General features: G+C 47.2%; 1 protein-coding gene across 2 annotated transcripts; it reads left to right on the top strand.

Annotated features, from left to right (window-relative positions):
• The first annotated feature begins 2,280 nt into the window (after window positions 1–2,280).
• Window positions 2,281–56,150, top strand: NIPAL3 (NIPA like domain containing 3). Of its 2 annotated transcripts, none has more exons than XM_036089023.2 (13): window positions 2,281–2,414; window positions 5,834–6,157; window positions 28,481–28,549; window positions 30,075–30,246; window positions 32,906–32,965; window positions 35,518–35,663; window positions 39,577–39,673; window positions 41,968–42,103; window positions 43,987–44,075; window positions 45,944–46,007; window positions 48,657–48,751; window positions 51,636–55,458; window positions 55,663–56,150. In XM_036089023.2, exons 2-12 carry the CDS (start codon window positions 6,065–6,067, stop codon window positions 51,833–51,835), a joined length of 1,221 nt encoding a protein of 406 aa, XP_035944916.1. In that variant the 5' UTR covers window positions 2,281–2,414; window positions 5,834–6,064; the 3' UTR covers window positions 51,836–55,458; window positions 55,663–56,150. The 2 variants fall into 2 exon arrangements, with proteins under 2 accessions (XP_035944916.1, XP_035944917.1); XM_036089024.2 differs by having other exon boundaries at window positions 2,296–2,477.
• The last annotated feature ends 410 nt before the right edge of the window (window positions 56,151–56,560 follow it).

Raw genomic sequence — 56,560 nt, 5'->3', positions numbered from 1 at the left:
ATACAAATGTGTTTCCACTCTACTATATGTTTAAAAAAACTTTATCATTTATGTTATAGTATTATCACATATCTTATACATTTATACATGCATATTAATGTGCAGTATATGTCAATACATATTAATCATGTATACTGTTACTTTATGGGGAATTTTACGGTATTTGCATGAGCAGTTTTGGGGACATGAGATTTTTATCAATTCAGTTATACATAATGCTATGGTGCATCTTGAAAGTATTTTACATTTTTCAAAGCGCACTCAGGGAAACAATCCACTTCATACTTTTCATATGAGAAACTAAGAAAGCATGTTAGAGAGCGAAAAGGAGCTTTAGCAGCCAGCTAGTGACCGCTAAATTCCAATCTTACCCTTTCATTTTACAGATGGATAAACTGAGGCGCAGAGCAGGGAAGATTTTGCTGAGCTCCCCCCCCCCCCCCCACTGGAGCGGACCCAGGGTTAGAACTCAGCTCTTTTTCGTCCACCCACTGCCCGGCACCAGAGCCCCCATCTGTGCGTATATTTGAAGAGGCAGAGGGGATTCAGATGGCCACGCCCCTCGCAGGAGCCCCATGGGGAGGGCACCCCGTGATTATCAGCACCCCTTTAGGTGGGGGCTTTGAGGGCACACCATCAGGGAGGTGCACCTCCGACTGCGGCTTCTTCCCACCATGGAGCACCAACCAGCACGCGCCCAGCAGGTCCTCCTCCCCACGACCCCGCCGCCCGTTCCCAGACAGGAACTGCCTCCTACCTCGTTGGGTCTCCCTGGGCTGAATCTGGGCTACCCAGCCTCCCCGTCGCTATGGAAACCACGGGCCTAACATTCTAGAGTCCCCCTTTAGGCCGCCTCCTGAGTAACTAGCCAATGGTTTCCTGTTTCTTTAGAGTGAAAAGTTGTTGGCCAATCGTTAGAGGCGTTTCAAAAAAAAAAACCAACCAACCAAACAAACAAACAAAAAAACAAAAAACAAAACCTTAAGGATTAACTGCCAGAATTTTAGGGTTCGGGTTAATTACATCAGAACTAGTGGGGAAACTTAATAGGAGGTTATCTAAATGACCCCTCAAATATCTTGTGATAGACCAAGAGCCTTAGAATTTTGTCTACCAGGAAATCCTAGTTAGAAGACGACGATTAACATTCATCCAAGCCCTGTGTATAATAGTAAAAGAAAAAAGACTGATACGGGCAACGATACAAGGACAGACACACAGTGTTCCTTGAATCCCCCCTTTACAAGCTTCAGAGCAGTCACGGTGATGTTGTCACTCCCCTGCTTAGAACCCGCAGTGGCCCCCCAGAAGTTTAGGATGAATCCAAACCTCTGTCCCTGGCCAGTCCTCTGATGGCAGCTCGTACCACCCCACGCCCCAGAAAAATCTTGCACCAGCCACGCTGTCCTTTGGGTAGTTCCTACGAAATGCCAACCTCGTTCTGCTCTCAGGTGTTCCCTCTGAGCTCTCTCTGCCTCCAGATCTGAACCCAAACTGGCTCTTTCTGCCTCCTTGGGGTCTGGGCCCAAATGCCATTTCTTCATCTGTAAAATGGGCATGAGCTCAAAGTCTCACTCGGGGTTATTGCGAGCATCTGAAGTGAGATGCGTGTAAGTGGAAAAGTGTAAGCTCCAAGCACGTGTTGAGTACATTTATTGCTTACTGTATACAGTTGTACATTGCCGAAGCATTCATCAAGTGCTAGGCTCACTAGGAGACCTTAGGCATTGCGGAGCGGCGGACGCGCTGGGAGGGCTGGCACATAGCGCAGCCAACAGGTGTTAGGGGAGGGCCCGCAAGGGAATTGTATATGCCCCCCCCCCCCCCCCGAGTACTCGAGAAGGCTTTGCGGGCAGCCGGGTCTTGAGGGACGTGAAGGATTTGAAGGCATGGTGAGAGTATAAGGTGGAGGAACAGCAGGAGCAAAGCCCGGGAGGTGGCGCTGAGAACTGGAAGGTGGACTCCTGGCAGGCTGCCCACCTGTCGGGCAGGGGAGGTGAGCAGTCACCCGAGCTCTCCAGGACAGGCGGAGAGAGAGGTGTTTGTTCCAACGTCCTTGGCGCGGCCACTAGAGGGGACCCCCTCCAGGTGAGCGCAAAGCTCGACAGGGGCCCCGCCTCCCCGAGGCGCTCCCACTACGCTTCAAGCAAGCTTTGCGGCGCAGCCAATAGCCGGAGGCTGTCCCGCCCACCCCCTCCTCGCAGCCAGTCGTCTGCACGAAGTCTCCGCCAGCTTCTGACTGGCAGGCGGCCTGGCAAATCAAATCGTGGCCTTTGAAAGGAAAACACTGCAGCACCCAGGCAGCTCTTGAGTTGGGGAAGGAATTAAGGAGGCTGTGCCTCCGGGTTGCGCGGAGAGTCCGAGTCATTTCTCAGAAACCTGGGATAGGTGGGCCTTAGAGGAGACACCGCCCGGTGAGTAGTGATTAAGCCTGAGACAGGGGGGACTTCAAATCAGCCTTCGCTTTTTCAGGAAAGGTAATGCATTTGGAGTCATCTAACGCCCCCTAGTACAAATACCCTTCCTTCTTGCTGTCACCAGGCTTGCCGGTCTGGGTCTCGCTGCCTCGGAATGGTTTTTTCCCCGCTTTTGCAGCGGGGCATGGGTTTGCCTTAATGTAGGTGATGGCAGGCTTTACCAAATCAGGAAGTGAAATGCAGTAACTTTGCCAAAATGATTTCTCTACACGCCGGCTAGGGCTTCCTGGCAATAGCCGATGGTGGAGTTAGCAGGTGGGATACGGGGAGGCATTCTTGATCTACACTGTATGCGGGAAGTTATAGTTTCCAGCTCAGTGGGAGGGGAGGAGTGTAACCCTTTAGTGAGCCAAAGCCCAGGAAAAGGAAAGGGCTTGGCGTAACTGGCACTCACCACCGGCCAGAAGCTGAATCGTCAGGTGATGGGAAAGGGCGTGTTTTATTGATTTTTTTTTTCAGATAGAGCCAAATTCTAATACAAACCCTTCTCTTAGCAGCCAGGAGCTGTGGTCCTCTCATCTGTCCAGCCTGCTCTGTGGATTGGTGAAATAATTCACTGAGATCAGGTCGGGGGATGGAATGGAAGCAAGCACCGAGAATTAGCTTTCCTTTTTTGAGTCAATGACCCTGTTCTTACTGCTGGCTGTGAGGGCCTCAGAATTAAGGGGTCGCTGAGAACACAGAGTTGGCCACTTGCCTCTTGGGCATATGTTAGGGCTGAAAAAGTGCTTTGAAGGCAGAAAAGGAGGTTCACTAGGTTAACAGTGTGCGCCTTAAAAGGGAGAAAAACTTGCAAAGAGTTCCTGCAAAGCTTTCTGTCCTAACTCCTACCTAGCTGAGGGAGAGCCTCCTGCCTCTGCAGGGGATGCCTTAGAGGCCTTTGCCCTGAGGCAAAAAGGGAAGCTGCTTTTAAAAAGGGAATTAAATGACCGCAACAACTCCACAAACAAAAGCGAAAACAGAAACCCACCTGAACAAAGCGGCTGGTCCAAAGAAGGTTAGGAGGCCTGGGTTTCCATCACCCCATTGGCATGTCCTCAAGGCCTGTTTGCTTTCCCTGACATCCTGTGGGCGGGGCTGGCTACAGCTGCTGTATTTCTGGAGTTGTGGTTGATTAGGCCTGAGTAAGCCATTCCATTCTTGACTGCAAGCTGCCCCAGGTGTTCCACAGGCCTGCCTTTAGCCAGTCAGTAGGTATGTTTGGAGGTCACCATGCCGGGCTCTGGGCCGGACCTTGGCAAGCTGCAACTGAACAGGGGATTCAGCAGACACCTTCCCAGTTTGGGCTCCAGTGCCCCTTCAGCTCCAGGCCAGGTTGAAAGCCTGCAAGGGTCTCTCGGAGGTCTCTCCCTGGGCCACTCTTTACTATATTCAAAACATTAAAATACATAAATTTAACACAGTCATGCTTTTCACCCACACAAAGAAGTATAGTGAAGAATAATTATACTTTTCACAAGATTGCACATATTCATAGGTCTTTACAGTCAGGGAGGTCTGGTTCTGGGATGTGAGTTATAAAATTGTCTGATGAGTGTACCTTGTATATATTGTATATAGATATGTACCATATGTATATGTGTGTATATATAATTATGATATTGAATATACAGGCAATGTATAACGTCATCTGGAGGCAGCAGCAATAATTTAATTTTGAGGCCCTTCAACAAAGTGAGACCTGAGCCAAATGGTCTTCCTGGCTGCCCCAGTGCTAAGCCCTGCATCCAGTGTCTCCTAGATGTTGGACGCAGTGTTAGCCCTGTGACATATGACTGTGCTGTTCACACCAGGAACCAGGATTGCTGGGGGCAGGGCTAGAAGGAACTGGAAGTTACAGCACTCAGAGGCAACTTTTTAAAGCCTTGGGGGCATGGCAGAGGCTGCATCTGTTTGACACACAGTCAGCCCTCCATAAATATTTGTTGCATGAATGCATGAAAGAAAGGAATATCTGTGGGTAAATTCAGCAATTAAACTGATAAGAATAAAATTAATACTAATAGGGGCGCCTGGGTGGCTCAGTCGTTAAGCGTCTGCCTTCGGCTCAGGTCATGATCCCAGGGTCCTGGGATCGAGCCCCGCATCGGGCTCCCTGCTCCGCGGGAAGCCCGCTTCTCCCTCTCCCATTCCCCCTGCTTGTATTCCCTCTCTCGCTGTGTCTCTCTCTGTCAAATAAATAAATAAAATCTTTTAAAAAAAAAATTAATACTAATAATAGCTGCCATTCATTGGCCATTTGCTATGCATGCATTTTACATGCATTATTTCATCAAATTCTCACAACAACCCTGAGGGGTGAGGTAGGAATGTTATTATTTGTATTTTACAGCAGAGAAAACTGCCTGGAAAGTTAAATGACTTGGCCAAGGCAAACAGGTAGCATATAACAGATCAAAAGCTGTAACATTTTTATATTAAAATAAACATTGAGGGGTGTCTGGGTGGGCTCAGTCAGTTAACCATCTGACTCTTGATCTCAGCTCAGGTCTTAATCTCAGGGTTGTGAGTTCAAGCTCCCACGTTGGAAAAAAAAAAAAAAAACCAGACTTTGTAGGAGAATCCAAATTTGTATGGATTTTTTTTTTTTTTTTTTACTATACGAGGACCTCAGAGAAACCCTTAGCACTGTGGTAAGGTGCTCTGGCCATGCCTCCCAGAACCCTAGGAGCATATACTTCATCTTTCTTTCTTATTTGGTAGAAAAGCTTGACCTGTGCTGAAAATTATCAGCCCGATAAAGTTAACAATGACAGTCCGAATTACTGTCATTGCCGATTTTACTTGAGGCCACATTATTACCCCCACTTTACAGATGAGGCACCTGTCTCCCAGAGCTGATGTGATCCGGTCACACAGGTCTTCTCCCGGGGCCCAGTGTTAGCTCACCTGTGCTCGACTGACCCTCAGTAGCAGCTCAGTTCTTCCACCATCCACAGAGATAGCTTTTCTTCTCATTCTTTCTTCCCTAAGTCAGAACACAGATGGTTCCTGTTTTGTGGCAAAGGGATATTTTTTTGGAGGCCTGCAGAGGTAGACAAGGGCAGTATCCCACCTCTTATGTGTAGGGGAGCCTCTGGAAAAGGTAGGATTTAAATTAGGATGTGATGGGAGGAAAGAAACAGGGGGGAAGAGAAAAGGTGAGTTTTATGGGGCGGGGGGGGGAGGAAAGGTTCCGAGGTAGATGAGCCACATCTTTATCAAGGGAGCCAGAGGCATGATACAATTTTTTTAAGGGCTTCACTTCTCATGATAGGTTGTTTTTTGTCCTCGTAGTATTCCCTCCTCGGGTTACAAAGCTGGGCTCTATGTCACATTGTACATGCATTTTTTAATGCTCCTCCCCACCTCCCTAGAGCACCGCCAGGATAAGGAATTGCACCCTTGTCCGTCTGCTTGGGAGAGACAGAACTTGGCACTTCTCTGCGTGGAGGTGAGGGAGAAGCTGTCAGCCAGCCAGAAGAGCTTTGAAGTCCTCCGATGGCTGGTGGGAGGAGGTGAACACCGCCAGGGAAGATGGTCTCCGGTTTGGGCCCCGCGTAGCAGCAGCTCCCAGGCCAGGCCCAGGGATGTGCCTCTAGAGCACCATGGACCGAGCCCACAGCGCAGCCCTGCAGCTGCACCAGCTGCCGCCCACCAGCAGCGCCGACCCGCTCAGCGAGCTTTCCTTCTCCTACAAGGCAAGAGCTTTTGTGGTTTTGAAATGTTGTGTTTTTCTAACAAGAGAGTAACACAGCACAGTGTTGGCTAACAGACGTTTCCAGGGGCTGCGTGCCTGTCACTGGCAGAAACAGGCAGCCGCCTCCCCCCCTCCCACCCCCCCCACCCCCCCCAATGGTAGGAGAACATGTAATCCAGAGGAAAGAAATGCTCATGGAAATACATAAAAATAGGGGGTTGGAGAAAGACATAAAAATTGAAAGGTAGAGAAATATTTTTAAAGGGATGCTTTCCCACTTGGAAGATCTGTTGTTGTTGTTGTTTAAATCACCTACTCTGTTACTTGGAGACAAGCTTTGTTCATATTTCAGGATATTTCCTTCCTGTCTTTTTTTGGTGTTACACATTTGGGACCAGATCGTACAGACAGTTTTGCATCTTGGTTGTTTGACCTAAGCCTGTGTGGGGGGTATTTCCCCATGTCATCGAGTAGTAGTGATTTAACGCATACTTTTTTCTTAAAAAAAAAGATTTTATTTATTTGACAGAGAGAGAGCGAGAGAGGGAACACAAGCAGGGGGAGTGGGAGAGGGAGAAACAGGCTTCCCGCCAGGCAGGGAGCCCGATGCGGGGCTCGATCCCAGGACCCCGGGATCATGACCTGAGCGGAAGGCAGACGCTTAACGACTGAGCCACCCAGGCGCCCCTAACGCATACTTTTTGAATGATTGCCCAATAATCTGTTGAGTTGCCATATCAAAATTTTCTGGACAGATTCCCTATTGCTGGCTGTTCAGGTTGTTTCTAAGCTGGGGTGACTGTAAACAGTGCTGCAGCGCATGCTCCTTTGCTATTTCTAAGAATTGGCTGGCCCGGCAGAGGGGGTCTGGTGCCTGGGGAGGGAGGCCACACATGCCAGAGCATCAAGCATACAGAACATAAGAAAATACAGTTAATACAGTTGGTTCTGTGATGAATGGATGCCAAATAGACAAATACAGAATCTAAGAAAACACAGAACACTCTCCCACATGAGACTTCTAGTAAGTTTCCATTTTAATTACAAATTAATTCAGTTACTTATTACAGAAATACCTTCGTGCCAGAGCAGAGAGAAATCAATCATGGTAACTCTACCAACAAGAAGAATTGAGGTGGGAGGAGGCGCCTGGGTGGCACGGTGGGTTAAGCCTCTGTCTCTTGGTTTCGGCTGAGGTCCTGATCTCAGCGATGTGAGATCAGACCCGCTCTGGGCTCTGCACTCAGCACGGAGTCTGCTTCAGACTCTCTCTCCGCACCCCCCCGCCCCTCCACGCTGTGTGCACACGCGCTCTCAAATAAATAAAATAAATCTTTAAAAAAATAAAATAAAAAAGAATTGAGGTGGGAGACAGGCACATGGGCAAAGTTAGGAGCCAAGTGAAGTTCCAGGGGGGATAAAGGGAAGAAGACGACCTGGGTTCCAATCCCTACTCTGCTCCTTCCTAGCTAAGTGCCATTGGACATATGACTTGGCCTCTCAGAGCTTCTGTTATGGGTAGAGGTGTAGTAATACCTCCCTCCATCCCTCATCCCTCCAATCACGGGGATCAATGAAAAAGCACCTAGCCCATGCAGGAGGCAGAAGTGCCTGTCATTACGAAGAGGAGCAGATGAAGGTGCTTGAAGCAGAGGAAGGTGTACTTAATTCTGCCTGGGGAAGTTGTTTTCCTCCTCCTTGATTTTGTTACGTCTATTTTGGTTGCAAGGAATAAAAACCCATTTCAGAGGTGATGAGGCAAAAGAAAAAACTATTATAAGACTACAGAGTAGCTCCTGGAACCAGAGGTAGGAAGGACAGTGGAGATTGGAAGGATCGGGACTCTTACCGCACCTTGGAAGGAGGGAAGACCTGATTGGCCAGCTTGAGTCAGGTGTCTACCCTGGTCCAATCTGTGGCGGGCAGGGGGGTGGAGTCACACAGCGAACAGGTTTCTGGGGGTTCTGGCCCTGTGGGTGGCTCTCAGTGGAAGGCGGTTGTATGGCTGGGCAGGCTGCCCTGACATCATCTGTCTTTGGGGCAAGGAGAACATTAAGAGGGCTCAAGTCCAACTCGATCAGGATGAAGTCAGGAGGAAGCCGTTTGCCTTGAATGGCAGCCCTGCTCTCTGCCCTGGTTGTTGGGGTGGGGAGGGTGGGGGGTGGTGCGGTGTGGAGGGGGGATTTGTGAAAGAGAGGCCAGGAGGCCAGCTGCCCAGGAGGCGGCATAGCCTGGGGTTCCTGGAGGCTTGGCCTCAGTCCGGAAGAGTCGGCCTCAGTGAAATGCAAATAGGCATTTCAGCTGAGCACCTGCTCTCCATGCCTGGGAGGGGGCTGTATAAATAATTGAGATATCTCTTCCCGGAAGGGGTTTACAGTCTGGGGAGGGAGAGCTATTTCTGTCAGTACCTTACCCTTCAGGACAGAATTTGATAAAAAATGGAGATACAACAGGTGTTAAGAGCATGGCCTTTAGAATCAGAGAGACCTGGCTTCAAATCCCAGCTTTCTCGCTTTCTATCATTATAACTTGGGGGAAAGCTCTGCAACTCTTCTGCAGCTCAGCTTTAAATCCATCCTACAGGGGTGGTTAGGAGGATGACCTGAATGTACAGATGAAGGAAACTGAAGCTGCCTGCACCATCCCCTGTTTCTACTGATAGAAATCCTACCTATCCTTCCAGCTCCAGCTCAGGTATCACCTTTGGCAGTTTTCCTGGCAGGAAAATATAGGTCCTTTATCATGCTTCTGTAGCCAATTCCAATTACTATAGTAATCATCATGATCGTAATGGCAGTGAACATTGGTTCAGTGTTTACTATATGGCCGGGACTGTGCTGATCCCCACAAAGCCCCATAAGGTAGATACTATTATAATCCCATTTTACATATTGGGAAACTGGCACAGAGAGGTTAATTAACTTACCCAAGGCCACACAGTCAATAGGTAGTAAAGCTAGGATTCGAATTGAGTCTGTGCATTGCCAAGGCCCTTGCTTTTATCCACCAGCTTTTATCCACCACTCCCCGCATTGTGCCAGCCATTCTGCAAGGCCCCTTCTCTCCCTGACATTGGTTATTAAGTGTTGAAATAGCAATCCTGGGGAAGATAATGCCTCCCCTACTGGAGAAGGTAAGCGTCAGAGAGCTGGCCTGAAGCCAGGTTACAGGGCAGCAGAGCCTGGTTCAGCCAGACTGATGCATCTCTTGTATTTGAATGTGAGTAACCCTCAGAGCAAGCCAAAATGCAGTTTATACTTAGCTCTTGGCAGTTTCAAGCCCAAGGGATTGTGGGAGGTCAGTTTAAATAGCAAGTGATGACTGGTCTTATCACCGTGGTGTTTAAATAGAGGCCCTCGTTGGCAGATGTAAAGCAGATTTTGGAACGGGAGATCTGAGCTGGTTTCACTCAGATACCACTATCCAAGCAAGGTTTCCCGCCTCTGTGACCTTGGGCTGCTTTTCTGGAAACCGTTCTTTCCCAGAGTTGTAGCTGATAAAAGAGCAATTCTTGGAGCCAGGAGGGTCCTTAGAGCTGTTGCTAATAATAGTGATAATAAAAAAGGAAATTTTAAAAATAATAGTAACGAGCTAGAATTGTGTTAGTATTTTTTATTTGCCGGGTGGTCTTTCACCACGTGCCTTATTTCATGTAACGTGACAATCCGTGAGCGTTTACAGTCACTCCATTTTTCAGAGGGGCAGCTGAGGCTCAGAGAGTTACGGTAACTCTCCTGGAGTCACACAGCAGTAAGTGGCAATGGCAGGACCCCAGCCCAGAATTGCTGGTCTTCAACATCCACGCAGGGAAGCGGAAGCAGAGAGAGAAGTGACTTTGGTCTTGCTGCCCCACCCTTGACACTGAGGTCTGCTGACGCCACGCCGAGAAAGCCCCTGAGTCTGAAACCTTGCTGCCTGCTTCTAGTGTTGCCCTCAGCCTACTTCCCTCGCTAGTGGCACTTCCCATTCCGAGACTGCGCTATGAGTACAGTGGCCGGAAGTCCTGGCTTCATGTCCATGTATATTAATAGAGCCTCCTTTATTCTCACAGTGTCCCAATTGGGCCTACCTATGTCCCAAAGACAAGGTTCCTGATAGTTGGGAGGCCTCACTACCACCTCACCTGCAGTATATTGGAGACCAAAGTGTTGGGAGGACCTGATCAGGTCTGGCCCTTCCCTTTCTTGCTCTGTGACTTTGGCCAAGTCTTGGTCCTTCTCGGGTAGTTGAGATCCTCCACTGACAGCAGCCCCCGCTGAGGTATTTGCCTTCAAAATGAGGATGGCCCTTGCCTCCTTCCTCCCCTCCCTTCCACCTCAGTGGACTCTGCCCAGTGAAGTCGAGAGCCACTTGGGAGCCGGACTAGATGTTGCCTCAGACGCACCCTCCCCAACTGACATTGCGGGTGAAGGAACTCAAGAACCAGAGACATCGCAGGTGAGGACACTGGCCTGAGGCCAACACCAGGTGGTTCTCACAACCTGCCCCTCAGTGGGAAACCGTTGTTTCACTCTGGGACAGAGTCCAGGGTCGAATCCCTGCTCTGGGTTAGCCGTCCACGTACGTGTGCTTGTCGAACACTTAGCACTTTAGATAACTTCTGTGAACACACCGGGCGTGGTTCCTCTGCAGAAGAGGAGCACGGTGGCTTGTCCAGAGGCAGAAGCCACCCAGGCAGGGGCCCTCACTTCCCTCCCTGCCAGCAGACCCAGACACCGCCATTTTACAGTTCTCAAGCTCTGGGCTCTGGAGGAGGGGCTTCATGTCAGGAGCTCTGCACACCTCAACTCTTTGGCCAGACACTTGAGGGCTGCTAATAGGTGTATGTTCAAACTGTGTAACCCCTGGGCCAGTGGCATCGCCTTTGCTTGACGTTAAATGCTCATAAAATTGAACCAAGCACCACTTCACAAGGGCTTGGGGCATAATTAACATTGATGAAGCCCTTTGAAATGCCTGGATGAAAGGACATTTAATTATATTGCGCTGTTACTAACCAGGTCTGTCCGTAGCCAGTCATTATGCATGGAGATGACTGTGCTTGTGGAAATGGCCTTTGAAAGAAACCTCAGCTGCCCATTTCACTAGTGGGAATGGAGCACTTACGAGGCGGGGTTATTTTTTTTCCTAATTCACTTTGCCACCTTTAAAGGACACCTGAGAGAACACAGCGGGAGATGGTCTGCAGGAGTAGTTACCACCAGGAGACTGGAAATCAGGCCTCGAGCCACACAAATCCTCCCCGTCCCCACCTTGGGCAAGTTCTTGCACTTCTCTGGACCTTCCTTTGTTCATGTGTAAAGTCCTTCCGACTTGTGTGCAGAAATTCGGACTCATAATAGTCCCCACTTCGTCAGTTGGTTGTGGCCCAAAGGCAAGGCATGGAAAGGGCTTTGCACCACACCTAACGTGTAGATATGAAAATACTCCAGAAACACCCACCCTTATTATCATAGTAACCTTGCGGGTTAACTTTCAACCATTTATCATTAGCGTAGGTCAACTGAGTTTCTGGGCCGAGCTCCTGTCTGTTCCCCAGATCTCTGCCTCCATGAAGCTGAGGTGCTTGCTCTGTATTCTTAATGAGCCACCCTTAGTGAAGGACTTCCTTTGGGGTCTTCAGACTTGACCCTCTAAAGAAACACCGTGTATTGCCTCACTCATTCCTTTGGTTGACATCTGAAACTTAAAACTTGTGTGACAAGTTTATATTTGCAAAGTATGTCATTTCTGGCACATTTTAGTACTAGTATTTTTTTTTATAGTCCCTGGAATATAAAGCCCACTTGATACCTACCATCAGCCTTCTGAAAAAGCTCTTCTTTAGCAGTTGGAGATTTTACATCATTCCTTTTTCTCCTTAATTTTGTATCTCCCTTATGTTTCCCCCACAGAATTTTGTCCCCAAACAGTGTCTATCTTTTAACACTTAAACATTTTAAGGACACTGTTGCAGGTTTTGGGCTTTATAGCTGAGGTGCTGAGAACGTGTTCACATAAGTACCTGCAATGGAAAGAATGTTGTTATAGAAGCATCCCTAAATTCTTTCAAGTCCTCCCAAGTTATGTGCTAAAAATCGCATAGTGATGGGGCACCTGGGTGGCTCAGTCAGTTAAGCTTCCAACACTTGATCTCAGCTCAGGTCTTGATCTCAGGGTCATGAGTTCAAGCCCCATGTTGGGCTCGTGCTGGGTGTGATACCTACTTAAAAAAAAAAAAACACATAGTGATAAACTATTTTTATTGACTTATCAGCTAACAGTATGAGTAGAGCATCCTTTATTTTTCTTCAAAACAAAGTACTGTATACAGTTAATTTACAACAGGATTTATTTTGCTTTCACAATATAGGTTCCCTTCCCTTCTAGATTCTTCCATTCTAGATTCTGCTGGTCTAATAATTAAACTGACATAAGACAGATTCACAGGAGAAAAATATAATTTCATACATATGGGAGCCACAAAGAAAAATTTAATTTCATACATATGGGAGCCACAAAGATATGATGCTCAAAGAAATAACCAAAGCAGGCAGCTTTTATACCTTTTAGATGAAGAAACAATAAATTTGTGAAGAATTGAAAAAGGGGTTTGGGCTCGGGGTAATAAATTAATGAGGTAGTAACAAGGTTTGTTTATATAGTCTTCTTGGCCCTAAATTTCCTATCTCTGGTGATAAGGATGTCTCTCTTCCTCCTGGTACATATTGGGAAAATACCTTTCACATGGGAGATTTATTTCCTGCTTTCAGGGGGGACAAAAGGGGACTCAGAGTACCCTTCTTGTACTGGCTGTTTCTTAAGGAACTTAATTCAAAATAATCAGTATGCCAAAATGACATATTTTGGGGTGGTGTGTTCTCCTCAACAATTTCTGTGAAGTTTACCAAAAAGGCCTTATCAATTATGCTGATAAATTTTCACTTAGAGGCACATTGGATTAACCTATCTAGAAGGGGCTGGGGAAACAGACATCTTGTTAATTTTACTACACCATTGCCTATACTGTATTGCAATACATATATTTTATTTTTTAAAGTAAGCTCCACGTCCAGTGTGGGGCTTGAACTCAAAACTCTGAGATCAAGAGTTGCATGCTCCACCAACTGAGCCAGCCAGGTGTCTCAATACTGTTTTTAATAGTATACATACTATACATACAATACTATAGTATTTATACATACAATACATACATACAAATACTATAGTATTTGTAGAAACAAATGTAATTATAAATGCTTTATCACATGTTTGAATATGGTAATTGTAATCCCCAGCACAATCACTAAGAAAGTAACTCAAAAATAAGTAGTGAACGGGGCGCCTGGGTGGCTCAGTCGTTAAGCGTCTGCCTTCGGCTCAGGTCATGGTCCCAGGGTCCTGGGATCGAGCCCCACATCGGGCTCCCTGCTCCGCGGGAAGCCTGCTTCTCCCTCTCCCACTCCCCCTGCTTGTGTTCCCTCTCTGGCTGTCTTTCTCTCTGTCAAATAAATAAAACCTTTAAAAAAAAAAAAAAAGTAGTGAAGGAAATGATAAGGGAATTAAAATGGTACTGTAGAGGGGCGCCTGGGTGGCTCAGTCAGTTGAGTGTCTGACTCTTGGTTTCAGCTCAGGTCATGATCTTATGGGTTAAGAGATCAAGCCCCACATTGGGCTCTGTGCTCAGCAGGGAATCTGCTTGAAGATTCTCTCCCTCTGTGCCCCTCCCTGCTCAAGTGTGCATGCTTTCTCTCTCTCTCTCTCTCAAATAAATAAATAAAATCTTTTTAAAAAAATGGTACACTAGAAAATATTTAACACAAAAGAAGGCAGTAATGGAGAAACTGAGGAACAAAAAGAGACCTGACATGTAGAAAACAAAACAGCAGAAATCTTTCCTTATCAGTAATTACAGTAAATGTAAATGACTTAAACTCTCCAATTAAAGGGGAGAGATTGACAGAATAGATTTTTTAAGAAACATAATCCAAGTATATGCTATTTACAAGACACTCACTTTAGATTCAAAGACAAAAATGAGGGGGATGCCTGGGTGACTCATTCAGGTAAGCATCCAACTCTTGATCTCAGCTCAGGTCTTGATCTCAGGGTCATGAGTTCAAGCCACGCATTGGAGCCCACTTAAAAAAAAACAAACAGGGGTGCCTGGGTGGCTCAGTTGGTTAAGTGGCTGCCTTCAGCTCAGGTCATGGTCTCAGTCCTGGGATCGAATCCTACATTAGGCTCCCTACTCAGCGGGGAGACTGCTTCTCCCTCTCCTCCCTGCTCATGCTCTCTGTCGCTATCTCTGTCTCTCTCAAATAAATAAAATCTTTTTTTTTTTTAAAGGGAGGGTAAAAAGATGGGAAAAGATATTCCATGCAAACAGTAACCAAAAGAGAGCTGGACTGGCTATACTAACATTAAACAAAATAGACTTTAAGATGAAAATTGTTATGAGTGACAAAGACATTATATAATGGTAAAAGAGTCAATCTATCAAGAAGATATAACAATAATAAAATAATATATACACCAAAATACATGAAGCAAAAATTGACAGCATGGAAAGAAGAAACAGGCAGTTCAGCACTTACCCCACTAGCAGAAGATTGGCAAGGAAATAGAAGACTCGAACAACACTATGAATCAATTAGACCCAACCATTATCTATAGAACATCTCACCCAACTGTAGCAAAATACCCATTCTTCTCAATGGCATATGGAACATTCTGTGGGATAGAGCATATGTTAGGCTACAGAACAAATGTCAATAAATTTAGAAGATTGAAATCATACAAAGTATGTTCCCTGACCACAATGGAATAAAATAAGAAATCAATAACAAAAGGAAATTCCTAACAATAAAGTGGGAAGTTGACAAATATGTGAAATTTATTTTTTTTAATATTTTATTTGATAGAGAAAGAGCACAAGCTGGGAAGGGGGGCAGAGGGAGAGGGAGAAGCAGGCTCCATGCTGAGTAGGGAGCCCGATGCGGGCTCAATCCCAGGACCCTGAGATCATGACCTGAGCCGAAGGCAGACGCTTAACTGCTTAAACGACTGAGCCACCCAGGCGCCCCATAAATATGTGAAATTTAAACAACACACTCCTAAATAACCAGTGGGTTAGTGAAGACATCATAGGGGAATTTAGAAAATACCTAGAGACAATCTCATCCTAATATTCACATGGTGATGCAAAGAACCCCAAGTAGCCAAAGCAGTCTTGGAAAAAGAACAAAGTTGGAGGATTTCAACTTCTTGATTTCAAAACTTACTGCAAAACTAGAGCAATCAAAACAATGTGGTACTGATGTAAGGATAGACCTACAAATCAATACAGAGTCTGAATATAAACCAACACATCTATGGTCAATTGATTTTCTACAAGGTTGCTAAGACCACTCAGTGAGGAAAGAATAGTCTTTTCAACAAATGATGCAGGAACAACTGGATATCCACACGTAAAAGAATGAAGTTGGTCTCCTTCCTCACATCATGTACAAAAATAACTCAAAATAGATCAAATACCTACATGTAAGAGTTAAAACTATTAAATTCTTGGAAACACAGATAGAGGCACACCTTGGAGACATTGCAAGTTTGGTTGTAGATCATCACAATAAAGTGAATATCACAGCAAAGTGAGTCAAATGAATTTTTTGGTCTCCTAGTGCGTATAAAATTATGTTTATACTATACTGTAGGCTATTACATGTGCAATAGCATTATGTCTAAAAAACAATGTACATACCTTAATTTAAAAATACTTTAGGGGTGCCTGGGTGGCTGTCAGTTAAGTTGCTGACTCTTGACTTCGCTTGGGTCATGGTCTCAGGGTCCTGGGATCCAGCCCCGCATTGGGCTCCACGCTCAGCTGGGAATCTGCTTGAGATTCTCTCCCTCTCCCTCTGCCCCTCCCCCTGCTTGTGCACGCTCTCTCGCTCTAAAATAAACAAATAAGTCTTCAAAGAAAATAAATAAAAATACAAATACTTTATTGCTTAAAAATGCAAATCACTATCTGAGCTTCAGCAAGTCACAATCTTTTTGCTGGTGGAGGGTCTTGCCTCTGTGGTGATGGCTGCTGACTGATCAAGGTGCTGGGTGCTGAAGATGGAAGTGGCTGCGGCAGTTTCTTAAAATAAGACAACAGTGAAGTTGGCTACACTGACTGACTCTTCCTTTCATGAATGATTTCTCTGTAGCGTGTAATGCTGTTTGAAAGCCTTTTACCCACAGTAGAACGTCATTCAAAAATGGAGTCAATCCTCTCAAACCCTGCTGCTGCTTTATCAACCAAGTTTATGTAATATTCCAAGTCAATTGCTTCATTTCAACGATCTTCACAGCATCTTCACCAGAAGATTCCATCCACCACTTTCTTTGCTCATCCATAAGAAGCACCTCCTCGGGGCGCCTGGGTGGCTCAGTGGGTTGAGTGGCCCACTCTTGAGTTCATCTGGGGTCATGATCTCAGGGTTGTGGGATCAAGCCCCACATCGGGCTCTGCACTCAGCGTGGGGTCTGCTTGAGATTCTCTCTCTCTCTTTCCCTCTGCCTCTCCCCCTGCTCACATTCATGCTCTCTTTCTCACTCTCTCTCAAATAAATAAAATCTTTTTAAAAAATACTAAAGAAGACCTTCTTATCGGTTCAAGTTTTATCATGAGATTGCAGCCATTCAGTCCCATCTTCAGGCTCCACTTCTCGTTCTAGCTCTCTTGCCGTTAACACCACATCTGCAGCTACTTCCCCCACTGAAGTCTTGACCCCCTCACAGTCATCCACGAGGGTGGGAATCAGTTTACTCCTGTGTATGTTGATATTTTGACCTCTTTCCATGAATCATGAATGTTCTTAATGGCATCTCAAATGGTGAATCCTTCCCTGAAAGTTTTCAGTTTACTTTGCCCAGATTCATCAGAGAAATCACTCTCTATGGTGGCTATAGCTTAAGAAATGTATTTCTTTGGGTTTTTTTTTTTTAAGATTTTATTTATTTATTTTAGAGAGCGCAGGGGGAGGAGCAGAGGAAGAGGGACAAGCAGACTCCATGCTGAGCACAGAGCCTCATGTGGGGCTCCATCTCACAACTCAGATCATGACCTGAGCTGAAATCAGGAGTCAGATGCCCAACTGACTGAGCCGCCCAGGCACCCCAAGAAATGTATTTCTTAAATAATAAGACTTGAAAGTTGAAATTACTCCTTGATCCATGGGCTGCAGAATGGATGATGTATTAGCAGGCATGAAAATAACATTAATCTTGATGTACATCTCCCTCAGAGCTCTTGGGTGACCAAGTGCATTGTCAATGAGCAGTAATGTTTTGGAAGAAACCTTTTTTTTCCTGTGCAGTAAGTCTCAACAGTGGGCTTAAAATATTTGATAAACCATGTTGTCAACAGATGTGCTCTCATCCAGGCTCTGTTGCTCTATTTATAGAGCATAGGCAGAGTAGATTTAGTATAAGTCTTAAGGGCCCTAGGATTTTTGGAATGACGGATGAACATTGGCTTCAGCTTAAAGTCACCAGCTGCATTAGCCCTTAACAACACAGTCAGCCTGTGCTTCTTTAAAATTTTTTTTTTAAGTAGGCTCCAAGCCCAGAGTGGAGCCCAATGTTGGGCCTGAACCCACAACCCTGAGATCAAGACTCTAACTGAGATCAAGAGTCAGATGTTGGGGCGCCTGGGTGGCTCAGTTGGTTAAGTGACTGCCTTTGGCTCAGGTCATGATCCTGGAGTCCTGGGATCGAGTCCCACATCGAGCTCCCTGCTCAGCAGGGAGTCTGCTTCTCCCTCTGACCCTCCCCCCTCTCATGCTCTATCTCATTCTCTCTCTCAAATAAATAAATAAAATCTTTAAAAAAAAAAAAAAAGAGTCAGATGTTAATCAACTGAGCCACCCAGGTGCCCCTGTCCTTTGAAGCTTCTAAACCAGGCATTGACTTCTCCTCTCCAGCTATGAAAGTTCTCAATGGCATCTTGGTCTACATTGAAAATCTGTTGTTTCGTTAGCCACCTTCATCAGTTATCTGAGCTAGATCTTCTGGAGAACTGGCTGCAGCTTCTACATCAGCACTTGCTGCTGCAGCTTCACCTTGTACTTTTATTTTATGGAGATGGCTTCTTTTCTTAAACCTCATGAACCAACCTCTGCTAGCTTCAGACTTTCCTTCTGCAGCTTCTTCACTCAACCTCATAGAATTGAAGAATTGAAGAGAATGAGGGCTTTGCTGTGGATGAGGCTCTGGCTTAAGGAATTCGGTGGCTGGTTTGATCTTCTAACCAGACCACTCATACTTTCTCCATATCAGCAATAAGGCTGTTTTGCTTTCTTATCATTCATGTGTTCACTGGAGTAGCACTTTTAATTTCCTTCAAGAACTTTTGCTTTGCATTCACAACTTGACTAACTGTTTGGTGCAGGAAGCCTAGCTTTCAGTCCATCTAGCTTTTGAACATGCCTTCCTCACTGAGCTTAATCATTTCTAGCTTTTATTTTTTAATTAAAAAAAAATTTTAAGTAGTCTCTATACCCAACGTGGGGCTCAAACCTACAGCCTTGAGATCAAGAGTTGCATGCTCTACCAACTAAGCCAGCCAGGCGCCCCAGTCATTTCTAGCTTTTGATTTAAAGTGAGAGACATTTGGTTTTTCCTTTCACTTGAACACTGAGAGGCCATTGTAGGCTTGTTAATTGGCCTAATTTCACGATTGTGTCTCAGAACATAGAGGCCCAGGACAGGGAGAGAGACAGGCAATAGCCTCTTGATAGAGCAGCCAGAAGACACAAAGCATTTATTGACTAAGGTCACTGTCTTATATGGGCATGGTTCATGGCACCCCAGAACAATTACAGTTATAACATCAAAGATCATTGATACAGATTATCTTAACAAATATAATAATAGTGCAAAGTGCACTAAAGGAAAGCACAGTGAAACAATGCCTGTATAAATTTTTGTGAACTTGGATTAGGATTAGGATTAGTTTTCTAATGGTCTGTGGCCATACCACCCTGAACACACCTGATCTTGTCTGATCTCGGAAGCTAAGCAGGGTTGGGCCTGGTTCGTACTTGGATGGGAGAAAAAAAAACAAAACTGGATTATGACACCAAATGCATGGCAACAAAAGAAAAAATAGATAAACTTCATCAAAATTAAAACTTATATACATCAGAGCACTTTATCAAGAATAAAAATATGACCCACAGAATAAAAGAGAATATTTGTAAATCATATATTTGGCAAAAGTTTAGTATCCAAATATATAAAGAACTCTTAAAACTCAAAATTTTCTTTAATGTGCAGAAGGTTGCACAACATTGTGAGCGTACTAAATGCCACTGACTTGTACTCTTTAAGATGGTTAATGGTCAATTTTTATTATATGTGAATCTTACCTCAATTTTTTAAAAATAGGCAAAGAAGATAAATGGGTAGTAAGCATGTGGAAAGATGCTCAGCATCATTAGTCGTTAGGGAACTGCATTATCAAAACCACAACTAGGTACTTCTGCATACCCGTTAGGGTGGCTATCATAAATTTTTTAAAAAGGAAAATAGACTGAGCACCTGGGTGGCTCAGTCAGTTAAGCATCTGACTCTTGATTTCAGCTCAGGTCATGATCTCAGGGTTGTGAGATCAAGCCCCAAATCAAGCTCTGCGCTCAGTGGGAAGTCTGCTTGAGATTCTCTCTCTCCCTTCTCTCTGCCTCTCCCCCTGGTGTGTGCTACCCCCCCCTTTAAAATAAATAAATCTTTAAAAAATAAAAAATAAGTAAAAAGGAAAATAACAAGTGTTGGTGAAGATGTGGAGAAATTGGAGCCACTATGGAAAACCATTTGACAGTTTCCCCCCAAAAGTTAAAATAGTCACTATAGATACCCAAGAGAATAAAAAAAATATGTATGAAAACTTGTACAAGCATGTTAATAACATTATTTGCAATAGACAGAAAGTGGAGATCACTCAAATGTAACTGGTGAATGGATAAACAAAATGTATTATATCCATTGATGGAATATTATTTCACGATAAAAAGGAATGAAGTACGGGTACATGTCATAACATATGAACCTTAAAAACATTATGCTCAGGGTGCCTGGGTGGCTCAGTTGGTTAAGCGGCTGCCTTCGGCTCAGGTCATGATCCCAGGGTCCTGGGATCGAGTCCCGCATCGGGCTCCCTGCTCAGTGGAGAGTCTGTTTCTCCTTCTCCCTCTGCCTGCCTCTCTGCCTACTTGTGCTCTCTATCTCTCTGTCAAATAAATAAATAAAATCTTTAAAAAAACAAACAAACATTATGCTCAGTGAAAGAAACCAGACACAACCACATACTGTAGGATTCCATTTATACGAACTGTCCAAAATAGGCAAGTCCGTAGAGACAGGAAGTAGATTAGTGGTGACCAGGGGCCGGGGTACCGGGGAGTGGAGAGGGACTGCTAATGGGTTTGGAGTTTCTTTTTTGGGATGGTGGAAATGCTCGGGATTTAGAGAGTGGTGTGGTTGTACAACACTGTTGAAAACTGGTCATTTCGAATATTATGTTGCAACTGTAGAAATCAGATCTTGCACCCCGTTTGTTGTTGTTGCTTGTTGTGGTTTGTTAGTGTTTCTTGTTTTGTGATTTTTCTAAACTCTCTTTGTAAAGTCTGTGTCCTCTATGTGGGCAGCCTGATGAAGTCTGTTCCTCTTAAGTGGTCAGCTTGAGTTTTGACAGTTTCCTTAACCACCTAGAGCCGGAAAAGGGGGAAAAAAAAAAAAAGAGGAAAGAAACCTCCCCAAATTCTCCCAGTCTTTGCAGATTGGTTGTGTTGGGGCCTTCCACTGCTTAGCCAGGCTGTTTACCACTCACTCTGCCTTAGCCTTTGCTCCCTGCTTGCATCCCACCTGAAGGCCAGCCAGGGGTGAAGGCTACTGTTTTCTCAGGTGTTTTTGGAGCATGCATCCAGCCCTGGCTACATGCTTGGCCTTTTCAATTCCTCAGTGTGTGTGGAAACTTAAGAAAGCTCTTACCCTCTATGTATCTCTTTTCCCAGACTATTCTGCCCAGGCTTTTCCTTCTGTCTGTCGCTCATCCTGAGTACTGTCCCTTGCCCTAAGCTGTTACACAGCCTTTAAAGGCTTTGACCATAAAGAGCCTGGGAAGCTGTCCCCAGCCCTGGTATCCCTCCACGTCAGATAAAACAAAGACAAGCCCTGTGCCAATCCTTCAGGGGTTACCAGACAGGTAAGAACCCACAACCACGGTTTAAAAAAAATAATAAGGGGTGCCTGGGTGGCTCAGTTGGTTAGGTGACTGCCTTCGGCTCAGGTCGTGATCCTGGAGTCCCGGGATTGAGTCCCGCATCGGGCTCCCTGCTCAGCAGGGAGTCTGCTTCTCCCTCTGACCCTCCCCCCTCTCATGCTCTCTCTCTCTATCTCATTCTCTCTCTCAAATAAATTAAAAAATATTTAAAAAATAAAAAATAATAATAAGTAGTTTCATTTATTGCTCTCTCTGCATCCTTGTGGCTGCCACAGATCTGGGGTGTAAGGGATGGGAGGCAGGCAATTTAAAATGCCACTGTGTTTTTGTACCATAAAGCAATGGCTTCTTTCTTCACCATGCCTTCCTCTGGTTGTTATATGTTTTTGGTTAGACTGCAGAGTTGTATAAAAAATGTGATTCTGATGGGTTTTGCCAGCTCATTAGTTGTTTTTCTGAAGGGATGGGTTCCTGAAATTCTCTATGCCACTGCTTTTTCTTTTCTTTTTTTTTTTTTTTTTAAAGATTTTATTTATTTATTTGAGACAGAGAGAATGAGAGAGAGCACATGAGAGGGGGGAGGGTCAGAGGGAGAAGCAGATGCGGGACTCGATCCAGGGACTCCAGGATCATGACCTGAGCCGAAGGCAGTCACCCAACCAACCAAGCCACCCAGGCGCCCTGCCACTGCTTTTTCAATGACATCGCTCATAACGTGAATATACCAAAAACCACTGAATGGGATACTTTAAAAAGGTCAAAATGGTAAATTTTTATGATTTATGAATCTTACCTCAATAAAAAAAGTAATGATGGGTTAAATAAAGGTATACTAGGTTTATAGAATGGCCTTAAAGAACATTTCGAGGCAGGCATTAAAATGGGAAGACATTAAAATACCTTAGCTGGGCAAAGAAAGGGGGGGGCGGAATTAAGCAGTAGAATCATACACACTCGAATCAGATGGAAGATGAAAGTTGCCTGTTAGTGATTATCTGGGATAGAATCAGATCTTGAGTCCCAAATAAAAATTGCTGGATCGTTAAGTAACCCTGGTTTATCAAGGAAGTGTGTCAGTTAGCTACTGCTGTGTAACAAACCACCTGAAAACCTAAACTTAAAAACAACAACCATTTTACTGCTCATAATTCCACAGGTCAAGAATCTGGACAGGATCCAAAAGAATTGAAATCAGGATCTAAAAGAGATAATAGCACTTCAATGTTGATTGCAGTACTATTCACAATAGTCAAGATGTGGAAATAACCTAAATGCCCATTGATAGACGAAGGAAGAAAGAAAACGTGATGCATACACACAGTGGAATATTACGCAGCCTTGTAAAAGAAAGACATCTTGCAATATGTGCCAACATGGATGAACCTTGAAGACAGAATGCTAAGTAGAATAAGTGCTGTGGGCTAAATGTTGGTCACCACCCCCCATTTATATGTTAAAGCCCTAATCCCCAGTGTGACGCTTTGGAGGTAGGAACTTCAGAGATAATTAGGTCATGAAGGTGGTGCCCTCATGAATGAGATTAGTGCTCTTTTTTTTTAAGATTTTATTTATTTATTTGACAGAGAGACAGCGAGAGAGGGAACACAAGCAGGGGGAGTGGGAGAGGGAGAAGCAGGCCTCCCACAGAGCAGGGAGCCCGATGCGGGGCTCGATCCCAGGACCCTGGGAGCATGACCTGAGCCCAAGGCAGACGCTTGATGACTGAGCCACCCAGGCGCCCCGAGATTAGTGCTCTTATAAGAAGAGATACAAGAAGGGGATAATCTCTCTCTGACATGTGAGGATACACTAAGAAGGTGTACAGCTGCAAACCAGGAAGAGAACTCTAAGCAGGAATAGAATCAGCCAAAACCTTGATCTTGGACTTCCCAGCCTCTAGAACTGTGTGAAATAAATGTTTATTAAGTCACCCAGTCTGTGGTATTTGTTAGAGCAGCCTAAACTAAGACAGTAAGCCAGTCACAGACAGACAAATACTGTATGATTCCACCTCTATGAGCTGTCTACCAGAGTCAAACTCATAGAATCAGAGAGGAGGATGGTGGTTGCTGGGACTGGTGGGGTGGGGAAATGGGAGTTGCTAAATCAATAGGCATGAAGTCTCAATATGGAAGATGAATACGTTCTAGAGATCTTTGTGCCTATAACAGTAATACATTGTACACCTAAGTTGTTAAGAGGGTAATCTTAGGTTAAGTGTTCTTATAATAGTTTTTTTAAGAAACAAAGAATGTGGGCAGGGCTCACAGCAATGGCTCATCTTTGCTCCATATAGTATCGTCTAGGGTGCTGGGCTGGGGCTGGGGCTGGAGCTGGAGAATGCAAGATGGAGTTACTCATGCCTGGAGCCTCAACTGGGATGGCTTACTCAGCTGGCAGTTGGCTGAGATGGCTGGGCCTGTCTCTTCTCTGGGTGTCGATCAGGCCCACTTGTATATCTGTTTGGTCTTCCACAGGCGCCCCTCTCTTCTTATGGATAGGCTGGACTTCTTTATATGTGGTTGAGTTTCCTTCTGTGCACAAGTAGAAGTTACACAGCCTGAACCCAGAAGTCCCCCACCCTCATCCCCATGTCATGCTGTTGATCACAAACCCATCCAGATTCAAGTGTTGGGGAGTTGACGGGAGTTGTGAGAGAAATGGCGGCCATCACTGCAATTTACTACAAATGGTAACCCCAACTTCGGGACAGTGTAATTGTGAAAGTTAATGGAAAAAATCCTGCCTCTCCACCAGGCCTCCACTGACACCACCCAGTTAGGAGAAGGGTCTTTCATTGCTGCCAGGCGGGGGTAGAGGTCCAGGCTCCCCATGTGAGCTCTTTTCACTCTGTGGGGCCGGGGGCAGGGAGGCCTCATCACTGGACCCCAGATCCCTCCTTGGCGTTCTGTGATAGTCCCAGCATGTGAGTTGAGGTGCCTTGTAATAGCCATGAAAGGTTGGAAATCTAGGCCCCCTACTTGGCTTATGCTGGTGTGGAGTGGGTGGGGTATCTTTTTTTTTTCCTGTGATGTTTGAAACAGCACTTGTCCTAAAGTTTTCTGTCTTGCTTGGCTGCTCATCTCCTGGTCTTTTGACTAGAGAGCACAGGCTTTTCTTAGAGCTTTTTGGTCTGTACTCGTTGATACTCCCAGGCTGCCCATTTCTTCAGCTTCAAGTTCGAGGTATGTGAGGTAACGAGAAGACCCAGGAACCCACCACCATGTCGTTCCTCAGGCCCCCAGCAACCTAGCCTGTCTGCCTTCTTCTCTCTACCTTTCAGAGTTGTCTTGTGTTTGCTTTATATATAATGTCCAAGGTTTCCAACTGTACACAGCAGGAAGCATAGGAAAAGATGAGTCTACTCCATCTTGCTGAAAGCAGAAGTTCTGTAATTTGCTTTTTAAATTGAAAGGAATAACAGAATTTATTGTATGTAAACAGCATTAGACGGTTTAAGAGATCAGATTCCTTATATTCGTAAGTGCAATTTATTAGACTTATAAGAATTTCTTAGTTCCTTAGTAAGATTTTGTTAAAAGAAACTAGATTCATGAATCTGTTACTTTTATAGCAAATATAATTTTTTTAAGAAATCAAAGTCATGCAGATAGCCTTTTTTTGTCTGCAAAAGCCATCCCTCTAAGAGGAGGAAGAAGAAGAAATGAACATTCATCCCCCATGCCCCCAACTCCCTCCCTTACTAGGAGTTGGACTAATTATAAACATGTTCCCAAACCATGTACAGTGAAGCATTGACTCAGGCTCTGTGAGGCAAGTAACAGAAACCAGGTCTTCAGCAAAAAAGACTGGGACTGCTCCCAGAATGGAAGGAAGAGCTAGAGAAGCAGGCTTCTGGAAGTCACGGGCACCAGGATGGCTCCTGGCCTTGCCCAGTCCTGGCCTTGGGCAGCAATGAGCCCAGACTTCTTTCAGCCTTCATGCTTCTCTGTTCAAGATTTGGACCCCAGAGGGGCACCCCAGTCAGTGAAGTGTCTGACTCCTGATTTCAGCCCAGGTCATGATCTCCGTCTGGGTTGTGAGATCGAGCCCCATCTCGGGCTCCATGCTGAGTGCTGAGTGTGGAACCTGCTTAAGATTCTCTCTTCCTCTCCCTCTGCCCCACCCCCCCCAAAACTGGCATGCTCTCTCTCTCTTAAAAAAAAATAAGGGAGAGATAAATATATATAAATATCTCCCAGACAGAGTTTCTGACCTGCCTGGCTTGGGTCAAGCTTGGTTCATAGGCCCACCGTGGTCCAGGGGAGGATGGAGCACTTGGGATGAGAGTCCTAACAAGACCATACAAGGGGGAGTTGGGGGCATGGGGGAGTGCTCCACAGCAAAATCAGGGTGCTATTACCAAAAGAAAAGGAATGTGGTTAAGGTGGCAGGTGTGAGCATCACAGATGCCTGCAGACTAAGAGTTCTAGAGCCTCAGAGGTTTGGGACACCTGGGGTGGACGAGGGAGACCTGCCTGTGAGAGCCTCTAACCTGGTGCGCTGTGGGCCTCCAAAGAGTGGACCAAGGGTCCAGTGTTTCCCAAACTTATTTAACCATGATGTGCTTTTTGCGTCAGAACTCCACTGACATCTCTAGGAACCCAGTTAGGGAAACCCTGGCCTGGTTGATCTCCAGTGACCCTTTCAGCTCTGAGATCCTGTAATCCTACAGGACAGACATGGTTTCTGCTTAATTCTGTCTGAGAAGAGACAACGAAAACACATAAAACAGGGCGCCTGGGTGGCTCAGTTGTTAAGTGTCTGCCTTCGACTCAGGTCATGATTCCAGGGTCCTGGGATCGAGCCCCGCATCGGGCTCCCCGCTCGGCGGGAAGCCTGCTTCTCCCTCTCCCACTCCCCCTGCTTGTGTTCCCTCTCTCGCTATGTCTTTCTCTGTCAAATAAATAAATAAAATCTTAAAACCAAAAAACACATAAAACAGAGATGGAGAAGGACCAAGGAGGTGCAGCTCAGGCTATGAGAGCCATCTTGGGAAGAAGTGGAAGCCATCTCCCTTGGGTCCATGAGATGCCCCCATGACCTTCTATTAATGAGTTGTTGTATAAAGTGAAATGAACATAAGTCAGTTTCCTGCCTGGCCTGGTCCTTCACTTGCGTTCTGTTGACAGTCTGGCCCTGACCAGGGGCTTAGGTGAGGGCTGGAAGGTCCCTTGGAGGTTATCTGGGCCAGCATCTACGTTTTCCAGACAGGGACATACAAGCCTGATGAAGGGAAGGGACTCATCTAAGGTCATGCTGTGACGAGGCAGCAAGGATGGACCTAGAACCCAGGTCTCCTGGCTCCCAGCTCAGTGTCTTTCCTTTATTCTGCAGTGCTGCCTCTTGCTGGGGACAAAGTCAAGGACAGCCATGGTGGTTTCCATCAGTAGACACCCCCTCCCTCCTTCCACCTTAACCCACAGTGGACTGCCTTCTTAGCTGTCCAGGCCCTCAGCATTCCAGGGAAGAGGGGAGTAGAGGGTCAGAGTGTTGACTTCCTGCCTTACGCTTGCTAATTACCTGTCTTCCAGATGAATTGCAAGACTGTTTGTCTTGTTCACTCTTGATTTGCTAGCGCCTGGCCCAGGCCTTGAAGAACTGGCAGATTTCACAGGGAGGGCGGCTGGGTGGGAGGAATATCTCGAGCAAAGGGGGAGTTGGAAAAGGCCCATCCTGGGCAGGGAGGATTCATATTTGGCTAAGATAGAACATTCTTTGGTGTTTAGTGGTGAAATAATGCTGGAGGGTATGTGGGGGACATAGTATAGTATGGTTTAAATGCTGAGGCAAGTACCCTTTAACCCAGCAGTCCTCCTTCTAAGAATTTATCCCAAGGGAGTAATCCTCATAAATGCACAAAAATGCGTGTACTCGGATATTCAATCACAGTGGTGTTTAAAAAAAAAAAAAGAAACAGCCTAAGTGTCCAGCAATGGAGAAGCAATGATATAAAACATGGCACATCCAAATGACGAGTTATTTGGTATTTATTAAAAATGATGAATTAGGGGCACCTAGGTGGCTTAGTCAATTAAGGGTCTGACTTCAGCTCAGGTCATGATCTCAGGGTCCTGGGATCGAGCTCCGTGTCAGGCTCCCTGCTCAGGGGGAGTCTGCTTCTCCCTCCTCCTCTACCCTTCCCCCCCCAACTCATGCTCTCTCACCCTCTTGCTTTCAAATGAATAAATCAAATCTTTTTTTAAAATGATGAATTAAATATACCTGAAAGGAGAATGTGTTTATAATATCTTATGTAAAAGAACAGGTTATAAAACAGACTATAATCTCATTTTTATAAAATGAACTAACATTGTCATTCATATCTGAATTTATGGACAGAAAAAAATTTTACAAGAACAATAAAAGTTTATAAGAACAAAATGTTTGCAATAGTGAGCTCTGGGTTTAGAATTACAGGTGGCTTTTCTATTTTGTTGTGATTGTTATTCTTCCTATCATTTCTTTATATTTCCTAATTATTGTACAATGAATATATGTCTGGTAATTGTCTTCTGAAGTTAAAAGATGCCATGCTAAAGAATCTGAACCTTATTCTTAAGGTTCAGAAGTTAAATGTTTGTAAATGAAATCATTAAAAATGCCCTAAGCAGATTAGCCAGTTTAAAGAGTCTCATTGAGACCCCTCGGGGAACATGAAGACCCCATTGATAAAATGGCAAATAGTATCCCCGCCTGTGTTTCTCTTTTAAATTCTGATTTCTGAATGTTGCTTTCCTGCACAAGACTGCAGTGAGTCAGTACATTAAGGAAAGAGCAGAGCAGATTTAGGCCTTATCAGGTCATTGTGACCGGTGGACAGAGGACATTGCTTTCTGGAAGCGTCCAGCTCAGGGCAGTGTGTTGTAAACCAACAAGGCAGCCGCACTAACCTTGAGTAGTAAAATGTAAAACTCCAGTAAAAGGCCTGGGATGCGGCTTTGTGGTGGATGTTTTTATGGTTTTGTTTTGCGACAGTGAACAGTGGGGTTTCCTATGCGCCCCCCCCCCCCCCCCGCCCCAGGGCCCTTTAGCTTAGACCCAGCTCACATCTGCTCCTGTGAACTTTCCTTACAGGAAAACTTGATCGGCGCCCTTTTGGCAATTTTTGGGCACCTTGTGGTCAGCATTGCGCTTAACCTACAGGTAAGTCTCGTCACTAGCGCTGTCTCGGGGCAGAGATACTGCTGATCAGCGGGGTGTCTGGCGCAGGCCCCACTGCGTCCTCACCCTGGGATGGTGCCTACTCCATTCCTGGGCTGGGCCTTGGGCAGTCCCCTGTGGGTTGTTCCAGAATCTCTCTTGATTCTTTGCCCCCACGTGATCCCCCACCCTCCTCGACTCTGATGACAGCGCTGTCCCTGACTTAGAAGTTGCCGGGGTGCCTTGGCCCCGCTGAGCCGGCCTGTAGCTGTGGTTTGGAGCAGGCTGATAGACTGAGGAGCTCCTGAGGGCACCGCAGGAACTGGTTCCCAGGGTATGCAGATGTAACTGGGAAGCTGAATGTGGTGGTTATTGCCCCCAGGCAGCTTTCGGCCAGTGGGGGATGGGAGTCTGTAGATAAATGCCCCAGGCTTCCATCCTCTAGTCGCATGGCTCTGAGCCTAGTTCGCAGGGTGTCCCAGAGGGTCCCCAGTGGGATGAGCCCCTGTTGCCCAGGGCACTCACTCTGCACCCTGCACTGGTCTGCTCCCTTCTCTGACTCACTTTCCCACACCCTTACTGTGCCTCCTGGAATCACCTCCCAAATCAACTACCTCCTCCCAAGTCCGGTCCCAGGGACTGCTCTGGGACACCGGGACTGAGACTTGACACCTGCGGACGAGTTAAATCCCACAGCACACTGTCCCACTCCTCTCTGCCAGCACTGCCCAGCTTCTGGTTGCGGAGAAGCGTTCTCCCTCCCTGGATCAGAGACGTGAACACACACGGGTAACCTGGTACCTCTCAGCTCCACGCATGCCCATGTGCCGGAGTGTGCCCGCGTGTTTCTGAGGCCGCGTGGTCTCCTGGCCACTTGTCTGGTTCATGCTCTTCTTTCCACAGAGCGGCGTCTCTGCCTCCGCATCCGCCCCTATGCAGCCCTCAGCACGGCCCCCCCAAGTGGGAGCTGTGGTCCCTCTAAGTCAACATGACTGCCTTGCTCGCCTTGGTCTCCGCCCCACTTTCTGTATCCCAAGTGCACACTTCCAGAACAAAGCCTTTTGGCCATACTTGGGCCAAGTATCCACCTGAGAGAGGGCAAGGTCCACGGATGCCCCCGGGCTGCCCGGCAGAGCTGCCGGCTCGTCTACAGAAGGGAGTGCGGCCAAGCAGCCGCCCCGAGCATGGGGACTCTGGGCACTGCAGTTAGAGTGAGACGTTCAACCTGAAGCCGGGCGACCATGGGGTGGCGTCCTAGACCCCGGCTCCCACCAGACTGCACACTGTCTGTGCTGTGTGTTAGAAATGCACATTCCCAGGCCTGCCCGGGCTTCCCAGCCAGTTTGAGAACTGCTTAGCGTGACAACCTGGTATTGAGATGGGGACTGCTTGCCTCTTCTCTGAGCCAGGACTCCAAAAAAACCTGACACATCTTCCCAAATAAAAGTGGGGGGTAGATTTAGGATACAGATCATAGCCTCTTTTTCCCAAACCTCTGGGCCAATCACCTTCTTTCTCGGATTTCTAGAAGTACTGCCACATCCGCCTGGCAGGATCCAAGGACCCCCGGGCCTATTTCAAGACCAAAACATGGTGGCTGGGCCTGTTCCTCATGCTGCTGGGTGAGCTGGGCGTGTTCGCCTCCTACGCCTTCGCTCCGCTGTCGCTGATCGTGCCCCTTGGCGCAGTCTCCGTGATAGGTAAGACCGGGGCCCCCGCCACCGCTCCCTGGGACCCACCTGCCTGTGCCGCCACCATACTCGGTAAACGAAGCAGCTTCTGCTTGGTAATGTCACTAACACTCACAAAGGGCTTCATACACACCGGCCCTGCGCTAAGCACTTTACAGATATGAATTCTTCTAATTCTCCTTTTTGAGGGCGACACTGTCGTGATCCCCACTTTACAGATGAGGAAATAGGGGTCCAGGGTGGCAGGGCTGGGGTACAGGATGGTCTGGCTCCCTAATGTGTTTTAGATTCAGAAACTTTATCAGAGTTGCTTTCTATTTCTCCTGCAGAAGGAAGATACAAACTTGCAGCTTTCATCCCAACACTGTCAAGACATCCTAAGCTTTCGTAGGATTCAGATATCTTACACCTCTAACAGATGCACACTCAATTTATTCTCTGATCTTTTTACATCAGCTGACACCACCTCTGAGGCATTGGTCACTTTCTCACCTGCCATTTCTCTGTGATCTCTGTAATCCCGGAACCAGCGTCTCAGAACATTTGAACCAAAGAAAAGACAAAGGAGCTTTGATGTCCGTGTTCCACAAAAAAAAGTAGAATTAGGAAAAAAAATTCTTTTCTTCTTAAATAAAAGATGTTAGTAGATTAGTGAACACAGGAGCAGGGACCATGAACTTGCGTTGAAATGTTTCCTTCCATTTGCTGGCAGGCCCCACGTGGCCTGGAAGCCCTTCCTTGCTCTTAAAGGAAAAAGTGGTATTTTGAGTAGTCTTTTTCCTCCTAGAGTAAAGAGGGCCCCTTCTACCCCACGGATAAGCACAGCAACCACACGCCCCGCCTGTGCCCACAGCAGACGTCATCAGTCAGTCAGAGCGTCCCTTCTTAGAATTCTCAGAGCTTCAGGCAGTCCCCCCAGTTACCAGGAGCTGGCAAAGAAGTGGAAACCTATTGCTTTTCCCGATCCCGTGAAGAGTCCCTCTCTTTCTTGACCAGGGTTTGTACCCTCGTAGCCCACAAGATGAGTAAGGTCCTCCAACATACTGTGTTCTTTCCCACAAATACTGTTTTAAAATATAATCTGACCATAGAGTTGAGGGCCCAGGGGGAAGGGATAATTGGGCGATGGGCATGAAGGAGGGCCCGTGATATAATGAGCACTGGGTGTTATAGGCAGCTGATGAGTCACTAAATCATACCCCCTGAAACTAACAATACAGTATATGTTAGGTAAGTTGAATTTAAATAAAGAATTTTTTAAAAATAAATAAATAAAATAAAATATAATCTGAGTGCCTTTAGTTGAGGCAAGTAACCATCCCCAGTCCCAGCCTTTCCTTGTCTTCTCTGGCCCACTTTCTACGTGTGCCACCCTGACAGGGATTGAGGTTCGTCCTCTGCCCATGGCTGACCTCTGAAAAGGCTTCGGAACCTTTCCTCACAATGAGAAACAGGTGACCGGGTGACGAAGTGCTTTAAATATTTGCCTCCAAATTTTAATACTTTAGTAATTCACATAATCAAATTCTTAAAAATAAGAGACTGAAGTAGAATGATGGGTTCTCAGGTTATCAGCCACTAGAAATTAAGGGGCTCTCAGAGCTTCTTAAGTCACCCAGTAAAAAATAATATTAAAAATAAATATTAGAGTAATCACCACTATTTGTTGGGTACCTATTACATATCAGTCGCTATTCCAGGGACTTCAGTAGTAATAATTGCTCAGTTATTGAGTATTTACTGCGGACACATGATTTACATGCATTATCTCATTTAATTGCCCTTATAACTCAGAGAAGGAGGTGCTTTCAGTTGTGTGCTGATGAAGCAACATTCAGAGAGAGGGAGAAAGTGAGAGAAGAAAAAGAAGAGAATGAGGCAGTGGGGGGAAGGGAGGGAGGGAGAGAGGAAGGGAGGGAGGGAGAGGGGAAGGAAGGAATGGACAGAAAAGCGGGAAAGGAGAAAAGGTAGACCCCATTTGTGGTGTTTCTGATTTCTATGGTGTAAAGACCACCACCGTGGCCACTCACGCTACAGTGGTTTCCTGAATATTTAACAAGCAGCAGGCTGGCCTGAGCTGGATGCAGACAGAGACCCACAGGTGGTGACTCATCCCAGGACACACAGCCAGGAGAGGCAGAGCTGAGAGTAGCCCTCCAGGTCTGTGCATAGTAATGCCAGCCCCATCCCTCCAGGCAGCGACAAGGAAGTCTGAGAAGCAGAGAAGAACCAGGGGGAGAGTGTTAGACGTAGTCACAGCAATGGAAGGAGTAAGAGCCGGGCCGCCGGCACCCCTCACCAGTTGCGTAGTCCTGAGCAACCCCTTCACCTCTCCTAGCCTCAGTGTCCCATTTTTCAGATGGCACCCACCTCGACGGGTAGATGCGCCAGAAAGAACCTGTGCGAATCCCCTGTCACCCTGCAAGTCCTCAACACCAGTGCTCCTGGGCTTGTAGGAAATCCTCAGGAAGGCTCAGAGAGGAGCCTCTCTTTCTGAGATGGAATAGCAGAGGAACCAGAAGGACTGAGTTTTGGGGAGCAGAAGGGAGAGGTTAGGAAGTCCCAAGCCCTAAGGCAAATGAGCCTACCCTAGGGCCTGGGCAAAGGGACTCCATTGGACTGATAGCAGCCTCAATTTTCTTTTCCCTGTGCTTTTATTTTTTCATAGCTAGCGCCATCATAGGAATCATATTCATCAAAGAAAAATGGAAACCGAAAGACTTTCTGAGTAAGTTCACTGATTTGAGCCCCTGTCCTTAATTCTGTGCTTGTGCTGTTTGTTCATAATAAAGCCGGCTCACCCCAATTTAGAGATCATCCGTCGCCTGCTCCCTTCCAGGTTGTATATTCCACCCTCATCAGCTCCTGGGAGCTGGGTTTTTTCCTCGGTAGTTCCCAAATCTGGCTACGCAACAGAATGATCTGTGAGATTTCTTCAAAGGGGCTTGATTTCATTCCATTCAATCAATATTTATTGAGCATTTATTGTTGGGATTTTAGGAGGCCTGATGAAAGGCACCCTCTTTACCTAAATGAGCTCTAAAGCAAATGGGAAACATGGAGGTCAGGAGTTATTCTTTATTACTTATGCAAGCTGGATTAGAGCATGCAGCTTGGGCATGCAGCCAGAGGAACTTGCTCATGCAGCCAGGTTTGGGAACCACCGTTCTGTATCATTGTTATAGGATAAGAGCAAGATGGAGCCAGGAGGCTGAAAAAAGAAAAGAATCCTACACTGAAAAAAGCAGAGCTACTGCTCAGCAAATAGACGATGCCAAGACCAAAAGACTCAGAGTGATTTGCAGTAGTCCTGATGGCAGAGGGGGCGATGCAGGGGTAGCTGGGCTGGTTCTGAGACCAGTGTAGTTTTATGTCGCTTCCAGGCTCACTCTAGAAAGTCCTGGTATAAGAGACATGCTAGTCCAGGCAGTGCCCTATGTGAATTTAAAAAAGATGGGCCCTCTGGGCATCTGTGGTTCCGTGGGCACATGCCTTGGTGAGCAGAGCATGGGCTAGATTTTAGCCCTCCTCACCCCTTCAGCTAGGTGTTTTTATGCAGTGAGCAACTTATACAACTGTGCATGGCTGTCCTGCCTAAAGTTTTATTAAATTCAGCAAACATTCACCCAATGCTAGACCTGTGCTGTACACCACAGGCATGGAGATGAGTAAGACCTTTCCTTGCCTGAAGAAAACTTAAGACAACAGACTTGTATGTCTTAGCAGAGAACTTATTATTGAGTTTAACCATGGCTCATTCATTCATTGAAAAATTGAGGGGCACCTTATGAGGCCTAGAATGAAAATTAAAGACATTTAATGTGGTATCACATTTTTGGGAGACAATGGAATGAAATATGTAGATAGTTCTATCCAGAAATATCCAGAGGCCTGGGGTCACCATGTGTAGGTCAGAACTCACAGCCCTTCCCAGCTTGCCTGGGTCTGGGCTGGACTTCGAGAGGCTTTTCACGAAATCCACATAGTTCAACTGGAGTGTGATAGGACCCAGGGCAAGAGTCAGGAGACTCCTAGGCCCTACTAACAGTCTCTGACAAGTCTGTGGAATAGAATATTGATAGTATTTGGACTGGTCCCTTGCAACTAGGTTAACTAGCAGATGGGAAATGATAAGGTCATTTTTAAAAGGTACATGGTAGGCTCTGAAGGTTTGCTTGTGAGATTTTGTTATATTTGGTTTTCTTTTATGTTGCCCATAAAGTGATTCTGACTTTCAAACCTTCCCTGTAAAATGTACACTGAAACTGTGGTTCAGTAGCAGAATGGCTACCGTGAAGGAGAAAAAAGAGGCAGTCTTACTCTAATACTCTCCCGGTGGGAGTAGAAATTGGTGCAACCAGTTTGGAAAACCATTTGACAGTAACTACAAAGCTGAAGGTCCACATATCCCCTGACCCGGGAATTCCCACTCCTAGTATTATACCCAACAGAAATACGGACGGTGTGTTTTCCAAATGACATGCTCATAGCAACAGTATTCGTTATAACCCTGGAGAGTATTTGAAGACCCATCAGCAGCAGAATGGATAAATTGTGTCACACACCACAGGGGCATGAGAATGAAGGAACCACCCCTACACTCCACACCAGGATACAGATGAATCTCACAAACTCACAAACATCATCTTACGTAAACACAGACGCAAGAAATCATATAGTACGAGTCCATTTATAGAAAGTACAAAACCAGGCCGACTCTCAGTGCTGGTAGAAGTCAGCGTTACCCCGGGGCTGCATCTAGTGATTGGAAGGGGACACAAGTGAGGATTTTGGGTCCTGTTAACGTTCCCTTTCTTGATCTGGGTGCTGGTTACATGGGTGTGTTCACTCTGTGAGAATTCATTGAGCACTTTTTGTTCTACATGCCACACCTCACTGAAATTTTTTAACATTAAATGTCATTTTTTAATTCTATTTTTTTAGAAGATTTTATTTATTTATTTGACAGAGAGAGTACCAGTAGGGGGAGCAGCAGAGGGAGAGGGAGAAGCAGGCTCCTCGCTGTGCAAAGAGCCTGATGTGGGACTCGATCCCAGGACCCTGGCGTCATGACCTGAGCCGAAGGCAGATGCTTAACTGACTGAGCCACCCAGGAGCCCCTAAGTGTTATTTTTTTAAATAACAATACGGGAGATGATCTATTTGTGAAGTGAAGAAAAACCAAAAATAGCAGGTCATCGTGTGTTGCCCTAGAAACACGTAGGGGCCTGAAGCCAGCCCCCGAAGTGAGCCTATGACAGCCTCCCCCCTTCCCTGCAGGGCGCTACGTCTTGTCCTTCGTTGGCTGCGGTCTGGCCATCGTGGGCACCTACTTGCTGGTGACATTCGCACCTAACAGTCACGAGAAAATGACGGGTGAGAACATCACCAGGCACCTCGTGAGCTGGCCTTTCCTCTTGTACATGGTAAGAGAAGCACTGGTCCTACCCGCGATGGCGGGAGGGAGTATCAGGTCCTAGAACCTGGGAACCTGAATCTCCAGCAACAGGGGATTCGAGGGAATGGTGACGTATTTCCCAGCAGCGAAGACCGTGCTTGCGGGAAGTAGGTAGTTCACGAGGAAAGGCTTTTTCCACTTATGTTCCGAGTAATGCCTAAATCTGCATAGATAATATGATAATTTTAGTTTTTAGAGATATTGTAGGTGTGTATATATAATGTATCACTAAAGGACTGGAAGGAAAAAACAGAGATTCCATCCATTGTTGTCTCTGGGAGCTGGAATTATGAATGAGTTTTCATTTCACCTTTGTATTTACGCATCATTTCAAATTTCTACAGGGAGCATTTAAGACTTTTATGGTAAAAAAAACAGTTAAAATTTTAAACAGTCATAGACATGTTATTTATTTATTTTTCCCGGCATCACACAGCTGATAGGAGCTAATAGAAATGCAGGAGACACTGAAACGGTCTCCTAAACTCCCAGCCCCCGTTACGTCCCATGTTAGGTCTACAGATAAACTGATCGAGGAAGCATGTAAGGCATTTGATCAAGCTACTACTATATATTTCTATTCCAAGCCAGGCACTGTGCCAAATACTTTCTTACGTATCATCTCAAATCCTCCCAACTGCCCTATAAGGTAAATGTTTTTCTCCCCATTTTATGGATGAGAAAACTGAAGCTCAGGGAGGTGGGCTGACGGCCCAGAGTCCCACGAGTGGAGCTGGACTCGCAGCCAGCTTCCTTCGCCGTGGCCTGCTGACGAAGGCGGGCGCAGCCTTCCTCTGATACGAGCAGCCTGGCACTGCTCTACAGGCCTGGAACGTTCTTTTTCCTTAGTTTGCCCACAAGGCCGAGGATGGATTTCCCCAGGATTGGGACTGGGTCATCTCCCTGCCTCTAGCCAGCCCCACTGCACACCTGGTGGGCGTGGAGAAACGGCTGCGGGACGGAGCCAAAGAACCCCCCCTCTTCAGGAAAAGCTTAACCCCAGAACACAGAATTTTCTCTCAGGGAGCCCTGGGCTTGAATCGGTCACGTGCTGTGTGGCCTCGGCCAAGTCACCTACCTGGAAGCTCTGCCTCCTTCTCTGTAAGCCGGTGGGAGTCACTGGACCGGGGCTGGTGGCTGGGGCTGGGAGACGCGAGGTGGTATGGGAATCACCCAGCACTTGGCAGGTGCCCAGGGACCCGCTCAGTTTGTCTTCCTGACTCATGTCTGCGAGGCAGTGCTGCTGTAAGCAAACTCAAGGTGGGTGGCCGCTTGGGGTGCAAGTGGAACACAACCAGAGGAAGTGTTGAAAGCAAAGAACTTTCACTCCTTGTCACAAGTAAGGAGACGGGGAGATCGCTCTCAAAGCACTGTCTCCCCTTAGGGTTAGTGCGGGAAGCTTTTATGCGGTGTGCTGGGGGGCACGGACAGCGAGCTGGATACATTAAGAAACATACATTTTCTGCTACTTAGGCACTTTGGTTCAACTGTGCATGCTTAGCATGTCAACGTGCTAGTGCAGACATTGTAAGTTCAAAAAAAATGGCAGACAAGCCCTCCCATAGGAGGAGATCTTAGTATTAGGATGAGCTAAAGGTAAATTTAGGGCAACTGAGGGGGGCTTCTGGGCAGGCACTGATTTTTGGTGTGGCTCCCGAAGGGGGATACCCAGTGGAATCCCTGGCCATACCTCTCCTCGGTGGGAGCTGTTTCTTCTGCAAAACAGACACATTCTTTCCCTGCCGTGGGAGGGAAAGAACCTGAACAGTCTGGCTCCAGGGCCTGTGCGCTTTCCCACTAGGCTACACGGCCTGAACCTGGGAGGCCTAGGGCCTGGGGCATAGAAGGCCTCAGTCAGTGTGAGGTGTGAGGTACGTTTGTCCCCCGCCCCCCCCATGGCTTTCAGTCCTCTGAATTGAGTAACTCCCTCTTATGCCCTAACACCGCCAGCTAGAGAGATCTGGCCAAATCAAATCCAGTCAATATTTATTGTCTGCCAGGTGCCAGACACTGTGGACGTCAGGCTGACAATAGGTACACTGTCGAGCATAGCATAACAGAGAGTTGATGGAGTTGTCCTGGAACCGTGTCCTGCACCTGAAACTAATGTGACATTGTGTGTCAACCATACTTCAAGAAAGACAGAAAGAAAAACAGGAAGGAAGAGGAAGGAAGGAGGGAGACATGCCCCCAGAACTCAAGGGCACCCACACAGCCATCTTGCAGCGGAAGGCCAAGCGCCATTCCAGCATGCATTTCGGCACAGTGAAGAATGATTGGAAAACCGGGCCCCCTGAGTGCACGCCCGGTGGTTAGGAATGTTGATGAGTAACTCATCCGCTTGATGATGTATTCTGCAGCAATTAAAGATAATTATGACAACTTCATAAAATATGGGAATTGTTTTTGGTGACTAAAAACAGCCCAGCACAAAATTGTGCGTTGACTATGATGACAAGTAGATAAAATATGTATTCACGGCAACAAAGACAGGAAAGAAACAGGAAAATGAAAACAGCTGTTTTTTTTATGGCCTCTAATTATGAGGAATTTAAAAATTTTTTTAAATGCCCATTAATGTTTCTGCGTTGGTTGTTATGATAAATAAACTTTGGGAGGAGGTCGGGGTAGGCAAATGGAGCCAAGCCACTGTCCAAGTTTGCTGCTTTTGTTTTTTTTTTTTTTTTTTAAGATTTTATTTATTTATTTGAGTGAGAGAATGAGAGATAGCACGAGAGGGAAGAGGGTCAGAGGGAGAAGCAGACTCTCTGCTGAGCAGGGAGCCAGATGTGGGACTCGATCCCAGGACTCCAGGGTCATGACCTGAGCCGAAGGCAGTCGCCTAACCAACTGAGCCACCCGGGCGCCCTTGCTGCTTTCATTTTGCCGGGTGCTGGAGCTGACTTGACTTCTTGGGAAAATGTTGCTGAATGTCTGGGCCCTTAAGGAGTGGAAAGGACAGTTGTTAAGGCAAGGAGGGAACTCCCACCCCACACTGACTGAGGCCTCACACTTCTATGCCCCAGGCCCTAGGCCTCCCAGGTTCAGGCCGTGTAGCCTAGTGGGAAAGCGCACGGGCCCTGGAGCCAGACTGTTCAGGTTCAGATCCTGGCTCTGCCCTTTTCTTAGCTTCCGATTGTGGTAGTGCCTTCTTCATAGAATCATTGTGCTGGTTGAATGAGTTTAGTATAGATACAATGTTTAGAACGGTGCCGGGTGTATTTATGAGTTCAATAAGTATTAGCAGTGATCATGGCCCTGTAAAGGAAGAATCATTATCCCCATTTCACGGAGGAGGTAACTGAGGTTTAAAGAAGTGAAGTGACTTGCCCAAGGTCACACAACTGTTTTAGAAGTGGATCCAGTTTCAAACTTGGGCCTCCCTGACTCCAGATGTCCTTGTCTTTCTCTTCCACCAAGCACACACTTTAGAGGCATGGTTAGGGGATGGGGGCTTGTATACTTGTCCACTTGTCCCAGAGAGCTCTTCTCCTCAGTGAGCATGTGTCTCCCTCTTTGACCGACCTTCAGGGGTCACCCACATGGGGTTCCCCGCAGAGCAGCGAAGTGGGAAGAAACCTTCTCAGCCTGATCCTGGCCATCCAAGACAGGGCGCGTGTGTGGCCAGCACATCGCCCTCAAAGCTCTGAGGTGAACTCCTTGTCGGTGTTCCCCAGGGGGTAGAGATCCCCGCAGAGTTCATTGAGAATCCCCTCCTTTTCCATGGAAGTCTATCAGTGGTTTGGGAAATGCTGGCTGTTCAGGTCCCTTTCAATCCTGAGGGTCCGTGACTTCAGCATCAACACCAGCCAAGCCCACCAGCGTCTCCCAGTCTTGCCCACGTCTGCCCCGCTGACCGCCTCACTTGCTTCTTTCCACAGCTTGTGGAGATCATCCTGTTCTGTTTGCTGCTGTACTTCTACAAGGAGAAGAACGCCAACAACATCATCGTGATTCTTCTCCTGGTGGCATTACTCGGTAAGTGGGGGTCTGGGTGGTTGAGTGTGGCCACCATCCGGTAGTGCCACAAGGTCCCCGTGGACGGGAGGCGGCTTCCATCAGTCCTGTCAGGCTGTTGACTGCGTCCGGTGTCCTTGCTCAAATACCCAGAGTCCCCAACATGCCAGGAACAGTGCTGGAAACCATCCACAGGGGTGAACAAGACAGACGGCCCCCTGCCTTCGGGGGGCGGGGGGGGCCTCCGTTCCGAAGGCAGGAACAGCCAGTAAGCAATCAGACGGATATATAGAAGAGAGACACATTGGGGCAGTAAAGATCATGGTGACAAAGAGGATAGCAGAGTGAGGGTGAGGTGGGGCAAGAAGATAGAGACGGGCAGGCTCCAACAACTGAGTCCTTAGGGTTTCAGGTAAACCTGTCAGGCTAGGAACGAGTTCTGGATTCAAAAGCAGGAACCGAGTTTGCTCTCTCACTTTTTTTTTCTCTCCTCTTGGAGGGATGGGTGCCATGTGGGAGACGGCTCCTAACTCAGACCGAGGCGAGGCCTGACCCCTCACAGAGTCTGACACACTCCATAGAGCTGTGAGGACCCGAGCTTCCAGGGGAAGAGGTGGGGGATGCCCTCCTGCTGCCTCCTGGGGACTCTGTGGCCTCGGGCTGGTGACCCCCTCCTGTTTAAGCCACACTGTCTTCTCAACCTGGGCACAGGAGAACGCCCAAATCCCAGGGGGCAGAGCAGGGTTAAATGAGATGGGCATGAGTGCCCGAGATGTGTTGCTGGTCTTCTGTCCTTCCCACACCGAGCCCCCACTCCACCCCACCCCTCAGCCCTACAGATAGGGGCCACATAGGACAAGGTTCCATTATTTTGATATTTTTAAAACAGCTTTATTGAGGGTGCCTGGGTGGCTCAGTCGTTAAGTGTCTGCCTTCGGCTCAGGTCATGATCCCAGGGTCCTGGGATGGAGCCCTGCATCGGGCTCCCTGCTCAGCGGGAAGCCTGTTTCTCCCTCTCCTACTCCCCCTGCTTGTGTTCCCTCTCTCGCTGTGTCTCTCTCTCAAATAAAATAAAATCTTTAGAAAAATAAATAAATAAATAAAAATAAAACAGCTTTATTGAGATATAATTTACATACCGTGAAATTCACCTGTTTGAAGCATACAGTATAAACAACGCTGTAATAGGTGGCTTTTGTGACCGGCGTCTTTCAGGGAGCATAACTCGGTAGAGGTTTGTCCCTGGAGTAGTGAATATCAGTGGTCCATTCCTTGGTGATCTTGTTTTCAAAGCAGATCGGGACGTCACGGTCCCCAAACGTCCTCTCTGGCGAGTAGGGAGGCCAGAAGGTTCTAAGGAGCGTTGGCCGCTCTCCCTCTGTCCCCTTCTCACTAACAGGGACACACCCTCATGAAAGTGCCTGTCCTAACTGCCAGCAGATGTTTGGAAACTGTCATCGAGGTCGTGGGGGGCCCAGAAGCCGCTGTGTGTGATGAGCTGTTAGCAAGAGGGCAAACGAGCAGAAGCGGAGAAAAACAGGAAAGCCGAGCCCTTCAGCCAGAATAAGGGGCTTCATTTGTACCCGGACTTGGGGGTGGTTTCTTTTAACTCCTGCTTTGGCCGGGGAGATAGTGGGGAGGTCCGACAGTTGGCAGCCATTTCTGCACCACTGGGTAAAGCAGCGGTCTCCACGGTGAGGTGAGCTGTGAGATCTCCGGGACCTGTTCTATAACGTGCATACCGTATAAGCACAGTGTTACATGAGTATCACTTTAAAATGCACAAACACCTGTATTTTGGAAAAGTATGTGCGTGTGCCTAGGGGTAGGATTCCAAAACATTTGGAGATCTCTGTCTAATGAAATGTTTTTTAAAAATACAAGTGAGTGAGCATAAAAAAAAAAAAGAGAGAGAGCACTCTTGACACACCACATGTTTTTTTCCCTGTGATTATCATGAGAATGATACTCAAAGGAAATTCGTGTCTCCGTTCAAGGATGATTTTGACCTCCCACCACGGTCCAGGCACAGCGCTGATTACTCTGCTGTTGAGAGACTTAAACTCAACACCCTTGCTTGCTGGAGTTCAGAGGCGACACTTGGAAGCGCCTGTCGGTATTTTGCTTCCCTCTCTTCTTGGACGGAGCACACGGATAGTGGGCAGCTCTCAGAAGTTCCGCCTCCCGTGGCGTCTTCGACGCCCCTGGGGTGGCCCTGTCAGTGCTCCCTCCATCTTTTTCACCACGTCCTTTGGAGTCATAAACTGACCTTCAGGGTCTGACGCCCTCGCTTCGTCCTCGTTCACCCTCTGCAGGCTCCATGACGGTGGTAACCGTGAAGGCCGTGGCTGGGATGCTCGTCTTGTCCATCCAGGGGAACCTGCAGCTCGACTACCCCATCTTCTACGTGATGTTCGTGTGCATGGTGGCCACCGCTGTCTACCAGGCCGCGTGAGTTGCGAAGTCTTTTCCTGCTGGGCCTCTCCACGTTTTGGGGTCTCTTCCATTTCTTGGGCCTGATTTCATTTGTTTTTGAAGCTGTAGGGAAGGCAGAATGTTGAAGCACAGCCCGTCACCAGGGCTCAGCATCCACTGTGGAGAGAGGGGTCGCTGATTTGCTGGGTGGTCCCATGGAGGGACTCTGTGCCTCTTGAAAGAGGAAGCCTGGAGTGGCTGTGTTTTTCTCTCTGCCTCAAACTGGGAGAAGGGGCAGCCTCACTTCCCTTCTGCTCCAAGGCAGGCGTCTGTTTGAGGGACTGTAGAAGAAGCTGTGTGGTCCCCATGAGGCATCTCTTTGTTTGCCAGGTGGAAGGAACACAGCAAGTTGTCCTTTCTTGTCTGTCTCCAGGAATCTTCCCCAGAGAGTGAGAGACTCGTTTCTCTCTCAGAAGCGGTGGTCCTGAGGGTAGGCCTCGGCCTCGTTCCCATCTGAGACCCGGTCGTCCGCAGAGGGCCTGGGAGGGCCTGGGACGGCCCTGCTGGGGACAGGAGGGTGAACGGCGCAGGGCTCGGTGTGGCACTTGAGGCTGATTGATCCCGGGCAGGGCAGGCCCCGGGCCCCCAGCGGCCAGGGCTCACCGTCCCCCAGCGTAGCCTCGAGCAGTTGTTGGAGTGACCGCTGCTGTGGGGGCACCAGGGGAAGCCACTCACACACCCCGCTTTCACAGGAACTTAAATTCACTTGACCCCCCCCCCCCACAGAACCCCTTTGAAGCAGATGATACCATCCTCATTTTGCATTTGAGAAACCGAAGGGGCAGGGCTGAGATGGGAACCCAGGCATCAGGCTCCCCATCCCACGCCCCTCGCCCGTCGCCGCTCCGCTCCAGGCCTCTGCCTCAGCTTCTCTAGGATCAGGTTCCCTGTCCACAACCGAGGATAACTGCAGCCCCTCCCTGAGAGAAGCAGGAAGCTCTCCGTGCCGTCCCCAGGCTAACCTCCCGGAAATCTCAGCCTCTTTCATGATCAGGCCGACTGTGATTATTACTGTCCTGAGTCCTACTACAGAGATTCTGGTCATCACCCCCGAGCCGTCCCAGCACCAGGCTCTGTGCTGAGCACTCCAGGGTTACAGAGGCGAGTCCAGCGCCCCGGCCTCCTCCTGGGGAGCTTCTCACTCACCCAGTCAGCACACCACACAGCCACTGAGGGCCTCCTGTGTGCCAGGCCCCTGGGCCTTCCGCCACGGGGCAGGACCAACAGTCACTGTCCTCGGGGCACTGCCAGCCCTGTGAACGGATGAGTGCAGCCGAGCGGGAAGTCTGTCACGATACAAGCAACTACGTAGTAATACCTAAAATGCTCCGCAGAGAATGGACAAAGAATATATTCCGAAATGAGGGAGTGTAGATCGTAGATGGAGAGAGGAGGAATGATTCTAATTTTCTCTCTCTCTTTTGCCTGCATTTGTTGCAGTGAGCACATTATTTTTGCGTTAAGAAAAAAATTTGTTTAAAAAAAATAATGACAGCGACAGGCAGAACGCTGTAAGTGCCGTAGAAGTTTCTTGGACTGTTTGCGAGAACAGGACGGCCCTTTGCAGGGGGGTGGGGATGCAGGGGACACCGACATGAGGAGGAGGGTATCTCGGGTGGGCGAGAACCATGTGGCGAGAGGTGTGAGACCGGGAAGGCATGGTCCCCTCGGGGAATGGTGGTGGACCTCAGGCTATGTGGACAAATGGGAGTGAAGTGTGGACCCTAGACCCAGAGACGCAGCAGGGTGGCATCTTTCTTTCATGTGTTATCTTCATAGTTCAAGCTAAGCCTACTGTCACCGGCTCTCGCCTCAGCCTTTCTGACAGGCCCACTGACCAGAGTGCTCTTGTATTGAAGGTTTCTAAGTCAAGCCTCACAGATGTACGACTCCTCTTTGATCGCCAGCGTGGGCTACATTCTGTCCACTACCATTGCTGTCACAGCAGGTAAGGCTGGCGACTGCTAGACTTCTGTCTCCTACCTTAGCAGCAGCGACGTTACCCCAGTGTGGAGGGATGAGGCCCTGCCTCTGTCAGAAGGCCAGCTCTGCTGACGTGTTCTGCCTGTCAGAGTTGTATATGGTTTCACGGAGAAAGTGCAGGATTTCGAGCCAGAGAGAGCTGGGCCCCAGCACAGACACAGAGCTGTGTGGCTCTAAGAAAATCACTTAACCTCTCTGAGCCTTGGTTCCACGTTCATAAAATGGGAATAACACTCACCTCCCAGAATTGAAATATGCACAACATGTACTCCCATACAGCTTGCACAAGGTTTCTTTAACAATTTTTGCCGTCGTCTGCTAGCTCCACTAAGCGGCCACAGATTTCTTTCTATAATTTCTAGAGGTTAAGACTATATGAACATCTGTGACATAATAGGTGGCGGGTAACCTGTCATCATTTTTATATTCCCCTTTCTTCTACTCCACCCCTACTTTTTTTCTTTCTCTAGGTGGCTTCAGAGGCTACAAGCATATCAGATTGTGTTTTGTTTTTTTTTAAAGATTTCATTTATTCATTTGAGACACAGAGATACAGAGAGACAGAGAGAGAAAGCATGAGCAGGGAGAGAGGCAGAGGGAGAGGGAGAAGCAGGCTCCTCACTGAGCCAGGAGCCCGATGCGGGGCTCGATCCCAGGACCCCGGGATCATGACCTGAGCCGAAGGCAGACACTTAACGACTGAGCCACCCAGGCGCCCCGGATTGTGTTTGTTTTTAAGGGGCAGTGAAGACGAAACTCTTCAAAGTGAAAAGACCAGTAAGAGCCAGTGCGCCTCCCTTTGAGGAAAGCCTGGCTGTACGGCTGTGTTTTGCGCTTCAGACGAGCGCTGCTCGAGTCCTGCCCGTAGAGGTGGGAGCCCGGTAGGCACACAGCCTGCCAGGGCCTGTGTGATGAGCAGACCCGGGGATCCAGTGGGGCGTCCACCCAGAGCAGCCAAAAAGTGAACCCAGCGTGAAGATTTAAGTCCTGGTCAAGAACTTGGGTCCAGGCAAGGTTGAAAGGAATAGCCAACAGCACGGTGGAGTCAGAAGCTAGGTGGGGATCAGGAGCTCAGGAATACAGCAAGAAGCCCATGGAGGTGCAATGAGTCCAGACAGAGGCTGCTGCAGGGCGGGTGAGGGTGGCAAGCCCGTGCTCCAGGAGCGGGCTGCAGGCCTGAAGGCTCTGACGGCTTAACTCGAAGCCTTGCTTTTCCATCTTAAGAAAGACTGGAGAGCGGCACTTGGGTGGCTCCGTGGCTTAAGCGTAGGACTCTTGATTTCGGCTCAGGTCCTGATCTCAGGGTCGTGGAATCAAGCCCCGAATCAGGCTCTGCGCTCAGCACGGAGTCCACTTGGGATTATCTCTCTCTCTCTCTCTCCCTTTGCCCCTCTCACATCCCGCTCACTAGCTTTCTCTCTCTAAAATAAATAAATAAATCTTAAAAAAAAAAAAAAATACTGGCGAAGGGGGTTGTGTAAAAACTGGCAAATAAGGTCTGCAGTTTAGTTCTTAGTATGTTTCATTGGGAGGAGGCTGGGTGCAGGGTCCATGTGAACTCTGTACTATTTTTGTGAGTCTAATATTATCTCAAAATAAAAAGAAAAAAAAAAAGATGGAGATAAAAGGGGTATAGGAGGAGAAAGAGAAGATAATCTGTCCCCCCAAATGACTTTTATTCCACTCTTCTAACATGTACCCTGCTGGTCATCAGGCTCCTGACCACTTTGGTTTCCTGCAGGGAAGAGAGCTTATTAGCCAAATCATAGACAGACTGGCAAGAAGGTGATGTGAAAGCAGCTCACCCGTATTTGCTATTTTCTGCCTTTCCAGGTGCAGTGTTTTACCTGGACTTCACTGGGGAGGACGCACTGCACATCTGCATGTTTGCACTGGGGTGAGTCCCTGCTTTCTGGCCCTGCTACTGCTCCTGCCTCTCAGGCAGTCTTCTAGAGCCCAGGCGGCAGCCAGAATTCAGAGCTTTGTCCCCCAGAGATGAATGAGCATTTTACTCCCCAAAGGGCTTTATCTCCTTCCCCCTTCTTCTCTTTTGGGCTTTAATCTCCTTGTCATTTCTAAAATATCCCACTTTGACACATGAAAAGACTCTCAGGCTCACCCCAGATCACAGAAATGCATTTTGAAGCCACATGAGGTTGCCATCATTTTGCAAAAACTCACAGGATTGGTAGTATCCATGTTGGCAAGAGGATGAGGAGACCAGCTCTCGCCACACCGAAAGGATCTGTGATGCCAGAGGACAGTTTAGCAATGTCAGTAAAAATTATAAATGAGCAATGTTTGATGCAGCCTTCCAAATGGGACACAAAGACACATGTATGAGGCTGTTTATTAATTTAAAAATTAATTGTAGGGGTGCCTGGGTGGCTCAGTCGTTAAGCGTCTGCCTTTTCGGCTCAGGTCGTGATCCCAGGGTCCTGGGATTAAGTCTCGCACCGGGCTCAAGTAAATAATTGGAAGTAGCATAAACGCCCAGCAGTAGAATATCGGTTAAAGAAATTACGGTATATCCATATAATAAAGTACGGTGCTGCCATTTTGAAAAATTGAGGCCAGTCTATAGAGACTGGCATAGAACCATGTCTAGGATACATTAAATGGAAAAAGTTACATTTTTAAAATGTATAGTCTACCCTATGATCTCGCAGTTCCACATCTAGATATATACCCAAAAGAAATGAGTACATATATTGACAAAATGACTTGTACCTGAATATTTGTAGTAGCTTTATTCATCATATGCTCAAATTGGTTACAACCCAAATGTCTTTTGACAGGAGAGTGAAAAACAAATGATGTAGTATATTCAGACAATGGATTCAATATAATAATTAAAAATAATGAACTACTAATACATACAATAAAGTGAATGAACCTTAAAAATATTTACAAGTGAGGGCGCCTGGGTGGCTCAGTCGTTAAGCGTCTGCCTTCGGCTCAGGTCATGATCCCAGGGTCCTGGGATCGAGTCCCATATCGGGCTCCCTGCTCAGCGGGAAGCCTGCTTCTCCCTCTCCCACTCCCCCTGCTTGTGTTCCTGCTCTCGCTATGTCTCTCTCTGTCAAAAAAATAAATAAAAAAAAAATCTTTAAAAAAAAAAAAATATTTACAAGAAACCAGACAGAGTACACACTGTATGATTTAACTTATAAGAAGTTCAAGAACAGGATGCAGTGCCTGGGTGGCTCAGTTGGTTAAGCATCCGACTCTTAGTTTTGGCTAAGGTGATCTCAGGGTCCTGGGATCGAGCCCCACGTCGGGCTCCGTGCTCAGCATGGAGTCTGCTTAAGATTCTCTCCCTCTCCCTCTGCCCCTCCTCTCTCTCTCTCTCAGATAAATAGATAGATCTTTTTTTTTTTTTTTAAAGATTTTATTTATTTGACAGAGAGAGACACAGCGAGAGAGGGAACACAAGCAGGGGGAGCGGGAGAGGGATAAGCAGGCTTCCCGCTGAGCAGAGAGCCCGATGTGGGGCTCGGTCCCAGGACCCTGGGATCACGACCTGAGCCGAAGGCAGACGCTTAACGACTGAGCCACCCAGGCGCCCAAATAGATAGATCTTTAAAAAATAAAATAAAATAAAAAAGAAGTTCAAGAACAGGCAAATCAAGTATTGGATGATAGTGGTCAGTGGTTTCCTCCCAGTTAGCATGGATTGGGAGGGGCACAAGGAAACTTTCTGGGGTGGAGGGATGGAAATGTCTTCTCTGCTGACCTGTGTGGTGATCACAAGAGTGTACACACAGGTAAAATTCTTCAAGCACCACATTTAGGGTTTGTGCATTTTACTGCATGTGAATTACACCTCGGTTTTTAGAAAGCGTGCTTATTTAAGCTCTAGGGAAAAGAAAAGAAAAGAAAGACTCTAGAAGAATATACCCCTACCTGGAGGAGTGGGACTAAAGGGAGTTTAGGAATTTTCTAACTTTTTCTTTCTCTCCTCCTGTATTGATTGAATTTAGGCCATAAAGAACTTTTATTAAAAAATATATTTATATATTTTTAAAGATTTTATTTATTTATTTGAGAGAGAAAGAATGAGACAGAGAGAACATGAGAGGGAGGAGGGTCAGAGGGAGAAGCAGACTCCCCGCTGAGCGATGAGCCCGATGCGGGACTCAATCACAGGACTCCAGGATCATGACCTGAGCTGAAGGCAGTCGCTTAACCAACTGAGCCACCCAGGTGCCCAAAAAATATATATTTTTTAAGGTGAAGTTCTAAGGTGAAGTTCTAAGATACAGGCTAAATGGAAGTAAAGAGCCGTGGGAGTTTTGCCCAGGAGAGTCTAATTTATTCTGATTAATGCAGTGCCGCATGGAAACCGTGTGAGGCTGTTCCTTATCTCTTTTCTGCTCCCTGCCCATCTCAGGCCCGGCAGCCTCCCGGCACTGCTCAGCAGCAAGCCCCCCTCTGCAGCCTGCAACCCTCTTTTTCTCTTTTTCCCATTACCCGGGTTGGAAAGTGAGCCCTCCTGCCCTCACTCTGGCCTTTTTTCTCTCCCTCCCTTATCCCTGTTCCTCAGGTGCCTCATTGCATTCTTGGGCGTCTTCTTAATCACACGTAACCGGAAGAAGGCCATTCCATTTGAGCCCTATATTTCTATGGATGCCATGCCAGGTAACGTTAAAACCCCATGTGTCCCCCTGGCCAGCCCATCCGTATAGAATGACTGCTACTTCCTGTTCAAAAAGAGACACCTAGCTGCTGGGTTTGGTACAAGGAAGGTGTGCTGTGCCGTTATGGTGTGCGTCTCTCTCTCTCTCTCCCTCCCTCTCTTTTTTTTTTTTTAAATTTCGCTGTGCCAAATAGGAGGCGGTGATTGAGGCACCTCCGTTGGTTTTGAGCCCATCTTGCCAGTCCCCATGTCTATTTTGGGATCTCTTAAAGACCGTCCTGATTCACACTGGACATAATTATGATCTATACGTCAGGCTTCATGCCTGCAAAAGGAAAAAAATCCATGCATCGAGTTGGAATGGAATGACCGGAGAGGGGAAGGAAAATAGGATGGATGAAATTCAGAGACTATCGCCTCACTTCTTAGATGCCACAAGAGAGTGGATTGTTCTGGAAAGCCTAATTTCCCAAGGAGCTGGGGGTTCACACTGAGAAGCACAGGCTCAAATGCCTTTAGTCCGTGATGGTAACAAAGGTGTGAATCCGCAGAGCATTGCACAGAAGGGAGCGGGGGGAGTTCGTGGAGAACCAGAGAGTGCCTGCCCAGCCTAAAGGGACCCAGATTAGGAAAGTTAATCCAGGTTTGCTGACCTAAATTCTATAGGCTGCCAGTGACCACTAGCTTCCACTCTTTAAGGCAAAATTAATTTTTATTTTAGATCTAAAGATGGAACTCTCTCTAGAACATAATCCCCACCCTTCATTAGGACACCCTAATGAGCAAACTATAACCCCACTGACGGCATACAGTACTGCTTATTGACGTCCTCTGGGATGCGGGTGTGCTCTCAGAGCCAACTGAGGTGCCCCTACTTTAAATGGCCCCAAGGTTTCTGTGTCTACTTTTATATTATTTCCTCATCCCTTGCTATCAAGCTGTCGTCTGTCATTCATGCTCTTACCAGCCCACCTGTGTATAGCAATTCCGGGTCAAACGTCTCATTTGACCCAACTCGTTTGAACTGTGTATAAAATTAGAATAAACAAGCTCTGAGTCGGGGCCTTAAGCTTTCTCCTAGGAGTTAAGTGCATGAGCTTTAGTGCATGGACTTTTAAAACATCTAATCTGGCTGCTCAGATGCCTTTTTTGCTTACTTCCTTGTTTCTCGGCTGTGTCCCGGATAGATGAGGGCGCTGGATAGCTGAATTCCAGATAGGTGAGGTGTCAACTCTGTGTGTGCAAGTATGTATATGTATCTGTGTGTTTGTGTGTTTACAAACTGTGTATGTGTATATATCTACATAAGTATTTGTATATGCATACATACAGATGTACGTGCCAGTGGAAAATAGAAGGTAACCTAAGGTAACCTTCGATACCTACATTCTGTGGTCTGTTCGTGGATGTGGCTCTCGGCTTCGTCTTTGTACCTTGTGACCGGTGGGAAGTCAGATCTTGACAAAAGGAGACCCCGCCCTACTGCTGTGGCACGTCAGGACACTTGGGAGTAGACGTGTTCTGTACAATGAAAAGCGTGGGCTTGGAGTTCAGGTGGCCTGGATTCAAATCCCAGCTCTACCACCCACCCGCAGCGTGACCTTGGGCATGTCCTTGGACCTCCCAAGGCCTCTGACCCTCACCTGTAAATTGGGATTCCTTCTTGTGGGATAATATGTTAAAGGCCCCTTGCACAGTGTTTGGGACTTGGTAGATGCCTGGTTAAATTTGGTTTCACGTCCCTTTTGCTTTAAAAAAAAAAAAAATCTTCGAAAATTTCAAACACTTGTTTGACCTGACGCCAGGTAGAACATGAAAAATAAAACTGCTTAAAAAGAAGGGGGCGCTTGGCTGGCTCAGTCGGAAGAACATGGGACTCTTGATCTCGGGGTCATGAGTTCAAGCCCCACATTAGGTGTAGAGATTACTTAAATAGATTTTTTTTTTTAAACTTTAGAAATCAATTAATTAACTAATTAAAATTAAAAAATAAAACTGCTTCGATAGAGTGTCTTTCCTAGCTACTTGGTTTCCCTGGTCAGCACTAGAACCTTGCTTTTGGTCCATCTAGATTGATAGCTTCACAACAGACCGGTAGCTACAGTTCAAGAGGCATTCAATTTCCAAAAAATGCACTGCATGTCACAATGTAGAGAGGGTTTAAATAATTCTAGCACCTGAAAGACTTCTAAAAAATGAAAAACGAAAAAGCCCTGAGAGCTGGGAGCTGGCCTGGCACTCACATCTGGACCTCGGTGCTCCCTGGCTGAAAAGAAACAGCTCCCTGGCACATCAGCCTCAGACAGGGGCACTCCGACCATGATAGATCTCCTCAACTGTAAGTAGAAACCCAGCAGCAACACGTGCCCAGAAGCAACAGGCAGAATCACACCTCCCCTCTCTGCGGATCCGCGATGTTCAGCGTTAAAGGTCAGAACTCTCCCTCTGAGTGTCACGATGCATGTGCCACCACCACATGTCCATGACACGAAGGTCACCCTCTTCTCTCAAGGGGATAATGATCCTGATTTAATTCAGCAGGAAAGTATTGGCATCTACCACGTTCAAAGCACAGTGCTGGTTCTGCTCCCCGTGGGGCCCAAACACACGTTCCCACCTCATTCTTCGCCAACCCATGCTTCTCCCGACAGTGGCTGGTCTGTGTGCACATTTCCTGAGGATTCATCCCTTGTCGCTTGGCAACCATAATATTGCTAGCATATATTTATGGGTGTTCTTTTTTCAATCGAAAGCATTCAGGAGACGGGCAGGGCACGTGATTAGCGCCCGAGCGCTGTAATTAGGCTGTGGTGGGGTAGAGGAAGATGCAGTCTCCTTTGGCCCCCTTGCCCCATAATGATTTGGAGAAAATGGATTTCATTTCAGGTATGCAAAACATGCATGACAAAGGAATGACGGTTCAGCCTGACCTCAAAGCTTCTTTTTCCTATGGGGCCCTGGAAAACAACGACAACGTTTCTGAGATCTACACTCCTGCCACACTGCCAGTCATGCAAGAGGAACACAGCTCCGGGGGTGCCTCTGGGGTTCCCTACCGAGTCCTGGAACACACCAAGAAGGAATGAGCCCACCTTGAAGGAGACTCTCCTTCCCTCCATTTATAACTCTCAAGCCGGGCCGACAGTGGTTCAACCCTGAATTCTAAAGTTTGCCTTTCAAGTCTTATTTTTCTAAACAGAGAACTCTCTAGAAGGGGATCTCGAAGAGCCTTTGTCTCTGGCAAAGAATCCATTATCTTGGTCTCGGAGATTTCAGATGACCAGGGTTGGGGGGATAGAAGCAGTATTCTCTGGGCGGTGGGGGGAGGGGGGGGCGGCTGCGGAGTTCAGACTCTGCCTGGTTCTGCCCAGCCAGCTTGGGAAAGCCGTCCTCATCCCTGACGATGACAACTGAGCTTCCTCCGGCAGTGACCAACGGTTGCCACATTCCTCGGAGCTGAAGCAAGGCAGAGATTCTGCTCTCACTTTCCACATCCAGTGAAAGGCTAGAGACCTCTGAATCTAATCTTCCCTTGCCTGATCCTCCCCATCTCACTCCTATTTCCAGTAACATCTCAGTTGTCATCACAAGGCATAGTAGGCCAGCCCCGGGAACACCCTAGCATTCACCTGTGGGAAAGGCACTTCTGCCTTCCAGTTGTCTGTGTCCTTCCAGTGAATACATGTCTGGTGTGTTTATATTAGATCTCCTCTGAAAACTAATTTGGTTTGGTTCTGTGAACTATGTAATGGCTTTTCTCCCCCCCCCCCCCCCCCCGAAGGAACTGAGAAGTTAAGAGTAAGAGGGAAATAAGGACAGGAGCAGGGGTAATGACACGTTAGCCCATAAAGGAAGAAAAATCCCTTTTCATCTTACAAAAGGTGATTGCACCACTTATAAAAGGATAGGCAGAAAATCGGGCTGTTTCATGTGTGTGTTCCTGCACACAAGTGCCCTCTAGGAAGCTTGGGGGTGCTTACTGCAGAGACAGCCTCCATCATTCTCCCTCCATCAAACCAAACTTGAATTATTGGCTCATTTCCTTGGAGTTGACCTCGACTCTTCGGGTCGTCATTCCCATGTGCATATGTCTGGGAAAGTGGGCATTCTTGGCAAGAGGTTGCTGCTTTGTTCAGGCTACATACGTGACTGTCCTCCCCCAAGACTGATTATAGACTTCTGAGAATGGCAAGTAAGGGTTTGCAAACTTGAGCATAAGGATCCCCTAGGGAGTGTGTTAAAAATGCAGATTCCTACACCCCAAGCACAGATCCTCTGTGGGAATGACAGGGAGGAGCAAGAGTCCGCATTCTTGACTGGCAGCAAGGTCATTCGGATGCAGGCAATCCAAGGATCACACACCTTGAAAGCCTAATAACTGGGCTGCGAAAACCTCCAGGGGCCGACACACCCCTGCTGGAAAGTTGCAATTACCCTAACTTGTTTCCTGTCTAGGGTTCATGTAGCGGGTCAAATAATTCCCATAGGATCCGTGGCATTTATCCATCCCGTGATTCCTGCTTAGAACTACGCTTAATGTTTCCCTAGGCACTCTTTATCTAATAGGCGAGATAACAGTGTTAATAGACCAGTGTTGATAGATCATTAACCTTTATGGATTGTGCTTAATACCGATTTACTACCTTGACTTCGAAAACTGGCATCTGTTCTTGTGATAACCACTTCGGTATTGTGTCTTACGTGCCTAAGAAGGCAGCAGACAATGACCTTTTTTCTTCAGGATACATTCAACAATATTTGTGACACATTCGCTGTGTGTTAGTAAGCATTTGGATGGGGGCGCCTGGGTGGCTCAGTTGGTTAAGTCTGCCTTCGGCGCAGTCCCATGTCAGGCTCCCTGCTCAGGGGGGAGTCTGCTTCTCCCTCTCCTTCTGCCGCTCCCCACCCCCAACTTGTGTGCGTGCTCTCTCAAATGATGGGTAAAATCTTTTTAAAAAATAAATATAATGGGCGCCTGGGTGGCTCAGTTGGTTAAGCGACTGCCTTCGGCTCAGGTCATGGTCCTGGAGTCCCTGGATCGAGTCCCGCATTGGGCTCCCTGCTCGGCGGGGAGTCTGCTTCTCCCTCTGACCCTAACCCCTCTCATGTGCTCTCTCTCATTCTCTCTCTCTCAGATCAATAAAAAATAAATATAAATAAGCATTTGGCCGGTGAAGGCTACAAAGAGCAGCAGTGGTCTCTGCCCTGCAGACCCGCAGAGGAAGACACGTACCCGGGAAACCACAGCAGGTGGGCCATGAGAGGTGCATAGAGCAACCATGGGCCACGGAAAAAGGACGGTTAGGGGAGCCCTGCTAAAGCTCAGGCCCTAACCCAGAACAGGGTATTCAGAATTGAAGATGATTTTGGGGCACCTGGCTGGCTCAGTCGGTAGGGCATGGGACTCTTAACCTCAGGGTCATGAGTTCAAGCCCCATGTGTGGTGTAGATTTTACTTAAAATAAAAATGTTTTTTAATTAAAAAATAAAAAGAATTGGAGATGATTTGGACTTCACCCATCAATGGGGGCAAATCTGATTTGAGCAAAGCATAGAAAGTAGGGTGACCACACACACCCCCAGTCAGAGGGGCTAGCATTTGCAAAGGCACGGAGATAGGGAGTAGGTGTTGGCAAAGAAAGGAGAGGTAGAGAGGGTGATGAGAAATGAGCCTGGAAAGATAAGCAGTGAACGCCGAATCACCAAATCACAGAGGCCTTGAATGCCTGCTGGAGGAACTCAAGGTGTGTCTTAGAGAGCGTGGGAGCCATTGATGATTCCTAAGGAAGAGAATGGCAGGATCAACACTGATTGGAAAGGGGGCTTTATGCAGAGTATAGAGAATCTGAAGGGATAATAAAAGTCACTTTTCAAGGTCAGGCTGTAGGCCCACCAGAACAAAACACAAAAGGGGAATTAAAATCTGGTTTTGCTGCTATTCAGATTTTCCAAGTCATTTTTCTAAGGTGGGCGGGGATGAGGTATGAAACAAGGAAGCCGTTTCAATGTGTCAGACCCAGGTGATCATTTTGGGGTTTTATGGGCTCCCAACCTCACTCTGCACCTTCCCTTTTTTGGTCATGCACCTTTTAGTCTCAAGCCAGGCAAGGATGAGACGAGTGGATAAAAGTGCATTATAGTTTCAGGTCAGCTGGCTGTCGTGGTTTCAGTGCCACCAGCCCCTGCCTCTGGGCCCTGGGCCGCCTCTGCCTTCAGGTTGGGGGCGATGGCATTGTGCTATGAAGCTGAGCCACAGGAAGTCTGAGCAGAGAGCACTGGACAGTTTCCTGAGTAGAAGCCAGGGGTAGGCACCTGGGTACTCTGGAAGAACAGCTGATGTGGAGCCTTGGGCTCCAGAGTTCTGAATCTGTCTTGGGCTATCTTCTTCCACCCTTTGTCCCCAAGTGTAAATGGACTGTTTGCTGGTGGCACTTGCTATTAGGACTGGGGGGGGGGGCGGGCAATCAACTTTCTACTCTCTTTTTCTCTTGTTTCTGACATTCCCCAAGCCCTCTTGAATGCTCCAAGCCACATTAAGTAGCATGCCTCTCTGTCCTTCTTAGCAGCCAGTACCTAAAGCAAGGTCACCAAACTTGGGTTTAAACTTCCCGTTGTTCCCTGGTCTTCCTCTCCCCACTCCAGTCTGTCCCCCTTTCCTAAAGACTGGGACTCTGGGTTCTCTAATCAGACATTAGAACCAGTGAACCAGGCTCAGTTGGTTAAGCGACTGCCTTCGGCTCAGGTCATGATCCTGGAGTCCCAGGATCGAGTCCCGCATCAGGCTCCCTGCTCGGCAGGGAGTCTGCTTCTCCCTCGGACCCTCCTCCCTCTCATGCTCTCTGTCTCTCATTCTCTCTCTCTCAAATAAATAAATAAAATCTTAAAAAAAAAAAAAAAAGAACCAGTGAACCAGTTCAAAGACTGGTGCCTGTGGGCTTTGATGAGAGCTCAGCCCCTCCCCCAGACCCCTCCCCTTGAAGCTGCCGGTCTGATGAGGCCATTGCATTAAGCTTCAGGTCACATGGGGTTTTTGCGGTGTGGAATTGATTGCTGGGTAGGGAAGGGAGGACCGATGTTTCCACCGATTTTTTGGTGGAAACCAGCCAGCTTGATGGTACTGTGTGTATAGAAGACATCCATCAGGGTAGTGTTAGAGACCCTCCACCCCACACTCTCGTGAATTCCAAATCTGGTCCAACAGTGGTTGTTAGGCAAAAAAATGGACTGCGTGTTTCTCTGAGAAGCTGCATAAATGAACTCGCCTTAGAATATACTCTATGTGGATGCTTATATTTTGTTAACTCCATGACTGATATAGCATGTCTTATTTTCAAAAAATGTGTGTGTTAGGTGCAAATAATATTATGAAGTGGTATTTAATTAAAAAAAAAATCCATGTGATACCTGTTTAGTTCGAGTCTTATGTTTGGCTAATACTTTCTAAAGTTGTCTGGAATAGTGCTCTCCAATAGAACTTTGAGCAGTGCTGGACCAAGAGACCAGTGTAATGAGAGAAGATTCTCGTCGCGGGGGAAGAACATTGCCGGCTGCCTTCTCCTGTTGACGCTGAAATGTGAATCCTCAACAGAGAATTAAGATTAATTCTCTTAATCTTGAGAATTAAGTGCACGAATAGAAACATTCATGCACTTAATTCTCAAGATTACTTTATAAGTTAAAAAAAGGACAAAAACAAGAAAACCACAAAGCCCATCTTTAACTCTCCAAAAGCCGGTTTGTCATGAAAACAACAGGACCAGGAATCTATCTTAGCAGCTGTCCCTCACACTCTGTGTGATCTGTGTAAGCAT

This window comes from Halichoerus grypus, chromosome 5 (genome assembly GCF_964656455.1).
Source record: "Halichoerus grypus chromosome 5, mHalGry1.hap1.1, whole genome shotgun sequence".
In the NCBI taxonomy this organism is placed as follows: Eukaryota; Metazoa; Chordata; class Mammalia; order Carnivora; family Phocidae; genus Halichoerus; species Halichoerus grypus.
Note: the sequence above shows the minus strand (reverse complement) of the source record. Positions and strands in the feature narration are given on the sequence as shown.

Excerpts from the sequence above, each read along its gene's own strand:
- NIPAL3 (XM_036089023.2), top strand. The coding sequence starts at position 6,065 with ATGGACCGAGCCCACAGCGCAGCCCTGCAGCTGCACCAGCTGCCGCCC. Across the intron at positions 32,966-35,517 it reads GAAACCGAAAGACTTTCTGA|GGCGCTACGTCTTGTCCTTC; the intron begins GTAAGTTCACTG and ends CCTTCCCTGCAG. Across the intron at positions 42,104-43,986 it reads ACCGCTGTCTACCAGGCCGC|GTTTCTAAGTCAAGCCTCAC; the intron begins GTGAGTTGCGAA and ends CTTGTATTGAAG.